This window comes from Microtus pennsylvanicus, chromosome 21 (genome assembly GCF_037038515.1).
Source record: "Microtus pennsylvanicus isolate mMicPen1 chromosome 21, mMicPen1.hap1, whole genome shotgun sequence".
NCBI classification, from domain to species: Eukaryota; Metazoa; Chordata; class Mammalia; order Rodentia; family Cricetidae; genus Microtus; species Microtus pennsylvanicus.
In genome coordinates, this window is record NC_134599.1 from 33305565 (window position 1) to 33376538 (window position 70974).

The following is a 70974-nucleotide window of genomic DNA, read 5'->3' on the forward strand; positions in this document are numbered from 1 at the left end:
CCACCCAGGAGCGAGGCAGTGCTCTAGATGCCAAGGATATGCCAGTGAAGAAAACAGCGACAGTGGTGTCCCTGTTCCTGTAGACTTCCAAGGAGATGGAAGCGCATCCACCGATAACTTCAAAGAAGGAGAGCACTGGAGACAGTGAGATGCAGAGAAATGGGGTGAAGTACCTTGAGGGGGCCAAGGTAGACAGAAGTAAGCTGCTTTGATGAGAAAGACCCAGCTATGGGGATGTAAGGAAAGGATAGCCAAGGCAGAAGGAAATTGCTCAGAGGTCTCAGGGCAGGGTGGACTCTGTGTGTCCAGAGGTAGACAAAGCCTGATGGCCTAAGTGCCGGAGCTGAAGGGGTCCAGACTAGGGCAGCAGCATCGTAGGTCTTTGCATCTGTTTAATCGGCAAGGGAAGCTGGTAGGTGAGACCTTAAGAAGAGGGACCACCAGGTTCACAGGCACTATCTGCTATAGTGGCTGCTTAGGTTGTTTTTAGGAAGCCATTGGACGTGAATAGGCATGAGCAGGGTGAGCCCTCCCACGCTAAGTATGAGCCAGGAGGCACAGAAGGACCCCTACGGCACCTTTTCCTCCTACTGACCTCGTCCTCTTCTGCATGCTGCCTGTACCTGTGCTGTGCTTTGCCTTCCTGCCTGCCAGGAAGGAGAAGTAAACAAACTCCTAAAGGGCCAGCGAGTAAACATTTTAGACTTTGCTCAGTCTGCTGCGGTAGCAGTCACAAACCTACAAAAATGGGTAACATAGATGTTCTCCAAAAGAGACAGTCTATAACTCCAGGTGGCCTTCAGAATTGGCCCATGAGCCGTAACCTCTTGCTGGTCTAAACAAGGTTTGTTATAACAATGCCATTATAATGGGACTTAAGAGATGAAACAAGGGGCATGATGACATATTGGCTGAAAACATGGAAAAAAAATAGAACCAGAGGGACTCTCAGAGCATGGGTCTTGAAGACAGAGCCTCAGGAGAGTTAAGCTATTAAATATGTGCGATGCTATTTGATTGACAGCAGACTTTGGTCTAGACACCCAATTCTAGAAATGTAGCATGGGAGAAATTGGGAGAGAGAGGAAAAGGTTGTGTGAGAGCTGAGGTATTATATCCTGCTCAGGTCACTGATGGGGTTGAAGATGAGATAGTTCCAGTCCCAGTTTTTCTGAGCTATGACAGAAGGTAAATCAGATGCAGAAATTTGGGCTCACCAAGATAGGAGAGATAATAAAGTAATTTCTCTGAACTTGTTAAATATAAACAGACTGGATATTGTACACTCTGTGAAGATATGTTTCTTTGGAGAAAGCTGCATGGGCTATTTCATTTTCAACTCCATCGGAGACTTGGGAAGGATATAATATTACCTGAGTAAACAGGAAGTGCAGAACAAACAACTTCCAAAGCTATAGAAATAAGAGAGACAGCTAGAAGCTTGGATAGTCACAAAAGTTTCCCCTGCAATGTTGAGGCATCCATCTTCAGCCTACCAGCGTAGAATATCTGACAGACTTTCCTGTGAAGTAGAAATTTTGAAGGACTGTCCTACCTTGTCTTGGCAAAGTTCAACAGTTGCCTTTTTTTTTGTATCTTGCTTGTCCGATTTCGACAGCATACTGTCATCAGTTAAAGCAAGGTCATATTCTTGCCTTAGGTGGCTAGTTTTCCACATAGAAAGTAAACCTCCATCTGGAGATTCTTTGATGACAGCTATTGGTTTGTTTGTTTGTTTTTTTGAAGTAAATTGGTGCTATCAGGAATAGACAGGCTTGTCTTATTGTCATGAAAAGCTTTATGCTATTAAAACATAGGTCTTTGAAGTGTTTAAAGACCATCTATCTAAAATATATTTCTATTTAACCTTGAAAACATAACTAACATGACTATAAGCTTGGTTATTAGAGATGACTAACTACTAACCTATTTATTATCCTAAATAGCTTTTAAGGACTAGAAGTTTATATTACATTGTTAAATGAGGTGCCTAGGTAAAACACCTTAAACAAGAGTAAAAACATATATACAGTATAACAAAAACAACCTTGAATTTGCATCAATATACAAAAATCCATACCAATGTAAGTACTTGAGATGTGACTATTCAAAAGTAGACTCAACGATCCACCCTTTTATCTCATCATTTCTATACTATACCCCCCTTTGTCCTTAGAAAGAGATCCCTGGAGATCTAACCTCCTTTGTTCAGTTTTTTTCTCTGACCATGACCAATAACAACTTATAATCAACCCTTCCCCAAATGATGACAAACATCCATAACCCACAAATGACAGAAAAACATCCCCCCACCTCTTGGAAATGTGGGCATCGTGTTCTCCAGACTGCTTCCTGTTGTCTAGGGGCAACAGCATCTTTAGGAGACCCTGAGAAAATTGGGATAATGATCAAGTCCTGGGAGAGCTAGTTGTACTAGTTTACGTTTAGTCTCTGTGTGATGGGAAAGTGTAGAACTTATCTGAAGTCTTGGCTAGATAATCTGTGAGACTGAACTATCTCAGCAGTTTTGAAATTGTTCTGGATGCTGAATTTTGAGGAAACTGCAACAGAGACATTCTGAGAGACTAGGTCACTTGGGCTACTTGACTCCATTGGTATCTGGTTCACAAGAATGGAATATGTAGTAGGCAGAGGTCAGTGAAAGATTCCTTGTTGTTGTTTTATGTTTGAGCAGGTAAATGGCATCTGTGAACTTTATATTTCTTTGGACTCTATAGCCGGGCCTCAATCCATGCTATGTGAAAGGCTGGCATGTAACAATAAGTCGTGAGGGCTCTGTAGTCAACAAGATTTATCATGTCTCATCAGTCTTAGAGCTGTTCCCATGTCGAGGGATCTGCATATATGTCACATGTCCTGTAGTCTTTCTTGGCTTTTTCTATAGCCAAGATCCTCAGGAGGTCTCCCCCTGTCGAATCTGATCTCCATTAACTTTGAAGGAATCCATAGCTTTCCGTTTCCTGTGGAAACAAAAGCAAAACGTCTTACCCAATGTAACATATTTTCTGACTTCCATTTTGAAGTTAAGACATTCTCTTCTTTTTGTTTTGTTTTGATTTTGTTTTTGTTTTTTCAAGACAGGGTTTTTCTGAAGCTTTGGAGCCTATTCTGGAACTAGCTCTTGTATACCAGGCTGGCCTCGAACTCACAGAAACCCACCAGTCTCTGTCTCATGAGTGCTGGGATTACAGGCATGTGCCCCCACCATCTGGCAAGACATTCTTAAAATATATAGGCTGAGCCAGGCGGTGGTGGCACACGCCTTTAATCCCAGCACTCGGGAGGCAGAGGCAGGAGGATCTCTGTGAGTTTGAGGCCAGCCTGGTCTACAAATGGAGTTCCAGGACAGGGTCCAAAGCTACAGAGAAACCCTGTCTCAAAAAACCAATATATATATATATATATATATATATATATATATATATATATATATATACACACACACACACACACACACACACACACACACACACACACACACACACAGAGGCTGGTTTGATTTAGCAGTTTCCAGAATCCAATGTCTCTCAGCACTATTGTTTTTTGTTTGTTAGCATTTTAAAATTCAAAGCCAAAAAAGCACCATATAGGACCCAGACACCTTGTTGCACGAGAAGGATGGCCCTTTGTTCCGGCTGCCTGGCTAGCTTACACCAGAAATAATCACACAGAAACTGTATTAATTAAAACACTGCTTGGCCAATAGCTCTAGCCTCCTACTGGCTAACTCTCACATCTTGATTTAACCCATTTCTATTAATCTGTGTTCACCACAAGGTCATGGCTTACCGGGAAAGATTTAGCATGTCTGACCTTGCGCCATGGCGCTCTCTCCCTCTGCTTTCTTCCTCCCAGAATTCAGTTCTGTCTTCTCTGCCTACCTAAGTTCTGCCCTATCAGGCCAAGCAGTTTCTTTATTCAACCAATGAAAGCAACACATAGACAGAAGGACCTCCTACACCAACACCTTGTATATTTCCCATCATAACATGACTTATTCTTTTCTACATTACTTTATTTTTTATTTAAAGACGGTATTATTTTTAAACATTTTTTGTATGACTGACTATACCCATTTTCTTTCTTTTCTCCAGCACCTAAACCTATTCACACATATTGTATCTGTTTTGAGATTTCTTTGCTCTGGACCTGACTTTACTAAGCACCTACAGGGTTCTCTGACCATGTGAGACAAATCCTAAACTCTTTGGCTAGGCTCTCTGCCATGTGGCTTTGATGGAGCTGATGGCTGGCTTTGCCTCCTTCAGGTCCGACTAATCATCCCAGCTGCACCCAACTGCCCCAGTTCTGGGACGCTGCTGTGTCCGTGCTGTGGCGGGCATTTCTACCTAGTCTTCTGCTGCAGAGTGGTGCATGGGCTCACCTCTGTACACTGGGAGCAGCGGGCTCTGTGTATGTACCCCACACTGAGTGCTAAATGTGGCCAGTCCTTCCTGTCCTGCCAGCCAGCTCACAAATGACAACATGGAGACTTTCTAATTATAAAAGCTCGACCTTAGTTTAGGTTTGTCCCACTAGATCCCATAACTTAAATTAGCCCATTTATTTTCATCTGTGTTCTGTCACGTGACTCGTCACCTCATCTCTCCACACTACCCATGCTGCTTCTGAGACTGGCTGGTGACCCACCTTCTTCTTCCCAGAGTTCTTTCTCTGCCTGGAAGTCCCAACTATACCTCCTGCGTAGCTATTGGTCATTAACTATACCAATTAGAGCAATGTATCTGCACAGAGTGTACAAATATCCTACAACACTCGCCTGTGCTTTCAAACAATTAAATCAAAGGAAGGACTTCTGGAATATATGAAAAAGTCTGAAAAGCAAGCTCATGAATTATTACATGCGCCCTGCAATTACAGATGAAGGTGGATTTGTCAGGGAGAGAAACTAAGTGTTGGACATCCTTGCATTTTGTTGTATACAAAAAATGTTTCACTCACTTCTGCTCCAGGCCCTTCCTTCAGCTCAGCTGAGTGTGCACACACTTTACACTCTCACACAAACACCACAGACACACACCCACACCCAGAAGGCATCTCAGAGATCTCATCTAGAATCTTAACCCTTGACAAAGCCTAACCTCATCAATAGAGGGACAACAGGTTCTTATTGATGTGGGTGGTGGTGCTGGTTGCTTGTTTAGACTAATTTTGCAGAAATCATGGGGAGAAAAAAAAGCAACCAATAATGAAAGTTTTATGTGAACATCTTCTATCTTTCTGTTTCGTTTTGGTTGTTTTTTGAGACGGGGTTTCTCTGTGTACTAGAGAGAAAGGGATTAAAGCAGAGTGCCACCATGCTCAGTGCTTATCTTTTTTAAAAAATATTTATTTATTTGTTTATTTATTATGTATACAGTATTCGGTCTGCATGCTAGAAGAGGGATCCTGATCTCATTACAGATGGTTGTGAGCCACCATATGGTTGCTGGGAGTTGAACTCAGGACCTCTGGAAGAGTAGCCCGTGCTCTTAACCTCTGAGCCATCTCTCCAGCCCTCAGTGTTTATCTTTCAACCTGTATATCCCAAACACCTTATAGGCCAAATAATAAAGCAGCCAGGTAAACAAAGATATAACCGTTGCCTTTAAAATCACCCCTAGGCACCGGGTGTGATGGCACATGCCTTTAATAGCAACGCTCAAGAAGCAGAGGCAAGTGAATCTCTATGAACTCTAGGCCATCCTAATTTACATAGAGAATTTCAGGTCACTCGGGCTATATGGTGAGACCCCGCCTCCACCCCTACTTCTGTCCCATGCCCATCCCTTAAAGAAAGAAAGAAAGAAAAATCACTCCTGAGTATGATCCCTTGTCTAGCATGTGTGAAACCCTAGGTTCAGTTCACAGCACTTCAAATAAAAAAATAAATAAATAAATAAAGTCACCCCGACCTGCGCTTTGCTTTTTAGTGGGTTCTCATAGAGGATCTCACCCTTTCAGCCACCTGGTTTGATTTTCTGCCCTGTCGAAACTGTGAAGACACTGAAGTTCTTTCCTCTGTGATGACTTGGCCTTCTTTTTGTTTATTTGGGTTTTTTTTCCCCCTAAACGGGGTTTCTCTGTAGCTTTGGAACCTGTCCTGGAACTCACTCTGTAGACCAGGCTGGCCTTAGACTCACAGAGATCCACCTGCCTCTGTCTCTCAAGTGTTGGGATTAAAAATGTGCACCACCCCCCCTTGCTGTCCTGGCCTTCTAGGAGCTATGGCTCCAGACATTACTGGGCTTGACACTATCTGGTATAGAACCCACCCTCATGGGGCTAGCCTTGGCTCTCTACCGTCTGCGCTTGCCAGGTGTTTAGTATGTGTGGATGCTTGCTCTGCCCTGCTATGCCTGGCCGCTGAGGGCACAGCTTTCTTTCTTCATTCTAATCAGTATGTGAGCTGAGGTAAAAGGCTGAGACCAGTTCTGGAGAAATGCATTTCAGAAGGAAATAAAAACAGACAAAACAAGAAGAAACAAAGCCTTTTCTGTTTGTTTGTTTGTTTGTTTTGTTTTGTTTTCTGGTGCAGCAGTACTATGAAAGTGGCAAGGTCTGTGGATTTCAGACAGTTAAAACTATTTGGGTGCTAAGACTCTATGTGACCAATGTTCTGTACTTGTTAGAGGGGTCCCAAAGGGCTAAAGACAGAGGAGACAATAACTCTCATAAAGAGATGGGGTGGAGGGAGGCCCAGAGGGGAAAGGGGGCATACAACCAGAGACTGGTAAAATCTTCTGTCTGTAGCATCTAGCCCATGGCGGGTACAGTTTCTAGTAATATCATTCATTTTCTTGGTTCAGAATTCTCCCTCCTCCACTCTTTGACCTCTAAACTCAACTACAGAATCAATATTAATTGATTATGGTATATTCATTAGAATACATACAGACATGGGCAAATCAGTCAGTTCTATCTACGGTTATGTCTTGGTCCATTCCGGGCCACTATAACAAAATATCAGTCAGCAGAACATTTACCTAACATGCACAACACCCGGGGGTTCAATCCCCAGCACCGGGCACATACTATACTTGCAATTCTACTGGGCGATGAAGAGGTAGAAGTAGGAAGATCAGAAACTGAAGGTCACTCTTGGCTACACGGCAAGTTTGGAGCCTGTCTGGTCTTCATGATACCTTTCCTCAAAAAAAAAAATAAATAAATAAAATGTAAGCTAGATAGTTTATAAACAACAGAATCGTATTCTAAAGAGTTCTAGAAGTTAGAAAATGGAAGACCAAGACATCAGCAGTCCATGCTGGTAAGGTCGTGCTTCCTAGTTTACCTGGTGGAAGGGCAAGATGCCTCTTGGTAGCTCCCTCATAAGAGTATACCCTGGTCTACAGAGCTAGTTCCAGGACAGGCTCCAAAGCCACAGAGAAACCCTGTCTCGAAAATAAATAAATAAATAAATAAATAAAACAAACAAACAAGAGGACACCTGAACAACCCAATAGCAACCCAGAAAAACCCATCCCCTAACACTATCACATTGGTGATGAGGTTTCAACACATGAATTGGGAAGCAGGAGCCAAAACACTGAAATGGCCAATAGACAAGGCTGACCGTCCGTGGAGAAAGCCAGTGAACTGAGTCCATTCACTGAGGTAAAACCAGCGCGAGCAAACCCTGTGCATTGGTGATGTGAGTCTCTAGGCTCTACACGATGTCCGTACGGCCACACCCTCTGATGAGGGATGAGTAGGCTGACATATTGCAGATACCTCTCCACTGCTGCATTCTGACCAGCCCTCAGGGACCAGGATTCAGATTCAGAGGGGAGAAGTCTAGGTGATTTTTGAGTCTTGGAGGAAAAGACGAAAAGTATTCTGGAGAAAGCTTGAATGTATATGGAGATTGTGAGCATGCGTGGAGAGCTAGCTGGGGGCTGTCGCTCAATTCATTAGAGTAACAGATTGCTCATACCTGGCACATTCTCTAAGTAGAAAAAGGAGTAGCAAAAAAAATGGAATGAGAATAATATAATAGTAATGATAGTAATAAAGAATTAACTGATACCAAATGTTTTCCCCTCGGTCTCTGCTTGCCCAGTCTGACTGGTACAACTTATAATTAGTCTCTGCCTGCAGATGTGTGGTTCCAATGACTTGTGGATTAAGGAGAAACTCTAGAATTTCTCAGTACCTGACAAGTTGTAACGTGAAAAGCTACACTTAGTCCATTAAAGATTTTTCACAGTGACATTTGAGTGCAGCTTGGGAAAGACGCCACCTTGCCATTTATCATTTTCAGGGCACGGGTGTCGGGAAGGAGGTTGCTCGGAAGAACAAAGCAAAATGGATTACATGTATGGAGGTGAGCTGGTGGATGCTGATAAATGGACCCCAGTGAATGTCAGCAAATGCCACTTGAGAAGCCATTTGCAGCTACCATAACACACCCCAAACCAACAAAGAGTCGCAAAACAGGCCAAATGAACTGGGCGGCTTGCTTCCGCATGAATAAACAATCAGGCCTCTCAGAGGTTACACCAGAAAGTTGTTCAACTTGATAGAACGGGCTTTTCAACCATCCCGACACAGGTCTAGATTGCTGCCAAGGGCTGGAGACCTTCTGAGGACACCGGGGCTGTGACTGGTGGACAAGACGTAAGAGCCCCTTCAGCCCCGTGGGTGCCTTCCTTTTGCATGTGGACAGAGGAGCTGTCTCTGAGACAGGTTTTCTGGGTTCTTCTGTCCAGCATGCTGCTTTTGCAGATTCTCAGAAGCCCATCCCCTTCTAATCTAGCTCCCCTCCCAGTGTGATCCAGGTGGCTGAAGGAGGGAACAGGTGAGACCTCTCAGGAATGCAGCTCTCATTATCAAGGGATGTCTGGGTATCAATCACTCTTGGCCCATCCAGCCTTTTTGTCGCTCATACAGAAAAAGAATTTGAGTGACAGCATCAGTTTCTGTTTCATTCCTGATGATTGGCCGATACTTAGTCCTTGTGTGACTTGGGATTTCTGGAAGGTGGGTGTACGTTACCTTCAGAATTCTGCTTGGGCCCACAGGTCCCTTTCTTCCTCCTCAACTTCGTGCTTCTCCACAGATCACTGCAAGGAAGTAATTGGAAAGAAAGAAGACTGCGTACTCAGAACAACTCTCCAGGGAAATAGGACTCATTAGAATAAAGTCACAGGCCCTCTTCCCTAATCTCTGCAGACTCCTCCTTCCCCTTAACTCCTATGCACAAGGTCATCCAATACTTTCTCCTTTGTACCAAGACTCCCAGACTAGCCTGAATTGGCTGACTTTGTAAATATGCCACACACGTACACATGCCTGCTCTGTGCCCACACACACTGAGGTCAGTTGGTCGGGCGTTGGAGAATGCAGTGGAACAGAGCCCTTCCTGGACTCTTGCTGAATGTGGCAATGGATGACTTCCCTCCTCACACGGTTACAGACCACATTCTGACCACATACTCTGAACACAGTTTATAACCGGGAAGAGATGGGCTCCGGGGAGAGCAGCTTCCCTTGGATGAACCCTGATGGTTGGTACGTGTAGGAGTGGCTGGGCTGCTGCTTCTTTCCCAGATGGTGCAGAGCTCTTCATAACCCCGCTGTTCCCTTTGAATTAGGTGCTTCCTATGGAAGGGCTTTTGCTTCGGTCCAGGAAGCTCAAAAGACATCTGTTTAAATTATTGAAATTGAATTGCTCTCAACTTGTTGACTTTCATGCTTAGTTTGGGAAGAAAGAGAGGCTTGTTTAGGGAAAAGGGAAGAGTGGGGGAGGAGAGGAAGGGGAGATGGGGTGGGGGGAAGAGAGGTCTATGGGGGTGAAGGTGACATCCAAATGGAGGTGATACAAAGAGGAACGGTTGATGGGATATCCTGCCTAGAGCGGGATTCACTGTACAATCTGGGATCCACTTCACCCCAGTAAAATGCTTCTCTGAAGAGACAGTGCCTGCTGTGTCCCAGAGTGGGGTTCATGTGTCAGATTCAAAGACCCACTGTAGCATATAAACACATTCTGAAGGGAAAACAGGAGAAGCGTAGATATTTTTCATCTTGCCCAGATTATTCATTTTTCTACTTCCAATTTTTCAATTTGTATTTTTCTTTTTTTAAGGCGTAGACTTACGTAAGACAGACGTAAGGCTAGCCTTGAACTTGCTAGGTAGCCAAGGTTGACCTTGAACTGCTGACCCTCCTGCTTCTATCTCCCAGGCATGAGAATTACAAGTATATACCACTACAGTCAGAGTGAATTTATATCTTAGAGTTCAAACTAGTAAGCATCTATATCTAGAAGAGGGGGAAAATGTTCCTAATTGTTACTGTCATCCAAATCCTGCCATTGCTGGTGACGAGAGCTAGGTTTTAAAAAAAAAAGTCAATCTTCATAATTGTTTGTGTGCTTAAGGAACCAAAACAGATAGGTATCATCTCTGTCTCTCAGGTGACAAAAAACGGAGCTACTTTGAGTTCAAAGCTTTATCTGTGCTCAGTTGCTGGCCCAGCTTTCCTTGAGTTTCATCTAGAGGCCATTTCCAAAGACTGGGTTCCCGGGTTCCTTTTCTACAAACCTAACCCATTAGCTGCTTTGCATTGAGATGTTTCAAGCAAATTGGTACCTTGTGAGGGAGGGTGTTCAAAATGCAAAACTCCTAAAACTTGCAGTGAGGGAAACAGGCCAGGCAGCAAGGGTGAGGATGTCCACCCATAGAGGACTCTGGACAAGGGCATGCATTCCCTGTATGACTGCAGCAAACAGGATTCATCAGCTGCAGTCTCATGCTGACCTCCCAGGGTGGCCTCCAGAGAAAGGAATGGGACATCGACCTTAGAAAGTGGGAGAGAGGTAAGAGAATATTAGGCTAAAAGAACAGGCAGGCCAACCCAGGGCAAAATATTCAGAAGTATTTCTAAGGCTTTTGTTTTTGTTTTGCCATTAAATCATTTACTCAATTGTTTGAATAAACACTCGGTTTCCCTCCTTAGGTCAGATGTGATATTATGGCTTAACTGGATACCAGCTTCTTTCTACATGGTACTTCGTACCATTTAGACTCCTACTAAACCTCTAATGTCCAGTTCAAACCTCACCTCTTCCCGGAAGCCTTCTGAGATTAGACTCCTGCTTGTTCCTGGCGGGACACCTGCTGTCCTCCCCTGTACTTGTCTGTGCTCTGAAGAAGAAGCCAGTCTATCTCTCTACCACTGCCTTGGTCTCTCCTAATCAGCTCTTTGAAATGGGATTTAAGGCTACCTAAACTGGGTTATCTTCCACACACACTGAGATTTAAGCCATTTGGGTTTAAATATATGGAAAACAGTCTTCTGGGCTGTTGGTGACATTTACATTCGGCCTAGAATAGGAAAATGCGTTGGGGGAGAAGCATAAGGGGAGCCATTTGGATTATTCGGTTAGTAGTAGGGAAGGAATCAGGAAGTGAACTTGGGTGTGGGTTGGGGTGAGGACTGAACTAACTAAGCTGTTGTGTAGCTCTGGCCTTTGCTGTCCAGTGCCATCCTTCCTAGTACACTTCGGTACTCACAAAGCCATTGCTCCAACTTCTGCATCAAGTACGCTTTAGAGACCTAGGGACTGATTTCTCATGTAGAGAGAATGGGGTAAGAGATGAGAGGGTTTCCTTTGATTTGGGGTCTCCTGGCATCAAAGCAACCATGTTTCCTCAACACAGCAAGCGACTTTCACTGCTTCTGTAGGCTCTGCTTAGGGGTCACCGGGGAAGGATGGCCACCTCACCAACCACACACCGCTGGTTTCTCTATTGGTAATAAAGGTGTAATAAGAGATTTACAAAAAATAATGGCTGCTTTTGATAATGTTCCTTTCTTTCATTCTTCATTTTGATTCCAGGACTTGGGAAGTCCCTTCTCTCCTTCTGATACCTGTTGTTTTTCAGAGAGACGTCTTCATGCAAATTGTCACTCTTTTTAATGGAATGAGTCAGAAGACTTTGTGCCCAAGCTGAATTGTAATGCAAAAGAAACCATGATTTACCTCCCTTGATAACCTGATAACTGGGGCATCTCAAAGGCTCCAACAACTATTACTGTGTTTACTTAAAAACAAAAGCAAAAACAATAATAACAAACTTTACCTAACAGGATTCAAAACAGTCCTCTTATTTTGAATGTTTCATTTCAGTTTTGTCAAATGTACATATTTTCCTGCCCAATTAGGAGATTTTTAAAAATGTGCCTTGATTTTTTTTTTTTTTTAAAAAAGATGATCTTTGGAGCTTTTAAAAATCGGACTGGTTGGAAAGATTCTCCTCTTCATTCAGCTGCTCGTGTGCATCCCCTCTCCTTGCAGAGAGCAGAACTGCCCTGCGTACTCAAAAACTGTCTGTTTGCTTTTGAAATGGCACAAATCTGTAAGTGAGCATTTCTAGAATTATTATGCAGCAGAAGTAGTGGGGTTTCCTACCAAGAAAAATCTACATTGAGAGAAGTACCAAAGTCTAGGGAGCATTGAAGGAAAGTTTAATATCCAAACAAAAGCAGTATTACCATCACTACCCATTCTCTCGCCTGGAGGAGAAACAATTAATGATTTGCATATGCTCATGACACAAATTAAAGACAAAGACCCCTCAAGGGCTGTGGTTACCACGCAGATCTCAGCGTGGTGCAAGGTTTCAGCCCTGTTCTGCTCTTGCTCCAAATGAATAGCATTAAGCTCCATAACCAAAAATAGGGGTTGTGGGCCCTCTGGCCTATTCCCACTGTAGAATTCTGTTCCCCAGTCAGAAATATCTCCCAGTCTCCCTGGGAGCTTCTAGGCAAACAGAATGTATAGTCCCAAGGGAAAAAAAATAATGTATATACTTTGCCCTTTTTATTTTAATGGCCAAACATTGTAATGCTAGCTAAATAGAAATTCTCATCTGCTAATAGGTTCCTTTAGTTTGTAATAAATAGGAATGCTAATGACGAAAATTTGGTATTTGGTATGCATTAGCTTTTGCGAGCTTTTCTTTACAGCCCTCATTGACATGCAATATGGCAAGCTTCCTTTGAAACATATTTATAAAATAACTACAGTATAATTAAACCAACAAAGCATCTTTTAAGGAAGCTTAATAGCTCAGGTTTTTTTTATCTCAGTAAAAATTTTATTTTAAAAAGAAAAATAGTTATGCCTCAATTCCACTGTACATCTTATTCTGTGCATCTAATATTTCCTTTGCAGCTACAATCTGTACATATCTAATTCTTTTTGACAACCATGATTACTAATAAAGAGCTCATGAAAGATATACTTCATAGCTTCTTCAACAAGAATAATGTTTTTTTGTTAATGGAAATTGTAACATATCTTGACAGATACAGTATATAAGATGGGCTTTTTTCCCCCGCTAATTGTTAATTTTGCTCTGCTGAATACAGCCGATATGGCAGGTGATAATCAGAGTGGATGCTATTTTATACAGCGGGACCAAAAATATTTTAATGATATAAAAGCAATAGATAAATAAAAGAAATTATGTTTGATTTTGCTTCCCCGTGGCCGCAGTTTTGTAGTTGCTACTGCGGCTGTGGGTTTCTTTAATATAAGAAACCATGAGCTGCAATACGCCCCCTTCTCTGCCCTTGGCCGGTTCAGAATTCCGAGTGTGCAGGGCCGGCTTGAATGCAAAATCGAGGTAGACAGGGGCTCAAGTTCGCCGAGTTTTGTGCAGTTTGTAAGCCCTACCACTCTCCCCAGAATTCCAAAGATACCAAGGCGTGGGAGTGGAGCCGCTATAGCAGACTCAGGCCGCTCTTCCGCCCCTTAAACCCCTCTCCTCTGCCCTGCAGTCTTCTCTCCCTTCTTATGAAACTCAGTCCTCGAGGCCGAGGAGCTGCCGAATCCTCTCCGCACCCCCCTGCGCAAAGAATAAACACAATTGACTCCCCTGTTATAATCTTTATTTAAAACAGTTTCCAAGGTTACAAATTGCAGTGCCTCGTATGCAACAGGTTCATCCGAAGCAGTATCATTACAGATTAACTGTAATGTGTAGGATTAAAATAAAAACATAAGGGATTAGGTAAAATGGGCGATGCTTGAGAAATAACGCCCGAGCTCATCCCCCTGCGAGTACGCGGAGACTCTGCGAAGACGCGAAGATGCGGGGTGTTGGGATGCCGCGGCGCACTTATTCGGACCCTCGTTCCGCGAGCGGTCAGGAACTGTGGTTCTGGCAGGGCTTTTGCGGCTAGAGGCTTCTGGAACGCCAGGGAGGAGACTCTAGGCTTCCAAAACTGGGAAAGGCCAAGGGCCAAAGGACTATACAAGTGGACACCGCAGGCAGGCCTGTGGGGTCCCCCGACTGAGGCAGACAGGAAGCGCCGCGCCAGGGACAAGGCTCCACTACCTTGGGAAGCATCCAGCAAAGACAGTATACCTGCAGGAAGTCACTGAGTTTGTACATATGACTGACGTGACATTCAAGGCCCAAGCTTAATAGGATCCTACATGGAGTCCATCTGTTAACCTCACCGTTGTCCCTACTCCTTGCCCGTGTCCGAAACCCTGAAGCCGCCACTCAAGTTACACGCGCCCCTCTGAGCCCAGATCTTGGGCCTCCACAACCCTCTGAGGCCCTCAACCACTCCCCGGCCACCTCCCCTCCTTTAGTCCCGTGTGCCCTCTGGCTCCAGGAAGATCCCGGAGCCCTCCAGTCCCCTCTGCTTCCTGCGGGGCCAGAACTCGCGGCGCGGCGAGGCGGAGCCTAGACTGCGGCCTGAATCGAGACTCGGCCTGGGGCGGTTGACGCAGCTTCGAGGGCTATTTGTGCGACCGGGTGGAGGGCTCCGGGCTGGAAAAACAAACAGGGCCAAGGCTCAGCGGCTTGGAGGCTGGCTGGGGCTGGAAGGAAGTGTGCAGTGTGGCTAGAGAGGGAAACAAAGCCAGATCCCCAGCCCGGTCACCCCGCAGTGACCCCAGACCCGCCCCGCTGAGTCGCGGGGCTCCGGAGCCTTTACACTGACCCGGTCGTGTAGCTCGGTCAGCCCACGCCAGGTGCTCCGAGGGCTCCGGGCCATCGCTGCCGCCTTGGCTGCTCCATCGTCTGCTCTCCGGCATTCACGGAGACCCAACGGGCAGCCAGGCCGGAAGGCGCGGTGGCCAGAGCAGCAGACAACGGAGCCGCACCTCTCCACGAACACCAACCGCTCAAGGCTGGGGGGAAACGGTGTAGATACCCTCCGTCAGAGAAGCAGGCGATTCTGAGGTTGACTAATAGCCACAGCAGTACCTAGCAGCCAGGGAAGAGGCGAGTGAACTCCCAAGTGGAAGAAAGTGGGCGAGCAACTTCCCCCAAGACTCCTGCTTGCAAGAGAAGGACCCTGGTTAAGGCGGCAGCGGGAAGGGGCTGCTGCAAACAGCTGTTCCTCATACATATTTCATTACACAATCAGATAATGCGTCCCACTACCTTCTCAATTATTCACAGATAAACATTTTCAAGACGTTTTGACATCTGTCTTGGTGCCTGCTATTAATTTAGTAATCACTGTAGTTAAAAATGTATGGGATTTTTTCCGTTGGAGTACCTCCTTTCTGAGCGCGAGCCCAGTGCTGGGCTGCAGCAGAGGGCCCGGGCCCTCTGGGAGTGAAGACACCTTGGGAGGTGAGACGGTATCTCTAGAGCATTGACACTGTTTTGGAAAGGATTAAAGGGGTATCTGGTTATTTTAATTTATTGTTGAAGGTAATGACTGTCATATCACACACGCGCACATGCACCCAACCGGTGATATCTCCTGCCAACTTTAGACCCACAAGGGCATTTAGCCCTTTGCCCTGAGCAACGGAAATGGTTTGCTTCATCTAGGCAGCTAGAGTTTGTTGAGAAAGTGTGGGCAACCTGACAGGAACACACACATGCATGTGCATTTATGCATTGACATGTTAAGAGAATTGAGCGCTGCTCAAGAACTTAACAGTTGTCGGTGCAAGCAGAGGGCACAAACCTCCGAAGTTTCTCTCCTAGTTCTGTGTTCTAGGCAGAAGGAAAAGGGGTAAAAAAAAGAAAAATAAACGATGTCCCGCGAAGTCTGTTGAGTCTTCGGGGTTTGGAAAAAACAGTGGATCTTTGCTTGAGAGGTGAATGCTACCCTCTTGTAGCTAAAGCAACATAAACAAGTTTTTTAAATCAGAGTTTGAAAATGTTTGTAAGACTGGAATATCAGAGCAAACACTTCCAGTTCCAACATGCTGTGGTTCCTCGTGAGAAGGGCTGCAAAGCACCCAAAGAGGAAGAGAATGTCCGAAGACAACCAATTCATTTCTTTGTGCTCTGAATCTTAGCTAGAAGGAAGACAAGTTACACTTTGGATCTGAGAGGTGATGCTTTCTTGTTCGTTTCTCTCTTTTGGTCCCAGTCTCTCACTGAGATGCACCAGCAGGTGATTCAAATGCGGGCATGAAAGAGAGAAAAATGATCTGGAGAAAAGAGCTTTGAAGAAACTGCTCTGCTGATTCCATGAACTCTGGGATGATTTCCACAATTTATTGTCCAAAATGCAAACAAGAACAAATTCACTAAAATGGTCAGGGACTAAGTGGGTCTTGGAAAAGTGAAAGAACTGCTCACAAAGGGGAAGAAAGTCTCCCCTAGTCACAGCTCTCTGTCTCTTCAGGGAACAGTTAGTTACATCCCTTGCAATGTTTCCTGCAGCAGTGTTTGGGGGTCATTTCTTCTTTACAACAGGGACTCTCATTGGCTTTTTGGAGAGTGGTTATTGGGCTTGTTGGCCCAGAAGCAAGCACCCCAGCGTACACACACACTCCCTTCCTCCCCCCCCCCACTTCCTTGCTGTCCTTTTAAAGAAATGGTCCAAGACTTTACTCCTACTACTCTCTTGGGAGGGGGCTCAGAAAAGGAGCTTAAGAGAGCAAGTTGGAAAATGCAATATGAGGAAGGACACCACTGCTTGGAGCAGTCCCTGCCTCTTCTATAGGGAACTGGGGCGGTATTGTCCCGGACTGTTCCTCAGGAGTCAACAAGCAAAGGAGGTAAAAACAAGTCAGCACACTCATTAAGTTTACCCCCCCCCCAAACCACTGTGGGAAACCCCATTGGTAGACTCACACAGTCCGGCCAGGACCTCAGTCTCTGCTTGGAATAGAGGAGCAGTGGTGGAAATGTCTCAATATCCCATAAAAGAAAATCAGTTAAATAAATAATTTAGATCACACTAGCATTCTTTGCAGATTTTTTTATATGTTTGGGATTGGGGAGGGCTATAGTTCTCTTCAGACTTCCAAAGAGAAAAGCAAGGCACTGGGCGGGGGAGCAACCAGGGCTTTTCCACATTTTGAGCTTATTTTGAACTGAATGTTCCCATTGGAAACTGAGAGTCCCTTGTCATCTAGTGAAGGCTGACTGTGCTGTCTACCCAAGCCCTACTCCAGAGCACAATCTCCCAGGCAAAGGGCGAAAAAGACAACAACCCACTGGAGGAACTGAGTCAAAAGGAATCTGTCCCTCTTTTGGATTTCCCCAACAGAGCAGGTGGGCGAGTCCGAAGGCAGGCTCGGGGAAGATGATTCCTTGGCTCTTTCTTCAGAATGTGGCCTGAAACGTTATTTCCAAAAGATTCAACCAAGTTTCTTCCTCCAGGGCTAACACACCTCCTGCAGGAAGTACTGCATTCTAGCTGAGTTTACTCTCCTTGGCCTCCTGTCCACGTGTGCCTGTGTGCCTGACTGGGGTCACTCCATGTGGGCACTGTAGCTTTTGTCTGCATCTGGACAGCTGGGTGTGTACCCATGCATTCGATCCACGCATGCGGCCCCTTCTTTATTCCCCCAGTTCTGTTGTTAGGGTTCCTTTAATCCTCCTGAAGTGTGTTCTCACACAATCACAGTGCAAATACCTTCTTGAATTCCAGATGAAGGCATGACTCCAGAGATCTGTGTTGGGGACAGGAGGTGGACCAGGATAGGTTCCTGACACTTGGTGGGGTGTAAGGTTGCTACGTTTCCCAGTCCCGGGGACTCTAGGCTTTTTTTTTTTTTACACCTTCCTCTATCCAAATAAGTAGTAACCTTTTTCAAGATGGAGCGACCCTCTGCCATCCCACAACACGGATTCAGGAAGGATGTGGTCAGCCTCTAGAACCTCCCCTGGTAGACCATAGCTCCGAACAGCCAAAAATCAAACAAAAACCCGAGAGGCAGGGTGATGTCTTGATTTTTTAGACGCTAGCTGGCAGGCATCCTAGCTACTTTCATTCTGAGTCACCCTGGAGAGAGCAGAAGCCCTGTAGTTCACGTCAGGGAGCTTCCAAACAAACCCTCTTAGAGTTATGGGGCGAAACTCTCCTTCCAGACAGCCCTGAAGAGCACCACTTAGGTCTGCAAACTATGAGGGCCCGCCCCCTGGGCTCCTCCTCTAGCCCTCACCCTAACTTTAAGCGCCCAGCAGGAGGGCTAGAGCTGGAGTCACTTTCTCCCCTAGGCACCAGGAACCGAGCCACTTTTCAGGGTCCCTAGAGGGACCTAAGGGCCTGGACTGCAGAGGCCAGAGTATTGAAAGCAATGATCACGGGTTTCTAAACAACCTAAGCGGTATATTCCTCCACTAACTTCTCTCTAGGGCCTGGGCGGCTGGTGTTCTCACCCGCCAGCAAGAGAGCAAACATGGGGAGTGCACCGTGAAGGGTGTTGCGCACGTGTTCTCTTGAGATTGGAAGCGGCTTCAAGGAATCTTCTAGACGTGATTTTTCTGTGATTGAAGCTGACTTGCGATTAACTTCAGGTAGCATATAGTTCTACTGTGGGCCTGTGAGTTTTTCCTACGTGCTTACATTGAGTGAGGTTACTTATCTTCACCTCACCCCCCCCCCGCCCCCAGGCAGCTTTTATGGCCGAGTAAAAGGGCCAGCGCTCCCCCCCCCACACACACCAGATATGTAAAGCCGAAGTTCTTAATGCTCACTCCAAAGATCTGTTTCAACCGTTCAAGCTATTTTTTTTTTTGCCCTTGCAGGGTCAGAAGGAAAACCCTATGCAGCAAAAGAAGATCCCGATTAACCACCCTATACCCATGGCAGGGAGGAGTTCTAACCTCTACACACTGGATCTTCGGACCTTGCCACCTCACTCCCAACCCAATCTGTTATTTGGATTAGTGGCGGTGGGGTGGGAGGGCTAGAGAGGGAGTTGTGTTGACACAGGATGGAGGTGCAGATGAAAAAGAGGACAGGAAGAAGCAAGACTGGATGAAGATGTGCAGATGATGGGCGAGAATGAAGTGGAGATGGAGATGGGGTTGCCTCGCAGGGCATCAACTATTCACCCTTCTGTGGAGAGGTGCGTGTGGCTGCTCCGTTACTTCCCCCCAAATAAAGCTAATGATGTAGTAATTTAGGAGGGGTGAGGGGCTGGGCGAAAGGAGGGAGGGGAGAGGATGGGGGAACGCGCGCCCCAAGAGCGAAAGCAAACAGCTAGCTCTAGAGGCGCTGCGGCAGTTCAGGCTTCCCAACAGGTTAGCTAGCCCAGGATCCACCCGATATTTCGCAGGAAGGGGGGGTGAGATAGCTTGTGGAGGGGAGATCCTTCCTGGAGGACAGAGGGAGGGAGAGAAAGAGAGATAGCGAGAGTGCGCGCGCAGAGCCTTTTGAAAGGACTTACACTTCCTAATGAATATTTATCCGCCGCTGCTACACGCTCCCGGCTTCTCTTACCTTTCCGCAGGTAAGATCCTCCCTGCTCCCCTACCCTGGGAGGGGGGGTGTCATCCCGACTCCCTAGACTCGAGTTTGGGTGGTCAGTCTTTGGGCTGGCGGGGTGAGGTATGGGGTGTAGGGTAGGGTGGCTTCGCCATGTGCGATGGACCCCGCAAGATCAACAGAGTGTGGGGGCTACCTGTGTGGAATGAGAAAGGGAGAAAGAGAGAGGGAGAGAGAGGGAGGAGAGAGAGAGAGAGAGAGAGAGAGAGAGAGAGAGAGAGAGAGAGAGAGAGAGATTGATTGTGCGCCCCCGAGCGCGCATCTGCTCGAGGCGCGCACTAAGGACATTTTCGGACTTTTCTCTCGGAAGCCCGGGATCTTTTGCCTTTGCCTTTCTTTGGATTTCCTCCCTTCCCCTCCCCTTGGTCTCCTCTACCTCCTCCTCCATCCCCTTGGTTGCAGAACCGCTCATCTGCCCGGCTTTGTGCTGCTGGAACGCACCCCTCCAGGCAGGCTCTCGCATCTCTCACAAAGAGGATAAAGAGCTCTTTTTCTGCTGTAACCCCAATCCTGAGACTGCTGGTCAAGGGATCCCTCGACCCCTTTCCTGCAGGTCTACTCTTGAGATTCTGTCGCGCGCTCTGCCTCTTTCCCCCTCTTGGGGCGCAGAGGCTCATTGCAAGGAGATGAGACTTGAGAGTGACGGTCTATGACTGGGGCTCCCGGGTACCGGGTTGAACTTCACAAGGGGTCTACTAACCAGGAACTGAGAGTCAGAACCGCCCCCCCCCATGGTAGGCCGCTAGTACCCCTCCCCACCCCCGCCAAGGCTGGCGGGAGGAGCACAGCGAACTCGGACCCGCCTAGGGGGAAAGAGGGAGGGGGAAAGGAAAGGGGTCGGGGAGGAGTTGATTATTTATACAGAATTCTTTAAACAAACTTACCCAGCCACCTGTTGAGAATCAGTCTGGGGTCTGCCAGCTCCGGATCTGCTTTAGGTGGACACACAAAAACAAAAGCCAAGTTGGGAAAATAAATTTCTTTGGCCATGTTAGGCGAGGCAGGTTAGGCTCACAGCCCTGCGCTAGGGTCGCAAGGTTGTAAGATCCAAGAGGGGACCTGCCTAGAAGACCCAGGACTCAGCGTCCGTTCCCAGTCCCACGCCTCCTCAGCTCAGAGGCCAAGGTACTGAGCCCGTGAACTCAGCGCTCAGAGCTCAGCACCCTCAGTTCAGCTTAAGCCGGGGCAGGCCTTCTAAGCCCTGCTCAGAAGTCAAGAGCAGCAGCGCCGCCGCTCCTCGCAGCCTTTCATGCTGCAGCCGCTTCTTATTCTTGTGTCTCGGCCTCTCTGGGATCCCCGGGACAAAGCCCCCAGAACCCGACCGATCCCTTCCCGCTAAATCCCCTTCGGGGTCAGTGCGTTACCAGCACTGGGCCGCACGCCTCTCCTGCTAGCCGTGTGGCTCTTAAAGAGCCCCACACCCCTCCGCCCCGCGCGCTCCGCCGACCCCCGTCACCCCTCCCCTCTCCTCCGTATCTAGCCCCCCACGCCGACGCCTGAGGTCCCTGCTGCCCCGACCCAATGCCCGCGGACTCTAACCCTCCCCCCCTTTCGCCTCCTCCCCTGAGCAGCCGGTGAAGCTGCGAACTGAATTCTACCCTTCGTTTTAGGTCTCCCTTCACTCCAAGAGCACCCACCCCTGCTTTTGCCCTATGAATGGATCATGACCTGGGCACTACCTTTGCCCAGCTCAGAGATGATCAACGGATGTCTGCCGAAGCTTGGTTTAGGGGGTCGTGGAATGGAAAAGGGGCTGGGCACGGCAGTGGGGCTGAATGGAAGGAGGAAAGGGAGGAGGGGCTGGTCAGATAGACAGACTCTGCTACCCTAGACCCACGTTGGCCTCCAGCAGTTGTTGAAAGCTGGCCTTGAATGGGGTCCCGGGGTCAGCATCTCACCCTGCCCAGTGGATGCAGAGGAAGTGTTGTGAGCATACGCATACGGAGACTAGAGCGTCCAGAAGGTCCCCAGTGGAGAACTGAGAGTTCCCGGCTCCCAAGCCTTGTTTAAGGATCCAAGAAGGAGACCTTGAGTTCCAAATGTCCAGGGGAAAGGGCGACGGAGGAGAGAGGGGGCAGGGGAAAAGTCGATTCTTTTCGAGGAATAAAGTACAATTTCTAAAGATCTTATATTAACTAGTCAACCATGTCCCTTGGGCCAAGAAGAGAGGAAAAGGAGGAGATAGTTAGTGGCTGTCTCCATTCCCTTTCTTCCAGAATTTCCCCTCTTTTCTCCTCCAGGATTGTATTGGGCCCAGTCTGGCTCAAGGAGAGTGGCCTTGCCTGGGGTACCTTCTTCAGGCCTCTCCAGGGCTAGAAACATGACTGAAGCGAGATCAGGAAAGGGGGACTCTGAAGGCAAGTGTGAACCATCAAGTCGGGCTGTGATGCCTAGGTTTCCTCAGAGGCGGCAGGTTACATCATTCACTGGTGGCGCTCCGTGGAGGTGGCAGCAGCGACGGTTTGGGGTTCTGAACCTGCCCACCCTTTCTCAAATACAGACCCGGGGTTCTAGTTGTCGGAAGATTGGTGGAAAGAAGTGTGAGGCCTCTTGAGGAGGTGAGACCAAAGGAATCCGAGGAAGGGAGGTGGAAAGCAGACCCTCCCCTGTGTATCTGCCCTTCCGCCAGACCAACACTACTCCAGACATGCCATTAAGGAACTGGGGTGGCTAATTGATTTACAGCTGGCCCTGTGGGGAAAAATTTGTGGAATACACGGAGGAGCTCGATCCAAAAGCTGTAAAACTTCCCCATACACATAACCATTGTAGCTCTCATCCCCCAGTGTCTAGCTCCTTTCTCCTAGGGCTAGATTACTATGCAGCCTGCTAGACTGGGTTTGTGCCCACCCTCCTGGGCCTGGCGGTGGGAGGTGTTCAGGTCCTAGACAGAGCCAAACCTCTCTTGTTTGAGGATGTGGGGGGTGAAAGGGCCTTTAGCGGGCGGCGGTGCGCGCTGCCGGCCCCAGAGGCCGCCTTTGAGCCGTCGGGGCGGCTTCATTAAGCAGCGCTAACAAGGCGTACAAATGCCGGGCCCAGCAGCTTTCTTGCAATGTTGGGGCCTTAGCAGGGCGCCAGGCTAATGAGGGTCACTCAAAGGGGCTGATCAAATATTCAAATTTCCCCTCGCGCCGGGAACTTTTATGCACAGGGAAAGTTGAGGCAACTGAGCTGTGTTTACTGTCCTGAGCGACAATTGCTTGAAGCCTGGGTCCCCGGAGGCTAAGGAAGGGAGGGAAGCTGAGAGGAGGGAGCAGTTGTTGTTGTTGTTGTTGTTGTTCAAAGGAAAGTAATCGGGGGTCCTTGAAGAGCTTCGAGGCCTCCCCGCCCGAGTACTGCGCTCCCCTGCGCCCTCCCTGGCGGCCTGCGCCAAGCTCCTTCGTTTGCAGCTTGCGGGGAGGCCCAGACCACCCGCTACCCAGCAATCTCCGTCTTCCAAAGTCCTACAGCCCGGAAGAGGCGTTGCCCCCCCCAGGACCAACCTTCCTGACCATTTGGGTTGCTAGTTCCGGGTTGAGCAAGGGTGTAGCTATCCCAGGCCCTCTGCAGCGCGCTCACCCGCAGACCTGCGAAACCCTTGGCAAACCAAATAAGGAGGGAGGGAGTGGAGTTCCTGCAAAATCCCCTGATTAGACTGAGACTTTCTACGTTTGTAGAAAAGTGCCTGGCAGAGCACCACACAGCACTCCCGGATTCAAATGCCCTCATTTCTTCCGGCCCAGTCACTGAACTCTGACTCCAAGATTCGGTAGCCAGGGTTGACGGTGATGGCAGTTTTCTCTGAGCAGGTGACCTCCATAGGTAGCGAAGCCGCAGATCCACCAATTCCCAGAGAGAGAGAGAGAGAGAGAGAGAGAGAGGGAGAGAGAGAGAGAGAGAGAGAGAGAGAGAGAGCGCCTACAGGCTAATTGGTCTTGCAGCTCTGAGAGTATTGGGGTGCAGGCGATTCTCAGCGTCCCACCTACTCTGGAAGAGTCCTGAGCTCTTCCTAGATCTCCTATTACCCACTTCACACTATCGAAGAAGGCAGCCTGGGTCCTTTGCACCAACCGCTCTCCCGAGTTGCTCAGTGCATGGGAATTTGGAAAAACTCTAGGAGTCCACAGCACCTCCACTCACGCACCCACGCAAACCTTTTAGATCAAGACCCTGCGGATCACCAGAAGCACCGGGGACCATCCGCCCCGCCTCCCTGCACAGCTCTCAGGACTCTCAACTTACCGGGTTTGGAAGCAGCGTAGCGCTTCCGGCCTAAGCCGGAGAAACGCTGGCGGCGGAGTGGCCAGGAGGTGGGCTCAGAGGGCGGCGCAGAGCCCAGTTCTGCTCGCGCACAGGCCCTCCGACAGTCCCGGGCTGCTGCAGGCCCGGGCGGGGTAGGATCGCACTCAGAGCTGTTCGCCTTGCCTGCGCCCTCCTCTCGGCTAAGCGCTCGAACGGCGCGGCTGCCACCGAACTGCCAAGCCCAGTCGGCCCGCGAGCGACCAGGCTGTGGCTGGAGTGCAGGGCTTTTCCGGAGCAGAGTCTGCAATCTCTTTTCCTTGATTCTTCCTGAGTGGCAAAGGTTTTCGATTTCAGCGCTTTCGGCACAGCCCGCGGCACCTGCCCAGCCTCCCTCCAGGCCTGGGTTTCCCCCCCACTCGGAGGCGGGGGTTGCGGGGATTGGGAGGGACTGGCCGGGTTCGCCCGCCCGCCTGGCGCCTGGGTCCCCGGCTCCGGGGGATGCAGTTTCGGGGTCACGAGCTGCTTTCAAAAAGTTGAACACAATATTCGGAAACCCACCCGTAGGAATTCTCCCCCCCCCACGCGGCACAATACCCACTCCCCTCCCCCTTTTCATTCCTTCCTCCCCCCGCTTCCTCCTCCTGCCCCTTCTCCCTCCCACCTTTCAGCCTATAATCCTTCCCCTACAAGAGAAAGGGGTCGGGAAGAAAAGACGAAGTGTCTGTTTTTGTGTCCCAACCTTTGGGCTCTTTCTGTGCCCGCAATGAGCGACCGCCCAGAGCCTCCCAGCTGAGCGGAAAGGGACTCCTGGTCCACAGGAAAATGTATGGAGAGACAGATCGCCAAAGTGGAGTTCGACAAACCCCATCTTTTAGGGGAAGCGTTCTTCCACCCTAGTCAGTGAGTTTAGGTTCCCCCACCTGCCTCCAGCTAGACAGCTGTATAGTCCACTAGTCCAACCCAAGCACTCTGTGTTACCCTTAACCGGGCTTTCCCTTTAAAACCTGGCGCTGCTGGATCAAGGCCTAAGAAAGACCTGAGCTTGAAAGTTAAGGCCTGCGACCATTTTAGCTCCAGGCTCCAGTTAGGTTCACATTTAAATTCTCCCACAATCTCTTTTTCACTCCTCCCTCATTGAGATCTCCCGAGTGGTGAGTACCCGGCGCCGCGCCCCCAGATCTGCATCGGAATGTAGAAAAGATCTTTTTTTAAAAAAAAAGTTTTGAATTCCTCAATGATTTTTCTTCTGGAAAGGCAGCTTAGGATAATTATTTCAGCTTTATTGAGAGCAGATTAGTTGAAGTCTGGGCGCTGCGTTTCAATACGCGTTGTACATGGGCCGACAATGTGGGCTTTGTTGGCTACTGTGTGTGAATCCATTCAACATATACACTTTTTAACACCAAACCGAATCCTGTCTAAATATACACAGTGCGTAGGGAAAGATGTCTCTGACCCGGACAAATCTGCGTAAATCACACTTCCATAGTTACAGAAGCCTGACAAAGGGAGGCTGGCCTCAAGATGCAGATTACAACTTCTTACAAGCAACATACCTAAGAATAAATGCCCCTGGCTGGCTTGGGGGCTGTGGTCGCCCGCAGGCAAGGAAGGCCCTCTGCGTTCTTGGGAAGAGAGGCAGTCTGTTTCAGGGTTGTGATACTACCTTACCTATGGAGAAATTAGACTTTTATTGTTTATTACCATAGTTATTTACACTATGAACAAACGAGGAACTTTCAGGCCTTGGGTGTTTCCCCAGGGTGCCCTCTACAGTTTCAGCATCTTTCAGAGGGTGCTGGGAAGGCTCAGTGGTTGTGCCCATGGATGTAGGAAAAGTAGGCATCCTCCAGACTCCCCATGGTCCAGAGAGTCCCTAGGCTTCTGGGTTCTTGTTGCTGCTCTACAACTGTGGGAGGCAGCTGAAGTCTGGGGGTGGAGAAACAAACAATGGGGTTGCTTTTGGAGAAGGAGAAAGTGCTTTAAAATACACGGGGATGAAAAAATTCACTGATTCTTGTCTGGTCGCAAAGAGCTACGTAGTTTAGCATGGAAGGAAGTGGGATAAATGGAGTTCCGTGGCACTGGCCAGGGAAGCCCTCACAGGTCCCGGGTTCACCTCCTGGGTCCCAGATGCTGTCTCCCAAATCTAAGGTCATCCAGCCGCTTCCTAGGGTGAAAGTGCAATAGGCCTCCCGATCTCCTCTCTTCTTTCTTCTTGACCACTGTTAGGGAGCAGATTGACAGAGAGTCGTAACTGAGACACCGTGTGCAAACCTGGCCGGGCCACCTGGTCCTTTGCCTCTCCACAGACAAGCAGCCTGGTGCTCCTGAGGCTGGGAGCCCCTTCCCTTCCTGAAACACTCCCCGCAACTAATTGCTTGTCTCATTCCTTTTCGAATTTTTGGATCAACTTCTTTGAGCCGGAGGAGGGAGGGAGGGAGGGAGGGAGGGAGGGAGGGAGGGAGGGAGGGAGGGAGGGAGGGAGGGAGAGAGAGAGAGAGAGAGAGAGAGAGAGAGAGAGAGAGAGAGAGAGAGAGAGGATATTAAGAGTTGCAAAGATTTTTTTTTTAAATTCTGTTTCGCCTTCTTCTCCCTCCCCCCCCCCCTCCGGCTAAGTGGTAAAACCGTCCTTACGTTCTCGGTATTGATTGGCAGGGCTGACAGTGATTGGCAGTGGTTGCCGTGGCAACGCCACAACGACACGCCGCAGACCAATAGAAAAGCGAAACAAAATGTTTCAATGCTGCACTCACTGTGGATTTAGGGGAGATATTATGAGGCTGTTGTCATTAGGGCGATTGCTGTGGAATCGCTGAATCTTGACTCGGCGGTGGTTGGCTCTCGCTCTCCTCTCATTCTCCTCTCGCTCTCCTCTCCCTCTCCCTCTCCCTCTCTGCCTCGGGTTCTCTCTCTGCGCGCGCGCACCGGGCCGCTCTCCTTCCTCCCTCTCTATGTGGCTGCGCGGGTGTGTGTGTATGTGGATGTGTGTGGGGTGTGGGTGTCCCTTACGTCCTTCCTCCTCCCCCTCCTTCTCCTTCTGCTCCCCCCTCCTTTCCATCTCCTCCTCCCCCCTCTCCTCTCCCTCCTCCTGGTCCTCATCGCCCCTCTCCTCCTCTTCCTCCCCTCTCTCTTCCTCTCCCTGAATTTTCTCCTCTCCTCTCAGGTCAGTCCATGGTATTCCGCTCCCCCCTAGACCTCTATTCCTCCCACTTCTTGTTGCCAAACTTCGCCGATTCTCACCACTGCTCCCTACTTCTGGCGAGTAGCGGCGGCGGGAGCGTTGCGGGCAGCGGCGGCGGCGGCGAGGGAGGAGGCGGCGGCGGCGGGAACCGTGCGGGAGGCGGCGGTGCTGGCGGAGCAGGCGGCAGCGGCGGCGGCGGCTCCAGGGCCCCCCCGGAAGAGTTGTCCATGTTCCAGCTGCCCACCCTCAACTTCTCGCCGGAGCAGGTGGCCAGCGTCTGTGAGACGCTGGAGGAGACGGGCGACATCGAGCGGCTGGGCCGCTTCCTCTGGTCGCTGCCCGTGGCCCCTGGGGCGTGCGAGGCCATCAACAAACACGAGTCGATCCTGCGCGCGCGCGCCGTTGTTGCGTTCCACACCGGCAACTTCCGCGACCTGTACCACATCCTGGAGAACCACAAGTTCACCAAGGAGTCTCACGGCAAGCTACAAGCCATGTGGCTCGAGGCGCACTACCAGGAGGCCGAGAAGCTGCGCGGCCGCCCGCTTGGCCCGGTGGACAAGTACCGCGTGCGCAAGAAGTTCCCGCTGCCGCGCACCATCTGGGATGGCGAGCAGAAGACTCATTGCTTCAAGGAGCGGACTCGGAGCCTGCTGCGGGAGTGGTACCTGCAGGATCCCTACCCCAACCCCAGCAAGAAACGCGAACTGGCGCAGGCCACCGGCCTCACTCCCACACAAGTAGGCAACTGGTTTAAGAATCGGCGACAGCGCGACCGCGCCGCGGCGGCCAAGAACAGGTCAGTGGCGGGGATCGCGACTGGGCCACAGCCTCCGGGGCTGGGGAAGGGGAGACGGGTTGAAATGCAGACTATCCTGGCATAGTAGGGGCGGCTGACCCAGAGCTGGAGGAGCCGGGTCTCTTTGGATAGTTGGAGAAAGTTTTTGGTTGCCCCGGAACCGGGAACCGGGGAGGATAGGGTTATAGGCTACTTTGCCCAAGAGGGGCTTTTATCAGGGCCAGAACTGTCTCTGAGAGCTTCTAGTGTCCTCAACCCGTGGTGCCGGTCTTGGAAGCCCTAGTCCCCTGGCAGATTTTCTCAACCCTGGCCCCAACTAGAAGGCTGGGAGGAAACCAAAACTCTATTTGCTGTCTGATTATATCCATGCATGGCAAAACAAGGGTTGGGAGCCTTAGAGATGTCCAGAAGCGATAAAGAGGGGCAAGTGGACAAGTGTTTCTGCCACAAAGGGAAGGCCTGTGACCACCATCCAGCGAGTTTCCTTCCGAACCCTGAACAGGAGAGGCAGACTGGGTGCGAAGAGGCCTAGTGTGTTTTAATTAATGTGTTCACACAAGGGTGTCCAATCCTGGTGTTCCTCAAGCATTAAATATCTCTATGTTCTCGGCTAAGGAGCGTCCATCCCTTTGGTCCACTTAGTTGGGTAGCAACCGCCAGCAGGTGCAGCTCTGTTTCAAGCAAGTTGGTTACAAAGTCACAAAGTAGTTTTGGTTCTTGTGAATCCTTAAAGCTGGGTTGCGAGAAGTACGTAGAAAAAGGAGAGGGGCTAGAGAAATTGAGTCCAAGGGGAAGGGAAAAGAAGGGGGGCTCGGGTGAGCGAAAGCTCTCATACAGAGCCTCGATCTGCTCCACTTCAAAGGCACTAGGCCTGGGAAGGAGCAGGAGCCCCAGCTGCCAACAGCTGCTGGTGGCTGGAGTACCTGGAGTGTGTGTGTTTAGGGGGTTCAAGCCTGAAGCCACTTCCCTCTCACCTCTGCCTGTGGAGGCCACTTTTCGCCAGATGAGGGGAGCACCCAGGACCAGGAAAAGGCTTCCTTGTGGGGAGACACTAGGTTCAGGCAACTGCTTTTTTGCCTGAAAAAGAGACAGTCTATCCTTCCCTCCTGCTTTCTCTTTCTTCCTTTTTCTTGCTTCTCTCTCTTACTCTCATCTTTTAACCCCCACCTTCCCTATTTTCTCATCCCCGGATCCTGCGCTCCCCGCGTAGGGACTCAGAAAGTAAAACGGTGGGTACTCTTGGGAGAACCCCACCACCACCTCCCGCAGCAATGGATTATGTTTGGGAAGGCCGTGGCAGGAGGCTGTATGGAATTTTTAGGTCTCCATGCAGTCGGCCCAGTTACTAGAGCCTCCGAGGTTGAGGAAGAAGAGCGAAGCTCTTTCCCCACTGTCTGCTAGTCCAGGGCTCAGCGTCCCTTACTGACCGCTCAAGTCTCCGCAGGCGGCTGGCTTGGGGTTCAACCCCTGCTCTAAGGCCGTCCCTATCTGGAACACTTCCCTAAGCCAAAGGAACTTGCAGCCGGGACTTGAGTTAGGAAGACCCTGCGGTACTCAGGGAGCAAGCAGCTGGGTGCCTGGAAGAACACAAAGCGCAGTCGGGGGCGGTGGCTTGGGGCACACGAAGCGGGAGGCCGCGGAGGTAGGGGGGTGCGGGCCCAGCCGGGCCAGTCCCCCGCGGTGCCAGTGAGGGGAGCAGGGTGGTGGGCCATTGAGTCAGGGCGGGCTCCGCTCTCTCTTTCTCGCAGGCTCCAGCACCAGGCCATTGGACCGAGCGGCATGCGCTCGCTGACCGAGCCCGGCTGCCCCACGCACGGCTCGGCAGAGTCGCCGTCCACGGCGGCCAGCCCCACCACCAGTGTGTCCAGCCTGACGGAGCGTGCGGACACCGGCACTTCCATCCTCTCGGTAACCTCCAGCGACTCGGAATGTGATGTATGATAGCCAAGGCCGCCCTCCTCTTCCTTTCCCTCCTCCCCCTCCACCATCCCCTCCTCCTCCTAGCCCGGCTCCTTTTCCTTCTGGTCCATCCATAGAACAAACCGAAATCAGGACACGCGCACTCGCGTGCGCGCGTACACACACACACACACACACACACACACACACTCCATACACACTCCCACCCCAGCCAAAAATATATAAAAAAAAAACAAGAAAAATAAATTAACCTCAAACCATCAACACCCCCCCCCCACCTACCACCACGGCCACCCCAAAGGACCGCGACGCCAACAGACAGTCACAAACGCTGATCTTGCGGGCAGAAAACATAAAAGAGGTGACAATTGTATACTTTCCAGGACAAGCACGGTTTCTCCTTTTGGTTCCCACGGACCCGGCACCCCACCTGCATGACGATTTATTTGTATCTGGGAAAATATTCTCTCTAGTTTAAAGTGATTTAAGGAGTCGACCATACAAAAACCACCATCGCCGAGACAAGACGACAAAAACAAACAGACAAAAAGGAAAAAAAAATCTGACATCTCCGTTCTGAATTTGTTTTTTAAAAAGGAAAGAAAGAACGAAAGAAAGAAAAAGAAAAACTCCTCGAGAGAAATAGCAAATGTTTCTTCCTTCTGTTGCTCTTTCCTCTTTTAGCTCTTTCTCTTTCTCTCTCTCTCTCTGTTTTTAAGTCCAAGTACTGGTCAAACAAGATAGAATCTTTTGTTTTTTGTTCAGCAGACAATCATTTTCTTCGTAAGCACCTTTTTCTCTCCACTCTGTCACTGCCTGTGTGGGTACTGGTTATAAATGTGGAAAAAGAATAGTTATGACTGTAACAGATTTTTATTTTTATTTCAAAATTTTATATGAATTATGTATATCTTAATGATCGGTCATTTTCCCAGTTTGTAATATATGTGTAGCAATTGCTTGTATATGATACCTGCTTTTTTCCTCTCCCTCCTCTCTCCTCCTTCTTTCCCTGCTCACTCACCTCTTTCCTTTTGGGGGGTTCCTCCTCCTACTCGGGGTTCCTGGCCGTCGACTTGTCAGTCGAGGCTTGGCGAGGTGGCCAGGGTTAGGGAGAGAGAGGGACCCTCTCGCCAGTGAAAGCTGAGTGAGGCCGTAGGATTCTTATGCAAAAGCTATTCCAAGTTTTTCCTAGCCGCTTCGGAGGCCTCATTCACTCCCGTAGGGCGCTTTTACTGTTATCTTAACTGCGTGTTTATCTATATGTAAAAACTTTCTAAAGCAAATACAGTATTCTCCATTTTCTTATCACTCCCAGAGACTGGTGTTTGTGTCCGCCCAGGCCTGCAGTTCCCGGGTGCAGGGTTCAGCGGCCCAACCTCGCTCTTGCTCTCCGGCTCTGCAACCGCCAGAGCCTGAGGGAAGGGTTGTCAAAGCTGGATCTGAGATTTTTCTGGAAGTTGAGTCGAAAACTGAGAGCAAACACTTGTTTGGAAAGAGAGTCCAAGCAATATCCTGAGAGAAAGGCAAAGAGGGCCCAAGGGAAGGGGGCTGCGACTAGTTCTTCCCACGCCTAGGGGTCAGGGCCTGAACCTTCCCCAAGCGCTTTGCCCTGGGTTTGCAGGGTCCTGCGGCTCTTGTGGATCTCCGGGATGTTTTGGTAGCCTTCTAGTTGTTTTTTTGCTTTCTTAAAAGGAAAAAATACACAAGGTCCCCTAAACCAAGCATCCATCCTGAACGAAGCTGAAATGTTGTCGTCGTTGTCTATTTCTTCTTCTTCCGTTTTTGGAGGAAGTTAAAATAGTTAACTATGGCGGGGATGGGGAAGACAGGCGAAGGGAAGAAGGAGGTAGTTTTCTGACTTTAGGGTCTAAAATCAGGATACTTTCCCTTTTGCCTTCACCGCCAGCCTCGTCTGACTGGGTCGCTTGCCTTAAGTGTCTGAATCTACTTGAAATTTCTCACCTTGTCTTTTGGGATTACCCGGAGTCCCTTCAGCTTCTAAGGGATTTTGGTTGGGTTGTACGGTTAAATGAAAACCAGCAACAAAACAAAAACATCACCCCTCACTAGGCACGTTCCTCTGCGGGCTCCACACTTCTCTGGCCGGCTGTGGCTACACAGTTCTCAAGGATGGCCGGATGGGCAGAAGCGATTCTGCGGCTCTGGGCCAGGGCAGCCTGTGCTCGAGGAGAGGCCAAAGAGGTCATTTTGGAAAACTTGCCTTCACTTCAAAGTTCAGTTTCCAAGCTGGGAGGATTAGGGAGAAAAGAGCCTGGAATTTCGCGCCCGCTTCCAAACTAATTTTGACTTCCGATTTCCTTTTGCCTTTATTCCCCGAAGCACGAAGCACCGCGGGGAGGAGGGGGTTTACGAGGGCTGGCTTGGGCAGAGGGGCAGACTGGCCCGAAGGTGCCCTAGGTGCAGAAGAGCGCATGCGCTTACAAGGGGCGGAGGGTTCCTTAGGGGGTCCCTTCTTAGAATCAGGGTATCCTGCCGGCTCCCCAGCCGACCTGGCACACAATGTTAGAATCTCTGTGTGTGCCCACTACCCGTAGAAACAGTCCAGGGCAGCCATATTTCTGACACCGCCAGAAGATTGGAAAGAGGCGATCTAAAACCCACCAGGCTTGAACTTCGTCTGCTCCTGTCACATTTGACCCAGAACTTGGGCCTTTCAACCCAGAAGAAATGGCTGTCTCGGTGTAGACAACGTGGATGGAGGGCGAATGAACCACACCTGAGGGGTGGAAGGAGCGGGCGATCGCTGCTGATGAGTGACTCCCTCAGGGAGCAAACTTAGACCCAGTGACATCAGGAGTAGGGGGCTTTTTGTGTGAGGACAAAGGGGGAAACTTGAGAGTTACGCTTCTTTCTCTCACCATGGTCAGCAGATAAAGCAAGTTTGGGTCAACTCATGGCCTCTTCCTCCACTGGAGAACCAGCCCTGGTCTCCACCAGCAAGCAGCCTTCACTTTGGAGGGCCTGTGTCCTGTTGGGTGTCACAAGCCTGTGGCCCCTGTCAATCACTCCTATATTTCTACATAGGTCTGCCACAAATACCAATGCTGTGTTCTTTGCATTTTCTGACTTTACCCGCAGGTCTCCTGTGTGCTTGGTGTGAGCGGCACATGTGTGTGCCGATCTGAAGCTGGGCTCTCACTATTTCGTCAAGTTCTGCATACAAAAGGATGTGCGTGCTAGATATAAATGCACACACACTTCATTGGCGTGTTCCGAGTGTGGGTTTTCATGAACCGAGTGAGCAGGGAGTGTCACAGTGGTTCCAGCACACCTGCAGGATGCTGTCAGCAGGGCTTTCTGTCCTTTATGTCAGTTCTTTTGTGGGCATCTATGTTCACTCATTCTGGTTAGTCCATGAACCTGAGCGCCTCAGTCTCCATCCCTAAGAATCTTACACACACACACACACACACACACACACACACACACACACACACACAGGCATGGCAACTCACAACAGATGCTAGTGTGGGTTTGTTGCTTCCTCCACTCATTTTTTCCCTTGATACATTAGTTATTACAGGGGATTTGACCCTTACCCTTTAACACAGAGGGCAGAGAGAAAGGGGGCTCATCTCTGGTCAGATCTCTCTTTTGCGCAGTGCCTGACCTTTCTCTTCCTAGCCCCCAGATCTATGGCTAAAGCTGTCAATGTACCATGGGACTTCTCGGGGCACAGCTGGGTGGAAGAGCCGTGCTGACACTCTCTTTGTACAAAAGCCAGCTCACCCCCCCAACCTCCTGGAAGCAAAGCAAACTGTGCCTGGGCCAGGGAAGTGAGGCCTCTGTGGACCTGTTGACCACAGGGCCCCTTTCTCGGGGCCACACAGCAGCTGGCTCCCCTTGGCATCAGAGGGTGGAGAGCACTTCTCTGTGTACTGTGCACTTCTTGCTTGCCCTTTCTGTGCATTTGGCTGGGAACTTTGCCCAATGCTAGGCATCTCTATACCTAGGTGCTTGCTCTAGATCAGTGATTGTCAGCCTGTGAGTCACTACCCCTAGGACTGCATATCAGATATTTATATTGCAGCTCATAGCAGTAGTGAAATTATGAAGTAGCAACAAAATAATTTTATAGTTGGGCATCACTGCAACACAAGGAATTGTATAAAAGGGTCACAGCATTAGGAAGGAAGAGAATGACTGCTCTAAGGTACACAGGGTGAGGAATAACATCCAATGTTCTTTCTCCTTGCATCCCTCAAAGTAAACAATGGTTATCTAGGATTTGCATCAGAAACCCCAACAGCTGATTGCACTGTGAAGCTGTGAATATCTGTATCAAAGACCCCACCCTTAGACTGTCCCCGCCAGAAAAAAGACAGGTCAATGTACTCCTTTTGGTTTGTTCATTTCTTAGCCCCCTTCATTTCCTCACCCCATCCCAGAGCTCCTCCTATTTAGCTCCCCTTCTTGCCCTCTGAATCCTGCCAAATTAACTGCCCAGTGCCAGTGAAGTTGATTATCCCTGGTGAGATACACAACTAATTTAAAAGAAATGACCTGGAAGCTGCCCCGGTGCCAGGCAGGGATGCTGATCAATAGTGAAGCTGGATAGAGGTGTGTGAACCTGGTGGTAAGGCTGGGATTGGAGCTGGTGGGGACAGTGGGACCAGTGCCGCTCTGGGAAGGCCAGGACAGGGCCTAAGCAGGCCACAGATCTGACCTCCACAACCCACTACCAGTTTGTCATGAACACCCATGTACTTCGTTGAAATTGGAACGAAACAGCTTGGCACATTGGGAACCCGATGCCTTGCAAGGGTCACTAAGCCTACAGCCTAGGATCAGGCCTGTGGAACATTGGGCATGCTCTAGCTCCCCCAGAGCAGAGGGTACCTCAGACTTCTCTCCCCCTCCTTGTCTTCCATTGCCACCCAACCTTCCTGCACTGCCTTGTGTGGCTGTCACCACCTCTATGGCTTTTCAAAGTCCTCCCTGGGTACTGACCACGAAGACCATTGAGCTGCAAGTCCTCAAGCATGGGCCACCCACTGCTGGGTCTCTTTGGGGGGTGGGCAGCTGAGCTAAACTGAGCCTTCTTGGTCCCAGGCAGCCGGCTGGGGTGGCTGTCTGGCCTAAGGGGGAGGAGGATGAGGGAGTCTGGGAGGAGGGTAGTAGTACACGCCCCGGCTCCAATTTCTCCGGTCAGCTGAGCACAACTTTCCATTCGAGTGTATTCATGCAGCTGCTGATTAGGCTCTCCAGTGTCAGGAAGGACTCGGCAGGAGGGGGTAGGCACCACCAGGCTAACAGAGGCTACACCACACACACACACACACCGATACAAATATACCCTAGCCACATGTTGTATGTACACCTTGCTCCCAGCCATTTCTGCATAAATACAAATACAGCTCCTCTCTCTCTCTCTCTCTCTCTCTCTCTCTCTCTCTCTCTCTCTCTCTCTCTCTCTCTCACACACACACACACACACACACACACACACACACCTGCCACCAGAACAATTCCCCAACACCCACAGGTCTACCCAGCCAATCTTTCTGCTTTACCCCTCACAGAGTCTACACCGGTACTGAAAACACAAATGCAAGCATCCTCAATATCTCTCCTCCCTTCTGGTCCTCTCTCCAGGAAGCACATGCTCCAAACCTGCATGGATGCACACACAAACATGTCTGGTTTTCCAGTCTTCCTCCCACAGAGCTATCCAGACTCACAATAGAATTGCACACATATGCAAAGCATCACTAGCACCCACAGACTGGTAACACACGGTCTGTTCTATGTAGAGAGCTGGGACTCACCAAAAGTTCATACATGGGAGAACCTGCAGAAGAGTGTGAAGAACACAGACAGCTGTGGTATATTCACAAAGATGCAGGATATTCAAGGAAGCCTCAGACACCTGCTGACAAGAGGAGCCAAGTCAGAGACAGTACCTAAACACCTCAGTCCCTTGCAGGTCTGGGCACCTCTGAAACCACTTCTCTCAACTTCATCCACTTCAAGAGATGCTCTCCCCCCCCCAAATAAACCCCACAGCATGTGGCTAGAGATTTAAAGGAGACAGCCGGTGTACTGAATACACTTACTATTGAGAGTGGAACAGAACCCTCTGCTGTGAAACTCCCTTAACCCAAGTGCCTAGGTATGCTGTTCTGCAGGACCGGAAGGGACAGCAGAAGGATGGACGCACCGAGGGAAAAGAAAGAGAAAAGAGAGGAGTCAGACCCCTGCCTGTAACTCAAGCAGAGGCAGGAGGATTACAAGTTCAAGGCCAGCTTGGCTAGAGAGTTACACTACCTCTAAAAAAGAAAAAGGAAAAAGAAAAGAAGCGAGGAGAAAAGGAAAGGGAGGAAGGAGAGGAGGAAGGGGAAAAAAAGAAAAGGAAGAGAGCACTTTAGAAAACTCTAGAAAAGCTAGCTGGACTAGAGAAAATGTGCAGCTGTGGAAGGGAGCAAGTTAGTACTCCTGAGCGTACCCAAGGGACTGAGTACTTGCTGCATGTGTGCCCCGCAGCCTGGAGCCCTAAAGTGCCCATTCCCCTTTGAGGGTGGTTGGAGTTCAGACACCCTCCTCCATCCCAAAGGCCCCACCCAAGAAAGCACCTGCTGTCCCTCCCTGCCTTAGGCAGCAGCCTCTCCACTGACTGAGCTCCCCATACCCACGCTCTCTTGCACGTGAGCACACTTGTGTGCACAGATGTCTCCCACAGTGGGCAGTGACATTCCACTCTCTCTGCACAGGGATGAGCGGCCCAACAGCACCACCCAGAAACACATTTTGCAAAAAAACCTGTACTTCCCTCTCATTGATATAAACGCTGTCTTTAAGAAAGAGGGGGCAGAGCTTAAACCCAAAAGGATTTTACCGAAGGTGTTGGTCAAAAGGAATTACGCACCAGTCCTGTACACATGTGTTTATTTCTCTTCTGGCTGTGTCCCCTCGGCAGCAGCCAGGCCCTCCCTGTGGGCGGATGGGCTTATCTGAGCACGGGAGGAGCTATAGAACCGACCACTAGCTGAGAACTTGCCTGAGGACTCACCTGGGTTTTCCTTTCTTGCCAGCACATTCTATATAAAGCCTTGGTGTCTAAAGAAACAAGTGAGGCATAAGGTCAGGGGTGAGTGCCCTGAGGCCTTTTAGATCCCCGGATATGAAGAGACTGTTTTGGATCTAGGAATCTACAAGAAAGGTAGGAAATGAGGGCTGGTGTGTGGGAGTCGTCAGTGCCCCGCCCGCTGCCTCCTGGCCTTCCCAGACCTCCTAGCTGAGACTCAGACCCTCACCCCCTTCTCTGACCAGACTGCCTCTCTTCTTTCAGTCTGCTGGGGGGCACTGCAGTCCCACCCTGGCGGCTACAGGCCTCTGCATCACGGGGTCTTTCTTCTTGCCCCCTGTAGCCTGGGATACCCCAGGCAACGATCAGGCTGAAGCCCTTCCAGGCCCGTGCAGGCTTTGGTTTGTTGGATTTTGAGGTGAATATTTATCATTATAATTAATTTGCGACTATTATTCAACAGAAATTCTAAGCAAGGCCCTTTAATAAGTAAGTGTGGCTAATTACAGGCCTCTTCAGGCCTGGGGTCCCGCGGCTGGCCACCTTGCCTGCCCTCACTCCTCCCGCACCCTGGCCAGGTCCAGCTGAGCAGGATCAAGGTAGGGAAAACCTCGAATGCAGATTGCAGCCACACCTAAGAGGCTTTAATTAGAAGCTAAGCAGAAAGAAACTCAGAAAGGACAATGACTTGGACACTGTCACGCAGCTACTCTGGCACATTCGATGTCCTACCCTGTCTTTCTTACCATGAGTTCTTTGTACCTGAGCAAACAGATTTCTAAGATCCTTCACTGGCCTCAAGACTGAATAGAGAGCTGGGTAGGTCAGAAAGTGGCCTGCCCAAGGCACTTGACACTTGTAGTGATGTAGTCCTTCAAGAGACTGGGCTACTAAGCGCCTACTTAGGACCAGACACTTTCAGAGCCCCCACGCAGGGGCTAAAAGCAGCCATTCCTATCAAAGGCTCTGGGATCAACGGAGCTGGCTCCACTCCCAAAGAAGACAGATCTCTGCGTGAGGTACCAGGGTGTTCCAGTGGGCTGGACTCACCAGCGTCCTCATCTCTGTCGGGTGTGTAAGGCAAATACACACTTTACTCAGGAGACACACCCACATGCAGACGTGCCAAGAATTTTTATCCATTTGCATTGTAGGCCTGGGCAGCAGACTTAGTCCAAAACTATCACATATGTTTTGTAAGAACTGAGAGAGGGTCAAGAGCAATTGGGGCTTGCCTTCAAGTTGGTTACAGTTGATTGGAAGGGACAGTTGAGGCCATCAGTTAAAAACAAATGCACATAGGGTGTCTGGGAATGGAGACCGGAAAGGACAACACTGACCCGGATAAATGGATTGGATTCAGTGCAGGGGATGCCAGGCAGGCAGAGCAGGGCCAGGGTGTGAAGGGAGAATTGGCTCCAGGGGGAGCAGTGTGGCAGGACTGGTTCCTGGTGACTCCGGGGTATTGCTCATGGGGTGGGGGAAAAAGAGACATGAGGTGAGGAACAAGGTTCTATCAAGCTATGTAGTCTTGACCCCATACCCAATGGGAAGCGTACACATTCCTAGTAAAGGCTCAAGGGGCCATCTGCAGGGCTTGTCACTGGTCCTGGATTCCCACTCCCAGTGACTTCGAGAAATATGGAGACTTCCAGCTTTCCACCCCCAAGTTGGCCTTAGGGGAGTGGTGTCAGGCAACCAAATTCTGTGAGTATTGTTGGAAAAGCCACCCCACTACCCAGAGTGGTACCCCAGATTTCACATTGGCTCTGTTCCCATGCCCGTCCTTCTGCCTTAATTCCACCCCAGAGGAACGTCCTGGGGGAGGGGGCTAGAATGAGGACAGTGAAACCTTGAGGACCAGGCCCTCTGAGGGGCTCTGTGGAGGAGTAGCTAAGCTGTGCAGTGGATCCATACACTAGGCCATTGGGAACATGGCCCCTGCCAAGGGCTGGAGGGTCAGAGGTAGAGCAGAAAATCCAGGTCTTACTGGACTCCCAGCACCCTAGGAAAATCTGGGTCTGAGCTTTACCCAGCTTCTGTGCACGCAGTCTCTCGAGAACTGTTTCTCAGGCCCCTGATTGGCTGGTTCCAGGGATAGAGACAGCCCAGGGTATAGCCTCCCAGTTGTTGACACTAGAATTCCAGAAAGGCTTTTTGGAAGGCGGTAGCCCTTCTCAGGAGGCATGGGTTTCAGACCCACCACACAGCTTGTCATGAAACAGCAGTCGGTTTTGAGACCGAGAGAGAACAGAAATCAAACTCAAGTTGCTGAGCTATTTACCCTGAGGTTTCCATCATACGTCAGTGTCTCCTGGCCCCACACTCATTTGGTGTCTCCTGGAGCTAACTCCTTGTAATTCTCCAGAGGTCGTGTGTGTGTGTGTGTGTGTGTGTGTGTGTGTGAGAGAGAGAGAGAGAGAGAGAGAGAGAGAGAGAGAGAGAGAGAGAGAGAGAGAGAGAGACCGAGACCTTAGGAGCATTCAGGGTTATTCTTAGGGCCTAGCAGTTATAGGAGCAGAAATAAGCTACCGGGAAAGGTGGAGGCAGAGTCCAAGACCTGACATCTAAAGCGAACAGAGGAGGCAAGAAACTGGATGGGCTTCCTGGAGGAGGGAGGGCAGGAAGAGCCCAGAGGGACACAGGTCGGTTACATTACATGACATTAGCTGGAGATCAGAAGAAACTAGACTTCCTCGTGTCGTAATGAACATCCAGAAAGTTCTCCAGGGTACTCAGTCCTTCAGTGGATGCCCCTCTCCTCTGGTATTTGGCATTCGTGGGGCAAACACACAGAGAAGTCCCAGGCAGACAGCAGAGCGCGCTGGGAACATTGGCGGGTTTTTGCTGCCACCTCGCGGCAGTGGCGTGCAGCATCTGAGCTGGTTGCTGGGGTGAAGGGATGCAGGGCTTCCTCTGCAGTTGGTGTCTTTCCTCTTAGAGTTTGGAAGTGTTTCTCCTCACTTAGCTTTCTGCAAACTGTTTCAGTTTCTTACAATTTTTTAAAACTGGGATAAAATAACTCTGATACACTAGAATCTTCCTTATAAATACCTTCTTCCAGGCCTGTATAACTTGGGTTCCCCTTCGTAGGACTTACTTGAACCTGCAAACCTTAGATTTAGGCTTCCTTCTCTCCAACTATTAGCTTCTGCCTACATCTCCATGACTCCGTCTAGATGCAGCACGTGGCTTCCTCAGTGAGGGACAGGTGGCTGAGCGCTGGCCTCAGTGGTACACACTAGGGGACAGCTAATGGTAACCCAAACCCTAGCCCTGTGGTCAGAGTTTAATGGAAGCAGAGAAAAAGCAACACAAGAGTTATCATTTCAACCATGGTGCTGGACTGTGAATAAAGAGGGAGCTCAAAGGAGGACATTGGAATTGGACCATGATGGGGATTTATGAATTTTCCAGGCTAGTGAGGAGGGAAAAGACAACACCGGGGTTGGAAACAGCATGTTTGAACACTTGAAAGTAAAGGGCATTGTGTACTGTGTGGGCATGGAACCATTGTTTCTAAGGATACCCCATGATCTGATGGGGAAGCCAGTACCCAACTCTGATAATAGAGTCACCTTTTGGCTGATGTTACAGACAAAGGAACCTTTGGAATCCCTCTGCTCCCCGTGTACATAAAAAAGGAAACTGGTGAACCTAATGGTGAAGTTTCTGTCCTTGGGTACACAGTAAGGTTAAGGTAACTCTACAGAATATGAAACAATGCTCAAGGAAGGCTGGCCTCCGAAGCCAGGTGGTCTGCTAGGGGAGAATTGTGAAGGACAAGACTAGCTTCTTTTTCTGTCCTCCTCCTCCCTTCCTTCCCTTCTTCCTCTTCCTTCTCCTCCTTCCTCCTCCTCCCTCCTCCACTTTGGCTAGCTGGGCTTTCTCTTATGCCACACACAAACAGATTTGCAATCTCTTCTCTACACGCCTGAAATTCAAAGGACTTTGGTGTTTATTGTGTGTCGGGTATGGTTGCTGCCAAAATGACTTGGCAAGCAGAGCCTGACCTAGACTGTACGAAGCTATTTAGAGTTGATTTATCCACTTGGCATGGCTATTAGATGTTCCCCTGCAGAAGGATCGGTGCGCTGATTACAGGTACCACTCAGGACCACCAATGTAGTATTAGGCAATACTCAATACACGCGCCATTTCCTCTCCTGCCTCCTCTCCTCTATGCCCCCTCTTGCGAGCAAACCCAGGGTCTCACCCATGCTAAGCACTCTAACACCAAGCTCTATCTCAACCCCACTGGTATCTTTCTAACACCCCCAAATTTCTGGATTTGCAGAGCTTTGAGCAAAGGGATTGTGTTCTATTGAACTGAGCTTATGTTGTCTGTGGACAGAGAGAGGATGGGTGGGACGGGGAATTGGAAGATCTAGAATTTAAATCATGATGCTAAACCATGAAAGGCAAAGTCCACAGGAAAGGGACATCGGGTTGGCTGTGGGACTGGCTCACAAAGCCTGTGACCATGCCGGTGGCATTGTGGAAGACTTCAGGAGTTGAGGGTTTAATTTCTGTACAAGCTAGAGGAAGCAGATATAAATCCTGGCTGCCATCAATAAATCGGTATTTCTGGGTGTTTCTGCTACCCACTTGTTGGAGGATTGTCCAGGCCCACTCCTGTCCCTAAGAACCCTTTCTTCTAGCTAAAATATTCAAGCTCAGGGCCACTTTTGTTTGTTTTATTTTGAGACAAAGTCTCACCTTGTCTGATGGATCTTGAACTCTCTATATTATAGCCCAGGCTAGTCTTGAATCCACAGAGAATTCCACCTGCCTCTGCCTCCCAAGTGCTGAGATTAAAGGTGTGTGCCACCATGGCTGGACCCCAGAATCACTTTCTACTGGATATTTCATGGTGAGTTGAGGTACCCAGGTGTTGTCACCACCAATGAAATGACATCTCAGGTAAAGTTCCAGGTCCCAGATTGTCTCCAGGGAAGGCAGTAAATCTTCCCAGAGAATAATGGCTCCTTCTCTTAACTCTAAGGCCAGGATGCCTGTGGCCAGATGTGCCTACCCCCAGTTTTACTACTAAACCTCTCCAGATAAAGTGCCAGGCCCTCTGAGTGTGGTCTGGCCACTGGGTCTCCAAACAGTCCTCAGACCCTTTGAGTATGGACTCTATTCTGCCTGCCTATCTGTACCTAGGACCTCCAGTCTCCCAAGGCAAAGAAGCTACATCGTCTGCTGGTGGCCAACTTGGATGTCCCATGCCAGGGTAGCCAAGAGGCTGGGAGCAAAGGCTGAAAGGAGTCTGGCATGCTTCATTATTTGGCCACAGACTTTAGGTCTGAAGGTAACTCTGCCACAGCCAAGGCCTTTGGGAGCCATCTTGGGTGAGCTTTGCCTATTGGACAACTATCTCCTCAACAAAAGAAATAGAAGTTTCCCTTTTCTACTCAAGTGAGCTCTAGAACACTTCCCCCGGTAGACAAGGGTTGGGAGGATGAAAGTGGAAGGAAAAAGTATTCAAGGCTTGTTTTTCCTTTTGCTTCTTAGGTTTTGGCGTTGTGGCAAAGCACTCACAACAAAACTCACCATTTTAGTCATTGAGACCCTATTTTTTATCACTTCTTTTTTTTAAAAAAAGGATTTATTTATCTTTATGTGTAAGGGAGTTTTCTTGCAAGGATATTTGAGTTCCATGTCCATGCAGTGGCCATGGAGCCCAGAGTAGGATGCTGGATCCTTTGGAACTGAACTGACAGACTTTTTAGCTGTTACATGAGTGTTGAAAACGAAACCCTGATCTTCCAAAAGAACAGCAAGTGCTCTGATTGGCTGAGTCATCTTTCTAGCCCCTACCAACTTACCTCTTCATTAAAAGGGTTTTTCCCTCCTTCTCAGAGTTGGCTGGAGGTGAGAAGAACACATGGACCACACACATTTTAGGGCCATTGGCAGTTGGGTTTTCTGCTAGCTTTCCATACATACCTCATTATTCCCAACACAGATTCATACAGAATAGCTCTCCCCAGGTGGAAAAGAAGAGATAGAGGGGTCAAAGTGAGGTGAGGACTATTGAAGCCAGGAGGAAAGTTGGCGACAGAGACTTACCTGGAGGTAAGGAAGATTTCTGGGGAAGCCTGGGAGAACGACTTCAGAAAACTCAGGTGAGTGTCCTCTCCTCCCTGCGGACATCCCAGCTGACTAGGTTGATGGATGCCCTTTTCTGCAGAGCCCAGGAAAGAATGCAATCTTAATAATCAAAGGAAAAAGAGGGGGGATTGTGCAAAAAGCTTCAAATTTGACAAAACAACATGGGTTCCTTCCAAGAAAGTCAGATCTCAAACTAAATTCCTACCACGGCATCTTACCTGGAGCTATGTCTCATTGGTCATGGCTGTCCTTTCCTAGACTGGGTCTTCTTCCTTGCTGACAAAAACCCCTCCTCTAGATCCAGGGAAGAACTTGACTCAATCCATGCCCAGCATGTGTCAGGGGGCCATAGCCAAGAGGTCCTTCACCTCTCTGGATGCCTTGGAGGAGAATCCTCTAACAAAGCCTTGGGTAAGTGTGTAAGATTTGAAACCTTTACATGAGAGACTCAGTCCCCAAAGGAAGAGGACACTGGACACATATGGCACTTCCTGGGTGTCGGCCTGGGAAGACAGTGTTTCCTGGGCATCCGGTGAGATTTCAGGGTATTCTACCCATCTTCTTCCCACGTGCTGCCCTGGGAAGACAGTGTTTCCTGGGCATCCGGTGAGATTTCAGGGTATTCTACCCATCTTCTTCCCATGCGCTGCCCTGGGAAGACAGTGTTTCCTGGGTGTCGGGTGAGATTTCAGGGTATTCTACCCATCTTCTTCCCACGTGCTGCCCTGGGAAGACAGTGTTTCCTGGGCATCCGGTGAGATTTCAGGGTATTCTACCCATCTTCTTCCCATGCGCTGCCCTGGGAAGACAGCACTTTTGTCCCATTTCTCAGCCGAGGAAAGTGAGGACCTGGACAGTTGCAGGATGCTTGACATCCATCTCTGTTGTCTTTACTCTGCAGTAGGGAAAGGGCTCCAAGGCAGACCTTCTTCTTTACCTTCTTTTAGGATGGTAGTGATCTGGACTCTGCTTGCATGTGTATGTGGGGGGTGTCACATCTCTTATAAATGAGTCGCTCGAGACCCTGAGGTCTGGGGGTGATGCAGGAAGGCCTGGTTGGAGGAGAACCCTGTGGATCTCCTTATGAGGATCTATCTCAGACTAAAATGATGAAGGCACATCCCCTGGTCCTCCCAGCAAGGCTCGCTCCTCTCCATCAGCACCCACCCACAGCTGCTCAGTCCTTCGTTATGGCCAGAATCCTCCCTTATTCTTCTGTGAGAACTTTAGCTGTATTGCCGTTGCTGTTTATTTAATGTATTTTAATGCTTGAAACTTGTGTGCACTGCCCTGGGAGATCTGGGCCCCTGAGTCACTTTGAAAGTACTGAGAGACAGGGTGGGGATGACTGGCACTGGGGAGGGCGGTGAGGAACTCTCTGAGTCATTCTGGCTATGCAGAGCAGAGAGAGCAGGAAGCCCAACCTGGGCACAAACGAGCCAGGATCTCCAAATGACAGAAGTGAGGTTTCAGTTGTCAACCATACAGAGTTACATCACAGGGTGGAAGGTACCAAACTAACATGGTCTCCTCATCCAGAGATCCTGGCTCCCACAGAGGCTGGAACCACTTTCTTTTTGGCCTGATAGTGATATGGATGCTTACTTCTGCTGAGTTGGAGGCGGGGCTGCATTGATGCACTTCTCTACTGCCCCTGGCACTATTACAAATCCAGGTACATATTATTGGATTAACGAATGAGTAAAGCAGTAAGTATCTACCCGTAGCCGTGGGTGAGGAGGCCAGGCATCCCTAACCTGCTACAGCATATACCTAGAGAAGAGAGCATGCAACCCAGAAGGAACAGGCAGAACTAGAGCCGTGAGGCCACTCCATGAGAGGAAGTGAGGGTTGCCTGAATGCTTGGGACCATCCAGAACTGACAGGACCCTCTGGCATCAGACATGAGGAATACAGTGACGTTCCCAGGAGTAAGCGCTACCAAGGCATGGCCAGGGGAGTAAAGGTCTTATATTCATGAACATCCCATCACCATAAAAAACACAGTCAGTTTGTGCTGGGGTTAAAGCCATGCTCCACCAACACAACACATTTTCTTCAAGACAGGGTCTCACTATCCAAAGTTGGCCTGGAACTCACTATCTTACACCAAGCTGTCTTTGAACTCACAGAGATCGCCTACCTCTATCTCCTGAGCGTTAGGGGAAAAAAAACCAGTCAATTTGTGCAGGGGGAAAAACAATGTATTTGGATCACAGAGCTAAAGGTCTGATGGATGACCTTGCTGATCCTAGGCCGGCTGGGAATCCACCCACGATGGCTGGATCTTATGGTATAGCAAAGTCACCCACGTCATAGCCAAGGAATTGAAACAAAGGAAAAAAGGGAATGGTATCTCACATTCCCCTTCCAGGGCACACCCTCAGTGACCTGAACACCAGGTTTCTACTGGTTCTCTTAGGTCTCCACTGCCTTCTAGGAAGGCCTCTCTGGAGACCACGCCTTTACCGCTTGGACCTTTGGGGAACACGGGATAAAAACTGTATGGCCCAGCTACAGAAGGTGGCAGAAGTGCCTGGAGCCCACGCTGGATCTTTCCTCCTTGGGGTCCATTTGAACACTGGCATGGAAGTTCTCATACCAGCGTCATCACCCTTGTGGGTCTCCATGGTTACTAAAGTTAAAATATAGCCACTTAGGCCGGATGGGTGGCCCAGGGATTAAAGAGTATTTGCTGCTCTTGCAGAGGACCCTGGTTGGGTTCCCAGCACCCACATGGCAGCTCACAATTCCCAGGGGTCCCAAAGTCCTGACCTCCATGGGCTCTGCATACTTGTGGTACCCAGACATACATGCAAGCCAAAACACTCATATGCAAAATAAAAATAAATTCATCTGAAAAACAGCCCAGTCATTTAAAACACATACAAACACTTGAATACATGACTAGAATTAGATGTGGTAGAGAATTTGCTTACAGGTGGGAGGCCTTGGGTTCAATCCAAGAACCCCAAAAAGTAAAACATCGTAAAGAACTAATCACTTGAACACCAGTCTTCAGACCCATGTATGTGTCTTTTCTAAGAGTGGTAAAACATACGCCATCAAATTGACATTCCTACTTTCTCACGTAGACACAAGGGCTGAGCTGGTTTGCAGGGTCATTCCTGATTAATGATTGTGCCCTAGAGTGGCAAGTGATGCGTTTCATGAAGAGCAAAGGAAAGAAGGACCCACCATGCCTCAGTATGCATTATGGCAAAAGCACTCTTGGTTCGTCCCCTTCAGTAGATGGAACTCCATTTCCAGAAAATTAACAGAACTGGCACTAATAATTTATTTAATTTTTATTCTTGTTGTTTTATTTACTTATTTATTTTGAGACCATGACTGGTCTTGAGCTCACAGAGATCCACCTGCTTCTGCCTCCAGAGTGCTGGGATTAAAGGTGTTATCATCATATCCTGTTAGTTTCTTTATTTAAAAAAAAAACATTTTGTTTGTGTGCTTGTGCACATGTGTGTGACATGTCTCAGTAGAAGTCAGAGGACAGTTCTCAGGGGAGTCTGTCACTCCTTCTACCATGTGGATCCCAGGGACTGAACTCAGGTCATCAGGCTCGGTGACAGTGCCTTTACCTAAAGTACACATTTATTTGTAAGTCTCTCTGTCTCTTTATAATGTTCCCACCGCTTGGCCACAATGATCACTCCCATAGACTCTTTTCCTTTTTTGAGATAAAGTGTAGTTTAGGTTGGCCTGTAATTTAATTATGGTAGCCACGGCTGGTGTTGAACTCTCAGCCATCCTTCTGCCTCAGGCTCCGAGGTCTGGATTATAGGTGTGAATTGCCACACTCAACCCTAGTAAACTGTCAACTTGATAGCAGGAGGAGAGCATATGTGCATTTGGTTCCTTTGCACTCATACCGCATGTGTAAATACCCAATGAGAAGCAGACCCACAAGGGCAGGCGATTTAGAACAGGAGGCAAGGGGTTGGTTCCAGTTCTGCATAAGAACTCTGCAGTTTTCAGGGCTCGAAGTCTGTTTCCTTTGTCTGTAAAATGAATGTGGTAGAACTTACCTTCCCACAGTGGATGGAGTCCTCATGAGAAAAATGTGGGCTTCCAGTACGTGCATCGCAACTGCAAGCAAAGGAGCTCAGGTGTGGTGGGGACGGCTCTTAAGTGGGGTGATGTTGGCTGGACTGGAGGAGAAGCCCGGGAATGGGAAGCTAGGAAGGCATGGCTCTATCTTGCAGCTCCTCCTGCCTAACAGTGTAGTAGACTTTGGGACCACTAGACCCCTGTTTTCAGGGCCAGTTCTGTCCTTCCCTCCATCCCCTCCAGGCACTAGGCCAAACCCTGGAGACTTGTTTCTCCACTCTGACTGACTCTGGAGAACCAGACTGACTAACAGCGGACACAGTCTGGGTCTCACATTGAAATGGCCTCTCATCACTTTTCCCTCCAGTCAATCAACATCCTGGTTGTTTGGCTACACGTTTTAACGCCAAGGGGCTAGGCGAAGGTGGGTGTAGTGTCAACCCTTAGCAGAGACTCAGTTCTGTCTCTGAGCTCCAAGCACAGCTAGGGCCCTCAAGCTTCTCCCAGGCCTGTTTCCTTTCTGTTCTGTCTGTCTGGTGCTTATGGGATTTTTTTTTTATCTTGGTGACCCTGGTAGCTCCAACAGTCCCTTCTTGCTGTCTCTTCCATCAGCTCCGTGGAGTGCCCTGGCCCTTAGATATTAGGTTCATGGTGACGAATGGGTGAGTCCAAGCAGGTTGGAGGGTGATGGGAAGCAGTTTGCTGCAGGATAACTGTCTAAGCAAGGTCAGAGCCAAGGCAACCCTTTCCCCTGCTAGAGGTCACTAAACTGAAGAGCCCAGGGAAGAAAGAGTCACCTTAGGACCCTAATGAATGAGCTCATTTGTGACCACATCTGCCTCACACTTCCAGGGTACCATTTCCCAAATTTACTTGACCATGAGAGACCCACAAGAATCTTTTGAATCACACTACTGAGTCCTTAGTGGGTCAGAACCTCTAGGGGCTCCTGGTGTCTCCTAGGAGTGGGCTGGAGGGAAACCCTGCCCATAATCTTGGTTTCTGTCCTTCCTTGGGTGTTGGTCTTTCCCTCTGACCTCTTGAGGATGCCTCATCTTCTCTGTCTTCTCACGGGTCCTCCTCTTGCCAGTCTACCTCAGTGCCCAGACTGGCTAACTGAGGCAGGGCTCCTCAGGTGCTTCAGATAAACTCCAGAGGAGGGGGAGGTGGTTGGTATCAGGAAGGTCTTCTCCTTGGTCATGCACACAGCTCTTCCTTCCCAACTCCACCTCTGGTCAGGGAAACTGGATAGATGCTACCAGAAGATGTGAACCTCAGATGGGGACAGAGCTACTGCCAAGGCTGTGCTCAGGATAGGACTGGAGTACACATGGTGAGAAATGGTGCCTGGAGCAGACATGTGTGGATGGAAGCATTGTTGAGCACCAGACAAGGAATTCCTGAGCGTGGATGGCCCGAATGTGGATCGAGAATAATATGGGGTTACTGACAACCTTCCAGAAGCCACGACATGTTTTGGCTTCATGTACTTCCTCCTCTATTAAGATCTCTTGAAGTCAGGCAGTGGTGGCGCATGTCTTTAATCCCAGCACTTGGGAGGCAGAGGCAGGCAGATCTCTGAGTCAGAGAGCAGCCTGGTCTATGAAGAGAGTTCCAGGTCAGCCAGGGCTACACAGAGAAACCCTGCCTCAAACAAACAAAGATCCCTCCAGCGTGACTGCCACAGGTGGGTCTTGGGAGCCCTTTGGTCTGCCCCTGCCACTGATTCACAACAGCTGTGTGTTCTAGATTTTCCTTGCTTGTCTTATTACTTTTATTTTATTTTTTTAAAATATTTATTTATTATGTATACAACATTCCTTCCATGCCTGCCTGCATGCCAGAAGAGGGCACCAGATCTCATTATAGATGGTTGTTAGCCACCATGTGGTTGCTGGGAATTGAACTCAGGACCTTTGGAAGAGCAGTCAATGTTCTTAACCACTGAGCCATCTCTCCAGCCCCACTTTTATTTTTTTTAAAGATTTATTTATTTATTGTGTATACAACATTCTGCCTCCATGTATGCCCACACACCAGAAGAGGGCACCAGATCTCTTTACAGATGGTTGTGAGCCACCATGTGGTTGCTGGGAATTGAACTCACGACCTCTGGAAGAGCAGCTAGTGCTCTTAACCACTGAGCCATCTCTCCAGCCCGTCCCATCACTTTTATATTACATAGTATTTATGCCCTGGATTCCCCTCCTGTGCTGCACTCATCACTCTTTATCTCACTAAAAATTTTATTTGTGAAACAGTTTTGTGGACGACATGAGCACAAATGGTCAGATTTTTTCTTCCAAGCTGGCAGATTTCCACTTCTGTCTCACCAATTGCAAATATCATTGAGTGTGCAGCAATGTTATGTACGTTTTCAGTCAGTTTTGAGTTGTACTGATTCTTTTTTCTTTTTGAGAAAGAATATCTTGTAGTCCAAGCTGACCTTGAATTTAACGTTGAAAATCTAATATTCCTGCTTCTACCTCTCAAGTGCCGGAATCACAGGTGTAGGCTACCACACCTGGTTTATGCTGTGGCATAGGAGTTAAACTCAAGGCCTTTTCCAGGCTAGGCAAACACTCTACCAGCTGAGCTACTCCTCCAGCCTCCTGAGTTTGTTGGTTTGTTTGTTTGAGAGAGTGAGGAGATGGTAGGATGTTGCTGTGTATCTCTTGCTTGCCGTCTTACTTTGGGTTTCTATTGCTGTGAAAAGACACCATGACCACAGCAACTCTTACAAAGGAAAACGATGAATTGGGGCTGGCTTACAGTTAAGTCCATTTTCATCATGGTGGGAGACACTGCTGTATGGTGCTGGGCAGGTAGCTGAGAGTTCTATATCTTGATCCACAGATGGCAGAAGGAGACTGTGTGTCCACACAGGGTGTAACTTAAGCTTGTAAGACCTCAAAGCCTGTCTCCACAGTGACACATTTCCTCCAACAAGGCCACTCCCTATGGCCAAAGATGCAAACACGTGCATCTACGGGGCCATTCCTATCCAAACCACCACAGTCGTCTAGAATGCTGCCTAGATCAGGCTGACCTTGAACTCAAAGAGATCTGCTTCACTTCCTCCTGCGTGCTGGGATTAAAGGCACAGGCCACCAGACTGGCATAAAATTTTATTTGTTTTGTGTGTGTGTGTGTCCGTGTGTGTGTTCGTGTTTTGCCTGTGTGTACGTATCGCACCATGTGTGTGCAGTGCCCTCTAAGGCTAGAAGAGGGCAAGGGACCCTGGAGTTACAGAGGTTACGAGCTGCCTTGTGGGTCTGAGAACTGAGCCCAGGCTCTCTGCAAGAGCCGCAATGAACAGTAACAGTGTTCTTAACCACTGAACCCTCTTTCTAGTCCCAGCCTCCTGATTCTTAACCCATTGTATATATGTGTTTCATACAACCAGAGTCCAGGATTCCTTTCCAGGTTGGTACCCCACAGCTTTCTGGGGATGCAGTCCTGCTTCCTCCTATGTAAGTATTTTTCCAGACCACTCCTGGGAAATGCAGGCGTTTCTTCTGTAATCTGATGTGAACAGGCCTTCTGGAACAGTACTCAAGATGAATCCATAAAAATCTAGGAAGAGTTTTCAAAAGTCACGAATCTAAATGCAGAAGTTAAAGCTCCGGAGAAATGAACCATGGTGGGGACTTCTCTACCTGATAGCTGTGTGGGGATGCTGTCATCCAGGGAAACCTTGGCCGGGCGGGATACTTCAGGTCCACACTGTGCTTTTCTTTCAGCTGAGGCCTGGGAACTTTTGTCTCAACTGCGATTTGAGAGACAGGGTTTTAGGACTGGGATGTTTTAGGACCAGCGACTGGTCCAGTGCCCTCCGCTTGGGAGTGAGATGACCAAGTTAAATTCTCTTTTCGGGGGCCCGGTAAGCTCTTCCCAGGGGGACTCTGCCCTTCCAGAGTACTTCCTACCTCTTTCCTTTCCTCCACCCCTCCGCCCCCCAGTTTTCTTCTTCTGCATCCCACCCTCTTAATTTCCCTCCTCTACCTTTTCTTTCTTGTCTTGCTGATTGCCTTTCTAAAGAGTCCGGGCTCAGCGTTCCCTCTTTCAAGGGGTTGGGTACGGAGTGACAGGCCCCTGGCGGGCGCAGGAGGCAACACTGGGTGTCCTGCGCCCCCCTCCCCCCCAGTGCGGAGGCCTCGCCGCCTGGGCGGACGCAGCATCTCCCGCATTGTTCAGTCCTGAAGACGAGCAGCTGCCGCGTTAATTGCCACCAGCAGGGGGGCCGCGCCGGCTTACCCTCCTCCTGCCGATTAGGAGGCCGCCCAGGAGGAAGGTTTTCAGGAGCCAGTGTTGCGCATTATTCCAGGAATTTTAAACACTCGTTAAAGGCTTTGCCGTGTCTCACTTCAGTACACATCATGCTCCAGTTACTGCTCGCAACCGCGGGGGCATCAGCGCGGGCAGCACTTATCAATATTTTAGCACGAGAAAGGCAAATGATGTTGAAACATTGAACTATATTTCCATCTGCTCAAACTGAAATGGGACAAGCGCAGCTCAGGAAATGAAATACCTCCTCCCCAGCTGCCTCTGAGGCAGCGATACCCACTGGCCTGGCTTCAACCCCTGCCTTCGTTTCTCCGCCATCTTGCTTCTCACTTGGCCCCAGCATTCACACTCTATGGGGCAAAGTCCAAGGAGTTCCACAGGTGATGGCTTCCTCTGTAGAACACAGAGCGGTAGCACCTCAGAGAATGAACAATGAGCCTCTTTTTAAGACGTGCCTTAAAGTAGGATCCAGTGAGATCTGCCTTTCTGGTGCTGGAGAACCCCATCTGTACCCTCTGCACTGGCCTGGCTCAGTGCCAATGGACTGCCCCTTCTGTACGAAAACTTGGAATGGGGCCAGGTGTGTGGCTCAGGCTTCTAATTCCAGCTCTTGCCAAGGCTGAAGGAGAGTGGGGAGCACACAGCCTGCCTGAGCTACAGAGTTCAAGGCAAGACTGTCACACAATCAGAAAAGACTAGCATAAGACCTTGCCTCGCTTGTGGGAGGCCCTGTGTTCAAGTGCCAAGCTTTAGAAGAAAACACATCATATCCAGGAGTGAAACCTTGAGGTAAAGACTGTTGAGGGAAAACAACCACAACAACAAACTTCTGCGCTATATACTTCTGTTTCTCCTGGAATAAAACAAGGTCGACTGACAGGGAATATTGATTGACAGGATTATTGGCATAGTCTCTAAGGATCTGAGAAATTTCTCTCCTGTAAAAGAAGAATGTCTGTCTTGAGTCCTGAAACAGGTTATCTCAGAGATTTAGGGACCCCGAGTATCTCCATGAGGTGGAACCTCAAAGGCTGGAGTGTTGTAAGACTCCAGATGTCTTCTTCCCTAACTCAGAATGGAACTGTTTCTAATTTTTCCTTCTGGCTCCTTATGACCGCTCCCTTAAGAAGCTGTTTAACTGAATTGGATTCTCGTCCAGGGTCAGGATGTGAAGAGTCCTGAGCCTTCAAGGCCCTGTATTCCACATGGCTGCTGAGGGACTCCGTGGGTGGCTCTCAAGCCTTGAGGTTATTCCTGGCACCACCAGAGGAATAACCGAGGGTATCCTTGATGTTGGTTCTCATGCTGGCCGCCAGGCTGGTGGCACCTTGACCTCTGAAGAAGGCATTTCCATTGTGGCAGCTGGATGGCAGCTGTAGTGTGTCAGGTAGTGAGCAGATGGTGTGGAATGGAGACTGGGCTGTGAAAGGGGAAAGACACACTTGGTTTCAGCCTTCCCTCGCTTGCAGATGGGGTCATCCACCTCCCAAGCCAGCTGGGGGGAGGAGCATTGCCACTCTTTAGAGATGAGTGTCTTCTCTTTAGTGAGCCTTTGTGGTCAGAACATGGGACAAACATCAGACCTGACAGGAAGGCAAGGTCACGTGGAGACACAGCTGAGCCACTTCCAGCTGGACACATTGTTTATCACCATTCATGCCCCGGCAATACTTAAGCATGCATGGGCAGCCCGTCTATGGTGGTTCTCCAGTTGCTCCTATCCTGGCAGTCCTAAGTTCTGGTGTTATTGTCAGACCCAAGGTTCCAGAGTCTTCCTCTATGCTGTCTGTCCAGCGTTTTCTGGGCCTTCCTCTCGGTCTTATCCCGTGCACTCCTCCAAGCAGTGCTGCCTTCGGGTATCTGCTGTCATTCACTCTCATAACATGGCCGAAGTTTCTCAAGTGCCATTGCCGTATCCTGTAGTTTACTTCCTTCTGTAGATGGAGAAGTTTCTTAATGTCATTGTTGTGCAGCTTATCTCATCATGTGACACCTAGAATCCTCCTGAGACATGCCATCTCAAACACATTCAGCCGCTGTTCTGAGGGGCGTTTCCTTGTCCAGGTTCGGGAGTTGTAAAGAAGTCAGCTGAAGACAAGTGTCTCATATACTTGCGATTTTGTTGTTGCTGTTGTGTCTCTTGTTGACCAAACCTTTCCTAGTGCCTGGAATGCAGCCCTCACTATCCCTGTCTTCCTCTTGAACCCGGTGTAAAACAGAAACTCTATTTTCATTTCTAGGTCTCCCAGACTTGAAAAATCACACAGAAACTATATTAATTACAAGTGTTTGGCCATTCCTAGGTAACTCTTATATCTTAAATTAATCCATTTCTATTAATCTATTATCGCCATGAGGCTGTGGCTCACCACTGATGTTCTGGTATCTTTCTCCTTCTCAACTACATGGCATCTGCCTGACTCTGCCATCTGTCTCCCTGCATTCAGTTGAGTTTTTTCCCTACCTATATCCTGCCCTGTGATAAGCCAAAGCAGCATCTTTATTAACTAATAAAACATAGTCATAGCACACAGAGGGAAATCCCACATCAATCCAGAGCTGTCCAAGGTACTCTACACAAAGTATTTCTTTCAGAGTCTCATGTATAAATGTTATTAAACCCACTAGACTTATGAGAAAACTGAGAGTCTGGCAGTGACATGCCAAATAACACACGCAAGGTCACCAAGCAGCACATTCATAACCAGAGCCTAAATTTATATATCTTCAAGATCTGCATTCTTTTTACTCATATGCAGCAACAGCCTCAATGTTGGGGATTAGGGAGGGGAAAAACATCAAGCAGAGGCAGGGTAGGGCCTTCTAAAGACCAGAGGCAGGGGACATCATGGCGTGGCATATATGGCTGGTCCACAGCTAGACAAATCTGGAAGTGCAGAGGAGAGACCTCTTTAAAGCAGGGGCATCAGCTGGCTGCTCAAGAGGACAAGGACAAGAAAGGATGAATGCAGGCTATCCAGATATTGAAGGTGCAAGGTCAGGGCCACAGCCCAAAGACTGTCACACCTGCAGTGGACTGATTGGCAGCCAGCGTTGCAGGGGTTCAGCAGACACATGCAGGGTAGACAAAGGATGGGAGCGTGTGGTGAGAGCAGGGGAGATGTAGTTTTCCTGTTCTTGAAACCCGATAACACTGTTAGGATGCCAACCTGTACACAGGAGATAGAACAAATATAAACTCCTCAAATAAACTTTGAGAAGTCTTATGCCAACTGTGTGTGTGTGTGTGCATGGATGGGCATGTGTGTGCGGCTGTGCATGTGTGTGTGTATAGACATGTGTGTGTGAATGTGGTTGGGCATGTGTGTGGAGGCGTGCATTTGTGTGTGCATGTGTGTGTGCTTGTGTGTGTGTGTGGATGGGCATGTATGTGTGTGCATGTGTGTGTGTGTGTGCGTGTGGATGGGCATGTGGGGGGGGCGTGTGTGTGTGTGCATGCTGGACTGTGTGTATGTGTTCTGCTCAGTGTGTACATATCTCATGGTAGCAAGGACCCCAGATCATAAACCAATGAGCAGGACCAAGATCCATGCAGCAAACTCACCTGTGAAGCGAAAGGGAAGCGGGACCTTGAGTATGGAGATGATGGCAGCCTCTTTTAACTTCCTGAAGGGAAAAGTTGCATCGTTTCCTCAGAAAACTGACTTCACGGCATGTGGAAATGAAAACAAGTTGATCTCGGTTCTGAGTCTGACTTCTGGGGACTGTGGGAAGCTGTCTGGGCAGGCTTCAAGGAGACCAGATACATTGCTCAGGAATCAAGAGGTTGGCCATTCACGTTTGAAGGCTTTTTCCAGTCACGGCTGTTCCCTAATCGATGTGGCTGGTCCGTGCTCCCACTCCATGGCTAGCATGCATCCTCAGAAGAGTCTTATTCTTAGTGGCCAGGCTTTACCAGATCTGGGACGTGCAACACATGTTTAAGATCTTGCAAATACATTTGGTTCCAAATTCTGAAAGGACAACTGCAAAGATTTTACTGAGCACATATTTTATTAATGCATCTAAAGTTTGTTGATTTAAAATTCACGGATGATTTGAAATCAGGTTTCAAGATGAAGATTGAGGTTTTCCAATATTTCTGAACTGTGCACAGTAATCAAGGCAACAACAACTGCATAAAAGAAATGTGTCAAGATTACACAGACAGGGAAGTTTAAGCAGAAAATTGAATGTACCACCATCACTTGTTTGTACTTAAAGATTGGCCTGAAGGAGAGTCGGCCAGGCAATTCAACACTGTGTTCTAAGAATCCACTATGACTAGACATTGTTCTAAGAACTTGTATGACATTAGTGGACACAAACAGTGAAGGATCGGTGTCTTTGTGCCAAGGGAAATGAACAATGAAGAGAGAAATGTAATAAATATGCAAAAATACGCAGTGTGCTTGAAGATTATAAAGGATAATAAAAAGGGCTGGAGAGATGGCTAAGCTGTTAAGAGGAATTGCTTCTCTTGTAGAGGACCTGGGTTCAGTTCCCAGCATCCACATGATGGCTCACAACTGGCTATTCTTGCTTTGGAAGGAAGTGGGAACCCTTGGTCATTCTGGAGTTTCCATGCTCAGGGCTCAGAAGCCTTCAGTTGAAGGATGTTTGGGGAGTGGAGTGAAAGCAAGAACCATTAGGCGTTCAGTTTGGATATGTTGAGTTTGAGTGTCTATTAAACACCAAGTAAGAAGTTGAATGGGCAGCTGGGTCTATAAGTAGGAGCTTGGGAAAGATCTGGGGGGCAGGGAGGGCACTAGAGTTGTCAACCGCTATCTGTCAGCAATATTTCATGCCACAAGCTGCTATGACATCATGGGGGAGGGGTCGATAGAGAAGAGGAAGGGAACAAGCAGGGCTCTCAGAACTCCAACTTACAGACCAACAAGAATAGGCAGATGACGTAAAAGGCTGAGGAGTGACCAGGAATGCGGAAGAACAACCAAAGATGGCTACCTTGATGCCAGAGACGTATCTGAAAGCAAAGGTCTGTAGCAGTAATACTTTCCTCACTTTGTAAAAACACATGACAAATACAAGTGTGTGGGGGGGAATATTTATTCTGACTTACAGTTCAGGGAGTATCAGTCCATCATGGGGCTGAGGGCAGGCATGGAGGCCATAGTGCCTCCATCTGCAGACATGGGAATGTGTGTCAGGGCTTATCCACATCCCGACAACCCCGGAAGCAGAGAGCTCAGGCTATAACCGGAAGTAGAGGCCTTCTACAGCAACTGATGTCTGCTAGCTAGACCATAGTCACAAATGCTCCACATCTTCCTGAAATAATGTCATCAGCTGGGGGCCAAGTGTTCAAACACGGGAGTCCACAGGGGACATTTCACATCCAAATTACGACAAGGTTCATAGTGGTGCTTCAAAACAGCTCCTTCATGGAGCTGGAGAGATGGCTCAGTGGTTAAGAGTATTGCCTGCTCTTCCAAACGTCCTGAGTTCAATTCCTGGCAACCACATGTTGGCTCACAACCATCTGTAATGAGGTCTGGTGCCCTCTTCTGGCCTGCAGACATAAATAAGTAAATATTTTTTTAAATAAAACAGCTCCTTCAGAGTCTAATGAACCTTGACAGCTAGGAAGAGCTCCGCAAACGGCAGACCTCTGAATTACTGTTCACTGTGGTTTGAATGTGAAATGTCCCCCATAGCTTCATGTGTTGGATCACTTGGTCCCCTGCTGGTGGCAATGTGTCCAAAGGTTATGGAACCTTTAGAAAGTGCAGCTTCGCTAGAGGAAGTATTTTGGGAGCCATGCAGCCTAGTCTCAGACCAGCATACAACTACCTGTCCGGTGGGTTTTCTTGGGGCAAGTCACCTGTGGAAACGGATTCTCACTTGACCAGGACCAGTGGTCTATAGGGCAGCAAAGGAATTTACAAAATTTGTGTACTGTGCGGGCTCTTGCCTCTCACTCTATTGTTGTTTCTTTGGGCGATTTTTAGCTTTTCTTTGTCAGTCACACTTGTAAGAGCTGTAATTTCCCCTGGGAACCCTGCCTTTTCTTGAATATTTCCCCCTAAGTTTCAGCAGGAGACTAGTGCTTCTCCGATCTCTTATCTAGAAATTACTAACTACAACTCCTAATCCCGGGAGCTTTTCTGACTCAATAGAGACAGCTAGGCATGTATGAGAAAGCGACACTTGGAACATTAACCACATCTGGAAAGGGGAGTAAGGCAGTAGACACAAAATAGGGAAACTATCTCAGGGATACACATAGTGTCAACTGTGGAGAGTAAGTTCCCCAGAAACCAATTACATAGAGCCAATGCTAGGACCTAGTATGATCCAAGGGGGATAATGCAATGTAAACTACGGGGTGGATGGATCCATCTTCACCATACATAGGAGCTTATATCGGAGGGAGAGTATGAGGTAGTGGGACGGGAGAAGAGCACCTTATCAAAGCCTGCCCTTCACAGAGAGATTGAGGCGTGGGAACCCTCTTGTAGAAAAGGAAATCGTATAAGAATCTTTATCACAGACATGAAAGAATTGTCTGGGTTTGAATATTGTTGTCCTTAAAGCCTTGTACTCAAATCTATTACTTTTAGCTTTGTAAACACAAGTAGCTACCGGCTGCCATCCGTCCTGCAAGAGCAGGGTGTGTCTGCCTCGATATTTAACTCAACCTGCAGAGACGCTGAACTCGACGTCTAGAATAAGGTTATGTAGGGGACGGGAAAGTGTGTTCAGGGAAGAATAAAGGGGAACAATGAGGGCTTTCATAACGACTACGTTGTATTCCTTAAAATATGATATGTTTCTTCAAGTCAAAAACAGGAGCCAATAATAAAACTCTTCACGTAAGCCTGGTAAGAATAACCCTGTTTAAGTATAAATAAAGAGAGCTTCAGCTAGTCAGGGTCACCTGAATGCAATCCACTTAAGAGCAATTCCTTGGGCTGATGCGCCTTTCCCAGAACCTGAGCCAAGGCTGGACCCTGGTAGAAGCTCATCACTGAAGGCAGACTTTGAGGTTGTATATATAGCCTGGCCTCACTTCCTGTTGTCTGCTTCTGGACTGCCAATGCGGCATGATAGACTGGCCTCCTCCCAGTGCCTCGCCTTTCCTGTTATGCCTACCCATCTGGAACTGTAAGCCAAGCTCTTTCCTTTACATCTCTTTAGTTAAAGTATTTCATCACAGTAACAGACGGAACGCCAAGACACGTTTGAGATGGTGGCAAGTGAGCTCTGGGAAAGAAGGAAGGCGGAGAGAACAGATCCTGGTGATTGGGTTATCATGCTGAAGAACCTACGATTAATCACAATCCAATGGAGGGCAATTGTCACTCATCCAGCACCATAACAAAACAATACTACCTCTCCTATCTGTCTCAGGTCTAGGGACAGGAGTCATTCTATGGATCTCCAGCCTTTGGGCACTCTCCCCAGGTGGCTGTAACCAGGACATAGTTCTGATAATGTTGGGCTTGTGTCTCTCCCTTCCCCCACACTCTCCTCCAAAGACTCCATGGCCCTCTTTTGACCTCCACTCTTGACCCAGGAATCAGATCAACTGGCAAGCTCACCACAAGCGTGTGCCCAGAAGAAGCAGGCTTGCACATCCTTTGATAGCTCTCTTTAGCTCCTGGCTTGTGTTGATCTGTCACCAGGAGAATCAGCCCCTGCTGGGTTCCGTAAACACTCATGAGCTTGGAGTGACCCAGTCTGACACAGCAACTGAGCCTGGGGAAGGACTTAGAGAGATGCTGATCCCAAGAGAAGCTACTGCTGGAGATTGGCTGGGGTGTGGTTATCTGCTTGGCCCTGGAGTGCTAGGACCAGATAATTGGTAAAGCACCAAGGCTTGCTGGCTGCTTTATGTGGCCGACTCCTGCCTGCCCTCCATGTGTCCTCAGTAGCTAACACAGGCTCACCAAATGTTTCATGAAGGATGCTCATGAGCCCATGAACACATGCCTTCTTTCTATAGCTACCCTGTCCTTAACCACACAAGGTGAAGACTCCAGCCATGGAGAGTTTCCGACTCTGCTCTCATTCCTGTCTGCCAAGGAAAAAAAATCTTATCTCAGAGTCCAGAGCTGATCCTGACTGTCATGGACAGCACCCCCATGTCTACCATATCCTGGGATCCCTGGGTCCTTCCCTTCTAGCCTCTGCCACCAGCTTTTAGGTTTTAGAGAAGTATTTTGTTTGGGTAAGAGTGGTATCTTTCTCTCCTTTCCTCTCTCCAGCCTCATCTTCCACCTGTTGCCTGCTCCTCCTACCACTTGGAGAAAAGCACTTTCACCTGCATGGCATGGTATCCAGGAGGCATTGGCTCTGCGGCCTCACCCCTTGTGTCAGGCAGCAAGATGACAGGAAATTCCAGAATGGTTTTATCTGGAGACTGGCCCAGATAGGCTCATCTGAGTAGCAGTGGTATATGACAAAGCCAAAGCTACTCTTTTGGATAATTCCTTCCCTTCCAGTCCTCTCTGCTGCAGGTTCGAGATGAACATCCCAGCACACAGGGAAAGCTTATCTTGGAGCCCATCTGAGAGGGGAACTTGCTACCTTCCCAGGCCACCCAGCCCATCTCTGGTTGAGCTAGGATAGTCCCCCCAGCCCTGACTGTTTTCGTTTTGGAGAACAGCCCGATGCTGCTTTCTGTGACATTGGGGACACAAAAACTCTACTGTTGAAGTTCCAAGTTCTTTCTCCGTAGGGATGCTGGAGCTAGTACTGCCACTGTCTGTGAGACCTCCTGGGGTCATGAAGACTGCCTACCTAATGGGACGATACTTTGGGAAGCCTGTCCTGCCTAGTGTCTTCTCCTGTTCCTTCAGCCCTCCCCCCATGACTTCAGGACTCGTCAACTCCACAGTCCAGCCAGCCATCACTCTAGTCTGTCTAACATTGGCAACCAGTGGCTGGATGCTGTCTCTAAAACCTTGCACACAAATGCTTGTCCTGAAGCCCCTTCTCTTAAGTTTCTTGTGATGGTTTCTATTGATTGTCAGCTAGACAGGACATAGCATCCTCTATGAATGAAGACTTTGGGTATGCCTATGAGCGATTATCTAGACTAGATTAACCTCTGGGGGTGTCCATGAGGAATTATGTTCAATAAATTAATTGAGGTGAGAAGAGCTACCTCAACTTGGCAGTACACTTGGCAGAGAGAGAGAGAGAGAGAGAGAGAGAGAGAGAGAGAGAGAGAGAGAGAGATAGCTAACAACTAGCATTCTGATCTCAGATGCAATGTGACCAGCTGCCTGAATCTCCTGCCCCTACCATGAACTGACTCTACTCTTGAACTGAGAACCCAAATAAACCCATCTTTTCTTAAATTGCTTTTATTGGGGTGTTGATCTATTAACAGGAAATGTAGCTAATGCACATTCCTAGTGCATCTATCCTCATGGATTCAAGGCAGGGTCTCGGACACCACATTTGAACTACTAGGGGTCCATGCGTAGGTAGGTACCCGTTGCAAAATGCTAATAGGCTTCATATTTGGAAGCTGATGCAGAAGGCTCCATTAAGACTTACTGAACCATCCAGCTCCAGGGTGTGTTTGTTCCTTGTGGTGAAATACATAAGGCATAAAGTTTTTTGGTACGAGTCAATCTTTAGGCATACACTTGAGTGTGTCACTAACAACATTTCCACTACTGTGCATCCATCACCACCATCATTTCCAGAACCATCTTCATACTGAAAACTCTACCCTTCAAAAACTAGCTTCCCACGTTCCCTCCCTCCCAGCCCCTTTCTGTGTACATGAATTTGACCACATCATGTTCCTCACGCACAGGTGTTTGATGAAAGTGTACCCGGCTAACTGCATTTGACTTGTTTCACTTATTGCTGTATGCTTAGTTTCGCCCATGTAGCCTATGTGGAAATTCCATTTCCATGTGGGGCTGACTACTGAATGCAGATAACACCACGTTTTGCTTATCTCTTCATCCAACGGTGGACATTTGTTATCCTGGTCTATTTAAACTTTTGCAAAAGTATCTTGAACTAGGTCAGTTATAAACAGTAGAAATCTACAACTTAACAGCACTGGAGTCTAGAAAATCCATCCAAGATTAGGGTATCAGGGGTTTTGATATTTGGGAAGGGCTTGCTTCTCATAGGTGATACCTACTTTGAGGAAGGGCAAAAGGAGGCCAACAATGTCTTCAGGTTTCTACCACAAGGGGACTAATTCCATTCATGATGGCTCAGTCCCCCTGATCCAGTCACCTCCCAAAGGACTCTCCTCTCAATGCCATAATGTTGGTGATCAGATCTCAACTTGTGAATTTGTGGGGTACATGCATTCGAACAACAGTCCTTGGGTAGGATTGAGTGTATGCAGCTGTGACTGTGGGGAAACAAGGGCCTGCTCAAGCGGTTTGTGTTCTACATGTTCTTCCTTCACACACCATATCTCTGCTAGAAAGTTCCTCTAGGACAGTGGTTCTCAATCTTCCTAATGCTGCTCCTCACATTGTGGTGACCTCCAACTATAAAATTATTTCTTTGGGGGGCTAGAGAGATGGCTCAGAGGTTAAGAGCATTGACTGCTCTCCCAGAGGTTATGAGTTCAATTCCCAGCAACCACATGGTGGTTCACAACCATCTACAAATGAGATCTGATGCCCTCTTGTGGTGTGTAGGCAAACATACAGGCAGAAAACTGTATATAAGATAAATAAAATAAATAAATGATAAATAAATCTTTAAAAAAAGATTTAAAAAAATTACTTCCTAACTGCAATTTTGTTACTGTTATGAATTGTAGTGTAAATATCTGATATGCAGGATATGTGATCTCTGTTGAAGGAGCATTCCACCCACAAGGGGTTTGTGACCCACAGATTGAGAACCTCTGTCCTAGGTCATAGTGGAAACCTCAGTTTTGGCTCTCTTTGTATTTGCTCCCTAGTTTAATACAGTGGTACAGTATGGATACTTGTGGTATGATGTGGGCTTCCCCTCTGTATGCTGCAAATATGTTTTATTATCATTGGTTAATAAAGAAGCTGCTTTGGCCTATGGCCTATATTTAGGTGGGCAAACTAAATTGAATGCAGGGAGAAAGAAGGCAGAGTCAGGTAGATGCCACACAGCCACCCACAAAGCAAGATGTTAGGTAACAAACCATGAGCCTCGTGGTAAAATATAAACTCACAGAAATGGGCTCATTTAAAATATAAGAGCTAACTAGGAATACGCCTGACCTGTTGGCCAAACAGTGCTGTAATTAATATAGTTTTTGTGTGATTATTTGGGTCTGGGTGTCTGGGAAACAAAAGCACAATCTCCATTTACATATCAGGCTTCCTGGCTCACATTGCAAAATCCTCGCAGGTCTTTTAAGAGGCTCTGCCACCAGATACTTAAATGGTGTTTATGAGCAGCCAGCATCAAGCTTCTTGGTGGTGGCATGGACTTTGAAACTCCACAGAGTTATGGCAATAAACATGATTCCTGCTAGTACCTCCACGATGAAGCCAGACTCTCAAAAAGCTAAAGAATGAGGTGGAGCCAGTTGCCAAAACCACAACTTTAATCCTAGCCATATGGCTTAGCAGATTAAAGACTCATGTGCTCAGAAAAAAATAGCTATATACAGTAAAGACAGACTCAGATGGAAAAAACCTCTAAATGATTTACAGCATGTTTAAGAATATATGTAGGCTTGGGATAGAAAAGGAAACAGATAGAGAAAGTCCTATAAAAAAGAAAGAGTAGCTGGATGTGGTGGTGCAAGTCTTTAATCCCAGCACTTGGGAGGCAGAGACAGGTAGATCTCTGTGAGTTTGAGGCCAGCCTGGTCTATAGAGTGAGACCCAAAACAGCCAAAGATAAACAGAGAAACCCTATATCAAAAACCCAAAAATTAAAAATAAAAATAAAAGACATAGAGTAAGAAAAAAGCCACATAAAGATGGAAAATACACAGAGAGTCTGGATACTGTATGTTATTGTTTTGTCTTTGAATTGTTTGCTGAGGAAAGAGCAACAGCTGCTAAAAGACATTTGATTATAAATGCTGCTGGATTAATCCAACTTAAATATTTTTAAAATGCCTTGACTTCAAAATTTAAATGAAAAGATATGTTACTTTGGAGAAGAGGTTTTGCTTTTGTTTCTACAGGAAATGAGAGGCTGTGAATTCATTCTAGGTTAAGAAAAATCAGGTTTGATTGAGGAAAAACCCCTGGTGTAGGAGGTTCTTCTGTTCATTTGTTGCTTTCATTGGTTAAATGAATAAAGAAACTGCTTTGGGCCTAATAGGGTAGAACTTAGGTAGGCAGAGAAGATAGACATGAATGCTGGGAAGAAGGGCAGAGTGAGACACGCCATGGATCTTCTGCCTGAGACAGATGCTGGTTAGAATCTTTCCGGTAAGCCACAGTCATGTGGTGATACACAGATGAATAGAAATGGGTTAAATTAAGATGTAAGAATTAGCTAATAAGAAACTAGAGCTAATGGGCCAAGCAGTGTTTTAATGAATACAGTTTCTGTGTGATCATTTCGGGTGTAAGCTAGCTGGATGGCTGGGACAAACAAGGGACCCTCTCCTTTGCAACAACCCCCTGAAAAATCTCCAAGGGGAGTGAATGGCCCAGATGATCCAACATTTCAGAGCACCTCCGTTGCAGTTTTCTTGGCGTTCTACATAAAGAACAGCCTCAAGACTGCTGGCTGAGATGATCCAGCCTCACAGAATACTCCAGTCAGGACTTGACCTTAATCCTAAATTTTCTTTGGGTTCTCATAAGATTACCAGTACCCCAATCAGCAGGAAGTAGCCTAGAAAACTATCCCACACTCCCCAAAAAAATGGATTAAAGATATGTGTCTTTGTTTAGAGTGTTGGTTACAAATTGTTATGGATAATGGTCAGGAAAAAAAACCTAAACAAAGGAGATTAGATTCAGAGTTCTTGTTTTGTAAAGAGAAAAAAAATCAGGGAAATGCTATGGGATAATGCTCTTGTATACTGCAAAGATTTTGTCACTTATATTGATTTAATAAAATGCTAATTGGCCAGTAGCCAGGCAGAAAGTATAGGCAGGGCAACCAGACTAGGAGAATTCTGGAAAGAGTGAAGAAAGAGACTCAGTCACCAGTCAGACACAGAGGAAGCAAGATGAGAATGCATTCCTGAGAAAGGTACCAAACCAGGTGGCTAAACATAGATAAGAATTATGGGTTAATTTAAGTTGAAAGAACTAGTTAATAAGAAGCCTGAGCTGATAGGCCAAACAGTCTATAATCACTATAAACCTCTGTGTGTTTCTTTGGGGACTGAACCTGTGGGACCAGGAGGGACAGAAACTTCTCTCTACAGTGGTTGGTAGCCACCTAAGATCTGGGAAATGGATAGACGCCATGTTTCAGTAATCTAGGCACACATCATAGTCTCTAGGTCCCAAGGCCAGGCAATGTGAGAACTCCCGCTCAGGATGACTGTGAGAACAGCACACATAACGGCCATGTGGCCCTTCACTCTGGGTCACCTGTGTCTCAGTGCAGACTTGGCCGTTTACAGAATGAAGACAATGTCCACTTTTCCAAGTGGTTAGGACTACTGAAGATAAGCCTTGATGCTGTCGCTGCTAACCATTTTTCTCACAACCCTGACCTAGCACACACATGGGGATTATCGGTGTGGGAGGATTCCAGGCGTGAGAGTTATCTGTAGCCCCTTACCCACCCTGCTGCCTCTTGAGGACTGGGTCCATGCTGTGGGATAATCCTTCTATGCATTGTGAAAATGTGCTGCTTTCATTGTTAATAAAAAGCTGATTGGCCCATAGCTGGGCAGGATTTCTGAGGCAGAGAGAATGCTGGGAAGAAGAAGGGTGGAGTCTGAGGAGTCTCAAACCAGATGTGGAAGAAGCAACATGGGAGTTCATCGATGAGGTACATGGGTATTAGGGCAGCACATAGATGAATAGAAATGGATTGATTTAAGTTGTAAGAGCAGGCTGGAGACAAGCCTAAGCTATTGGCTGAACATTCATAATTAGCAGTGTCTCTGGGTGGTTATTTAGGCTTGACAGCCCCGACACAGAGAAATCCACCTACAGCATCACCTCTTTTAGATTGATCTACAAGACTTTTGGTGCATATCAGCAGGAGGCCTACAACCCAGATCTCTCCAAGATCCCCGAGAAATGCGCTCAAGCCTAGACTGCTCTTGGACCAATGTTTAATTCAACTTTCTTGGGTCCCTGAGTACCTGGGATCTTGGGCACTAAAGCAGGATCTGCTGCCTTAGTAACATACATGAACTGCCTGTCTTTGTCCACTTTTCTCTCTCTCTGGTGCCCTTCCCCCTAGGGTAGCCCCCATTTTCACTCTCCCTCGTCCCAATCAGATGTGTCACCGGGCCTCTGAGAGCCAGTGTGACACCACCCAGAGAGACTGACTTTGTGCAGACAGCGCCTTGACTCAGAGCAACCACTCTATAAAACCTACTCAGACAGTAGTAAGAATGCAAGAGAGATTTGGGGTGAAGGTCCCTAAAAACATTTGTCTTAGCAGTCACTTGTTTTAACAGACTTGGGAGCCTCAGATTAGGGAGGTATAAGGCCATGTGATCCAATCCCTTCTCCAGTCCCCAGTCTCCAGCCCTGCTGACATTTGCTTAGACTCTGCCTGAGCTCCTATAGTATCAGAGAACTCACCACCACCACCACCCACACCTCCACTTCTGGTCTGGCCCTGGGGAGTTCCACTGGCCGAATATTTCACCATAGTGCCTTCTGCAGTCACATTACCTCCCCTTGGCATTCTTAAGGATTACCCAGCTACTGCTTCTCCAAGTGCAGCATCTCTTTAAATATTGGAGGGCAGTGATCAGCTTCTCCTGTACATTCCTGTGCAGGGTAGGCCACCTAGCGTTGAAACATTTCCTGATTTGGGGCATTTTGTTACAGTAGCTCAAACAGACAGGGAGCTTTTAACATATTTTATCACATGTAATTAATCCCGCATTATTGAAGAGAAAACTAGTCATGCTCATGTTCTTGGCCCCAATTAAAAATTGGGGTAAGAATTACTGATATCCAGTCTTTTGCTTGTTTTGTTTTGTTGAAACAGGGTTTCTCTGCGTAACAGCCCTGGCTGGCCTGGACTTTGCTTTGTAGGACAGACTGGCCACAAACTCACAGAGATCCACCTGCCTCTGCCTCCTGAGTGCTGGGATTAAAGGTGTGTGCTACTGCCACCCCTAGCAAAATCCAGTCTTCTAATAGCTGCATTAGAAGGAAGCTTCTAGTAGCTTCCTGATTCCTCCATAGTGGAAGGTGATGATAGAGGGAGGTGACCATTGCTGTGTCAGAGTTGCTCTGTGAGATGAGATGGGGTGGAGGAGGGATGTAGGGGCTGATCCCTGCTCTCAGAGAGGAGCTCCTGGGCTCTGGGAAAGATCCTAAGGCAAAGGTGTAGATCAGCAGTTGCCATGTCTGGTCTGAGATTCCCAGGTGCTGGACTGCACAAAGTCCCCTTGTCCTGCTTCCTGGGGACTCTGGTCTGATTTTCCAGGCTGTTGTTGGACTTGCAGCTGTTTCCAGCTTACCTGTTTGCTCTTCTGACCTAGTCTGGGGCCAGGGGCATTCAGAGAAGGTCAGAGACAAGTATAGTGGAGACCAACTTCTAACCCAGCGGCCCCCTACACACACTGTAGAACTCCTACATGGAGTGGCCTTGGGGTGGAAGCCAGCCTATGAGGCTTGGCTATTAAGTCCAGTAGGAGAGAGGAAAGAAATGATGCTGGAGGCTCCTTTCTGACCCATATCCTGGTATCCCACCCCATCTGTAAGCCATCAGGATCCTGGGCAAGGACTTGGACTGTCCTGGTAAGATCAGAAGCCAGGTCAGTTCTGGAGGAGAGCCCTTCCCTCTTTCTAGCCTCCTCCTTTGTCTCCTGCTTGTGTGTGAGGCTTATACACCCAGAGCCAGGGACGATGGGTCTGGGCCTCCAGACAGGCTGGCTCAGCAGCGGACCTTGATTATTTCTCATAAGATGGACTGTCTTCCACTAGTGTGCAGCCACGAGGGCTCAGAGCCCAGGAGAAAGGGGAGCAATTCAGGGACCATTCCATCGATGGTGGCCCTTGTCCTGTGACCACTAGCTGGTCTTAGACGAAGCCTCTGGGAGGTTCCATCTGGCTCATGGGTACCACAGCAGAAAGCTGGCACATACAGGATGCACTTCTGAGTTTGAGGTTCATGCACTTGAAGATGCAGTTTTCCTAGCCGTAAAACTGGGGCACCTTACCAGCCTTGTGGTTCTGCTGTGAGGACCGCATAATAGTGAGGCTGCTCAGCAAGCTCCTGGCACATAGTACAGGTTCACTAAATGCAGCTTGCCATTGCATTTATTGCTCTAATATATATTTATAGTTATATTACAAAGATATGGCTATATCCTTGTGTTCTGGGCGCACAGGTTTCCCTGGGGAATGCCTTGGTTGTCCCTGGCATTCATTCCGAATTTGTGGCCCTTGAGTACTAGATTCCAGTTTATAACTTGTGACCTGTCTACATCCAGACAGATGATTTATTATGTTATTGGTTTTTGAGACAGGATTTCTCTGTGTAGCCCTGGCCATCCTGAAACTCTGTAGATTAGGCTGGCCTCAAACTCAGAGGTTCACCAACGTTGCCTCCCGAGTTCTGGGATTAAATGTGTGTTACCCCTGCCCAGCCATAGATTATTGTTATCCTTACCTTTTGAGGCAAAGCTGCGTCACCTCTAGTGTGTCCCAGATGGCTCAGTGTATCCCTGATTATTATTGCACAGACATGGATGGGTTGGATCCTGAACATGCGCTGTTGCCTCTGTGATGCCTCTCTTTTGCCTCGTGTCAGGTACAACTCCGATTCGAGCCCATTACTGGGTTGCAGGAGGAGTCAGCCACTCTCTTCCTTGCACAAGTACAGCGTTCACGGAAGTCCAGGATTGAACCAGCTACATTCACGTTCATTGTTTTTACATGCCTCTTCAAAGGCAGCGTCAAGGGTGGACAGACAGAAAAGTGGGTGTGGAAAAGCCTTGGGACTCTTGGGTGTACCGATGTAGCCAATACCCTCTTAAACGTTAACCATCCCTTCCTAGGGTATATGGCGTAATATTGTCAACTTGAAGGGATTTAGAGTAGCAAAAATAAAATAAAATAAGGCAAGCCTCTGGGGGAAAATCTGTGAGAGGTTATCCAACTAAAATAGGGAGACCCCCTCTGAATATGGGCAGCACCATGGGCTGGCATCTGGGACTGCATAAAAAGAGACAGCTGGCTGGGCACTCATTCATGAGGTGGCTTCATGATTGCTGATGCGCTGTAACCAGCTGCCACAAGCTCCTCCCCACACGGAGCTCAGGACCCTGGAACTGTGAATGGAAATGAACCATCCTCCCTTAAGTCGCCTTTGTCGGTCATGTTGTCATGACAGCAAGGCCATAGCCAACCCTGGATGTGATGAAATCTTCCTTCACCTCTTCTAGACACCCAGGAAACCAGCTGCACCCTCCAACTCCACCTCATCACCAGGATGTAATTCTTAAGCCAGGAAGGCTGGGCACTTGCCGGAGGACCCAGCAAACAAAGGGATTAGTGCCTCTGAATGCAGCTCTTCGGGGTGTTGCCACCGACCCAGCCAGTTCTTCCCAGTTTTTTACACAGGTTTCCCTGCGCTTCTCTGCACCGTCCAAAAGGGAGGGTAAACGGAGAGGTGGGGCGGGAGTAGCGGGGTACAGAGCTCTAGGCTTGCACTCAAAAGTGTGGGAGACTCGTCTCAACTCCCACAAGAGGAAGAAGAAAGACCAGGTCTTAGCAGGTCCTGGGCGGGTTCTAGTAAGAACTAGGAAGAATTTGAACAGCATGTGTGGAATCCTCTGTCCCCCTGACCAGGCAGAGACCCTCTGCAGCCTTGAAGGGGAACATATGCAGAAGGCCTGAGATAGATGCTCCAGGTCTGAGAGATTCAGGAGTCAGCAAAGTTAAGGTACAATTGAAGAAGACTGGCCATACAGGAACAAGGAATGGCAGGAGAGCAGAAGGAAGGGCTGGGCAGGGGCACAGGAGCAAAGGTGATGTCAATGTTTTGACAGCTTATCTATTACTTAGCCAATGTGTGCCACCCGGCGTGGTTGAGTGGGCACTGGGCTTATGGTAGACACAGTGGCAGCACCAGCGTCAAATCCAAGGTCCGGTTCCCAGATCCCATGCCTTCCTCTGTCACACAAAGAGGAACTTTGGGCTTGAGCCCAGGGAGCCACAGTGATAGGACATAACACTTAAAGGAGATTCAAAGAGGTCCTACCTTCCAGTTTACACACGCACACACAGCACTTCGATGGGCTGGAAAGTGTAGGATGCAAAGCCTGGGCTCATCTCCTCTCTTATTGAATGACTCCATATTTCCACCATTCGAAAAGTTCCCATTCTCTTGAGATCCCCCATGCACTGTGGTCCTTAGCAAACCCGCGACTCCCCGTATTCCACTGCTGACTCTCTCCGTTCCCTCTTGAGGAGGGCACTGTACTAGGCGGTGCTTCCTAACACAGTGTGCATATGGCAGCCCAATGACTCTCTCAGTTCTCCTTTCACACCACCGTGTCCATTCTTGCCTCTGGGTTCCTTCTAGCCCACCCTCTCCTCACCCGTCCAGACATTATCACATCTTACAAACTTATGCTTAAGGCAACCTTTAAATGCCTCTTGATGATTAATTTCATATCTTGAAAGCAAGTGTGTGCAGGTGTGCACACATGGACTTGCCTGGGTGAATGTTAGGCATCCTCCTCAATCATCTGATTTGTGGGGGCTGAAGTGATGGCTCAGTGGTTAAGAGCACCTGCTGCTCTTCCAGAGGTCCTGAGTTCAATTCTCAAAAACCAAATGGTGGCTCACAACCATCTGTAATGAGATCTGGTGCCCTCTACTGGCCTGCAGGGATACATACAGGCAGAACACTGTATCTGATTTATGTATGAGTGCTCTATCTGCGTGTACACCTTTATGCCAGAAGAGGGCATCAGATCCCACTAGAGATGGTTGTGAACTACCCCATGGTTGCTGAGAATTGAACTCAGGATGTCTGGAAGAGCAGTCAGTGGTCTTAACCTCTGAGCCATCTCTCCAGCCTCCTTACTTATTTATTTGGAGACAAGATCGCACTATGTAGCCTGGATCATCTGGAACTTACTATATAGACCAGACTGGCCTTGAATTTACAGAGATCAGTTTGCCTCTTCCTCCCCAAATGCTGGGATTAAAGGTGCGAGCCACCTACCACACCCAGCTTGGGGTGTGTCTTATCGTTTGGTGTGATTTTATCTGCTCCATCTCTGTCTTTTGGGACAGGGTCTCTCACTGAACTTGGAGTTCACCACTTTGTCTAGACTGGTCGGCCAGCCCCAGGGCTGACCCTGTCCCCACCTCATGTGCTAGGATCATAAGTGCACATCACCAGATTTTTAATAGACGTCGGGAGGTCAAACTCAGGCCCTCATGCTTGTGGGGCAAGAGATTTGTGGAGTGAATAATCACCCCGATCCTAAAATACAAAAGCAAAGTATTTGAGTCTCCTCGC

General features: G+C 48.6%; 1 protein-coding gene and 1 long non-coding RNA gene across 3 annotated transcripts; one reads left to right on the forward strand and one right to left on the reverse strand.

Moving 5' to 3' along the window:
• Nucleotides 1-2396: 2396 nt before the first annotated feature.
• On the reverse strand, nucleotides 2397-21004 carry LOC142839431 (uncharacterized). The gene is made up of 4 exons (XR_012908746.1): nucleotides 20622-21004; nucleotides 10617-10824; nucleotides 9019-9086; nucleotides 2397-2981 (listed from the first exon to the last, which is right to left on the reverse strand). It is a non-coding gene; the product is annotated as an uncharacterized LOC142839431 (long non-coding RNA).
• Nucleotides 19212-31172, forward strand: Six3 (SIX homeobox 3). Of its 2 annotated transcripts, none has more exons than XM_075955550.1 (3): nucleotides 19212-19318; nucleotides 27125-27941; nucleotides 29690-31172. In XM_075955550.1, exons 1-3 carry the CDS (start codon nucleotides 19255-19257, stop codon nucleotides 29880-29882), a joined length of 1074 nt encoding a protein of 357 aa, XP_075811665.1. In that variant the 5' UTR covers nucleotides 19212-19254; the 3' UTR covers nucleotides 29883-31172. The 2 variants fall into 2 exon arrangements, with proteins under 2 accessions (XP_075811665.1, XP_075811666.1); XM_075955551.1 differs by lacking the exon at nucleotides 19212-19318 and adding an exon at nucleotides 19594-19702.
• The last annotated feature ends 39802 nt before the right edge of the window (nucleotides 31173-70974 follow it).

Bases quoted from the DNA above. Each gene is read 5' to 3' on its own strand.
- Six3 (XM_075955550.1), top strand. From the start codon at position 19,255: ATGAAGTGGAGATGGAGATGGGGTTGCCTCGCAGGGCATCAACTATTC. The intron at 19,319-27,124 runs GTGCGTGTGGCT...CTCTCCTCTCAG, and splicing joins ATTCACCCTTCTGTGGAGAG to GTCAGTCCATGGTATTCCGC. The intron at 27,942-29,689 runs GTCAGTGGCGGG...TCTTTCTCGCAG, and splicing joins GCCGCGGCGGCCAAGAACAG to GCTCCAGCACCAGGCCATTG.